Raw genomic sequence first — 68,526 nt, 5'->3', positions numbered from 1 at the left:
TTTGTCTGGCTAATTATTCCGCGCCTACACTTCTCTCTTCCCGGGGAGCTCAGGCCCTTTGCCGAGCTTTAATTAAAAAGGAAGCCGCTTTCTCAATTACCCCGAGAGGGGGCGACGCGTGAAACCCCAGGGCTGACCTCGCGGCCTCAGCACAGGGACTGGGGCCGCTTCCCAGGGCCTGGCTGGAGCTCAGCTTGGCTCCCAGCTACGCAGGGCAGGGCGGGCGAGTCAGCCACACCAGGGGTTTCTGCCCCGAGGCGAGAGGCCCCCAGCGCCGACTCCTCGGCCAGGCTGACCAGGGCCCACTTGTCCCAAGCTCCCTGGTACCTCCACTAAAAGACAGGAGGCCCTGCGAGCTCGTGGGAGCCCAGAGGTGGCTGGGACCCTGGGAAGCACCCAGAGACTGGCGCCGGCCCTACCAGCCCCGAGGGAGGTGGGCAGGAGTCTGGTCCAGCCCAAGAGCCCACACACTGCCCCCAGCGCCCAGAGGGTCTGCGTGGCTGCTGGTCAGGAGAGTTGCCCGTTCACCCCATTCCCAGCCGCTGGCAAAGTGGCCAGACATGGAAGCTGACGCGGCTGAGACCCGGGCCGGGTGGCCTGAGAGCCCCATGCGGCCTGGAGCTCCGGGGCCTCCTGCCCCCGACCTCGGACGCCCCTGCCCCAGCACGACCGGTCAGGAAGGTGGGCTTTGGCCGAGACGGCTAAGGGTGGTCCTGCCCCTTCCGTGCCCACAGCCCCCGCCCCCGGAGCTTTTCCTGGCCTGGTCCACACTCTGGCTGGGCCAGTCTTCAGACACCGTGGGCCGAGGCCCAGGCAGGGCTGGCCGGGCTGCCCTGTCCCAGGCCCCAGGCTGGCAGCAGTGAGATCCCAGCGCGGGAGTCTTTGCGGGTGTGGCGCCCAGACGGTGGGGCCAAGAGACCAGCACAGACAGTGTGGCCCCCCGGCAGGGGCCCGGACCTCTCTGAGCCTTGTGCTGACTATGAAACTAGGGGTCAGACATCTCCATGGCCAAGCAGTTTTAGCTGCAGGGCCCTGCTGTCAGACTAGCCCTGCGCCCAGCCCCCGGGGCTGCCAGGGCCTCTGTGCAAGGAAGCCGTCCTCTTGGGCCTGAGGATGGACTCTGGGCCTGGTCTGGGCGCCTGGCTGGTGTCCCTGAGCCGGCGCTGGGAGAGGAGCAGCCCCGCAGACACAGAGGGGCGGAGAGGCCGGCCCGGAAGGCGGGAGTGACCAGCCAGGGTGCCGGCAGCTCCTGAGCTGGACGGGCGGCAGCTCCGCGGGTCCCGGAGTGTGCGCGGCCCCCAGCTCGCAGCTCAACCGCCGGTGCTCCTCCAGCCCGGAGCAGCCGGCTCGGGAGCCGGCAGGGTCAGAAGGGCACCCCCGAGGGCAGTGCTCCCCATGTCGCTGGTGGCAGCCCCGGGGGCCGGGCCGAGGTGGCCCCACAGGAGGCGCAGCAGGCCCCAGCAGAGGGCCCGGGGCCGGCGGAGGCGGGAGCTGCCGGGCTGGTTCCTGGTTCCGCGAGGGACGGTGCTGCTGGCTGGGTGGGGGCCCGGGAGGCTCCCGGTGGGGTGGCGGGTGGCGGGTGGGGTGCGCAGCTGTGGCGGGCGGGGTGCGCGGCCTGGCCCGGCTTCCTCAGCCCAGCGTGCGCGTCAGGCCCGAGCCCGCCACCGAGCCCTTTTAAGAAGAAAAACAAATATTTGTGCTGCCTGGTGTGTGTTGGGCTCTAGTTTGCTTCTCGGGGCTAAAAATAGGCGCCTCCGCCCGGCGGGGATTCCTCCCTCCCGCGGTTGTGCAAGGCGGCCGCCCGGCCCGGCCAAGTTCTGACGGCGCTGCGGTGACAGGAGCACGGAGGTATCGCAAAATGATTATGGGATTAAGGTGCCATGACGGCTGCGCGGGGGCGCGTCGGGCCACGCCCAGGGCAGGGCGGGCGCCTGGGCCTCGCCCCAGGGACAGTGACCGCCGGCCCCTTTAAGAGGAAGCGACGCCACCAGCACCCGCCGCAGAGGTGGCCCGGCCGGCCTTCCAGGCCCGCCAAGGAGCAGGGCGGGCGGGCAGGGAGGTGCGGCCAGGCCGAGGGGCGAGGGGCAGCTGTGGGCCTGGGGGGTGGGGCGGGCAGGAGTGACCCACAGTGCACAGGGTCTGAGCACGGAGGGCTCTGAACGCCCGGGGGCCCCCTGCGGGGCCCAGAGTGTGGCCCGGGGCCCTTGGGGAGGGGTCAGCCAGGCTGAGGAGAGGAGTCGGGGGGAGCGGCCCCCAGCTGGGGCAGGGCGGGTCGGAGGATATCCGATGCTCTGGGGCGTCAGGGACTTGGGTCTAGAAAGTGACCGGCAGAGCCTGCCAGAGACAGAGGTTTTGGACATGGACAGACACGGGGCCCCAAGAGCCCCCCCGAGGGGGTGAGCCTAGGGTGGGGGCCCTTGAGCCCCAGTGAGGAGTGAGGTCCCTGAGAAGAGCCAGTGAAGGGAAGGAGCCCCAGCTAAGGGGGTCCCCCGAGCGTGGCAGAGGCAGGGACATGGCTGAGCTCACAGGTAGGGCACCCCCTTCCCAGCAGCCCCATCCTGTGCAGCTCTGGCTGGCTGGGCAAAGGGCCTGTCCACGCCAGAACCCCCGGGAAACAGCCCTGCTTCAGTGAGGGGGCTGGGGAGGGCCCCCTCACCCCCTGCTGGTGCGCCTGCCCTGCAAAGGTGGGGCTGAGCTGGGCAGGCGGTGCAGGGGCTCCGGGCCCGGACGTGGCTGCCTGCGCGGGGCACGCCTGTCTCTGCTCCCTCATGGCCTGGTTGGCAGGGAGGAGGGGACCAGGGAGGGATGGTGACCTCTGGGTGCTCACCTTGGGTGCGCTCGTGGGCCCTTGCAGTGAGGAGACCGAAGCAGAAGGCAGAGTGGGGTCAAGGTATTGGGCCTGGGCCCGGTGCTCTCGACCTTCAACAGAGTCCACCTGCTGGCCACGGGGGTGAAGGAGGGGTGGGCACTCCTGGGCGGGAGAGGGGCTGGAGCGCTGGTCCCTTCCCCACCGGTGCTCCCCAGGGCCCGTGCCCCACATTGCTCCGAGGGACAGCTCAGCCTGGCCGCCCCCCCAGGGGGTTCCTGGGCCTCATCCCCCAGGAGTGCCGCTGCCCCGCCTGCTCTCTGTGTCCAGAGTCCACCGCTCCTCCCATGGCGGCACCGTGCCCGGACCGTTGCCGTGGGCTCTGAGCCCGTCTCCGCTCCCAGCCCTGCCCTCCACTGCAGCCCGTGCGGCACAGGGAGGTCTGGTCCCCAGAAAAGCCTCCAGACCTGGAGAGTCACCGGGAGAAGTCAGACCTCTCGAGACTGACCCAGCAACTGTCCTCTGCTCCCCCTTCTGCCCCACCCCGTTCCTGCGCCCCCAACCTGCCGTTCTCACTCCCCTGGGCCTCTCTACCGAGTGCTGGCTCACCCATCTCCCGCGAGCCCACTCCGACCCCTGTCCATCCTCCACACCTTCCCTGGCTCTCCCGGAGCCCTGAGGACCTTCCTGTGCTGGGCACAGCTCTGGCCTCTGAAGAGAGGCTGTCGGCCCCCGCCCTCACGCCCTCGCATCCTCAGCGCCTGCCTCAGCGGTGCACACTATAGGCACTGGGGGACCAAAAGGGTGGGCGTCTCGCCTCCGGGGGGGATCTGGGGTGGCAGGTTCAAGAGCTGCGCCGCTGCCCCTTCGCCGAATGATCGAGCTGTGCTTGAAATCCTCTGGGGATGGGGATTCCCTCCTTCCAGCTCACTGGCCAAGAGAAAGTCCTTGAGCTGCCTCCACTAGCCTCCCGAGCAGCCCCCACAATCCTCCAGGAGAGCTGCTGCTCTGAGGACTGGACCGTGGTGGCTGGCCCTGGCGGTGGGCGGGAGCCTCCCAGCACAGGCCCTTTGAGGCAGGAGAGGCCACTCCTGCCCTGGACACTCCCCAGCCCCTGGAGACAGTCCTGGTGACTCAGACTGGAGCTGCCACCGGCCGCCCGCCCTCTCCTGTCGTGTTTGTTGTTGAGATTTAATCGATCCTCCTTCCTGGGGACCCAGAAGGGGTACCGGAACGGCCCCCCGCCCATGCCAGGACCCGGGACAAGGCCACCCACTGTCTCTAGGCGCAGGTGTGAGGAGCCAGGAGCCACCTGCTCGGTGTCCCCTGCCGGGCTCGGCCCACGGCCTGGGGAGAAGCCTGCCACCAGCGAGTCCACACAGGCCAGGAGAGGACAGTTCCCGCTGGGCTGGGGCCTCGTGAGGCGGCCCCACCACAGCCCTGGTCCCTAGGCCAGCAGAGGGCCTGGCACAGGGAAGTTATCAGTGGCCTCAGGAGCTGCCCCGTGCCCAGGCCTGGCTGCCCACACCCCCGCAGCCTGATGACTTACTTGAGACCCGTTTCTACTGAGAGGAGGGGCCTCTGATCCAAGCTGGGGTGCCAGGGATGCCAGCTGGCGTGTAGGCCCGCGACCCGGAGGGCAGGGGCCTGTGCTGGCCACGGGACTGAGGGCAGGGAGAGGCCCTGCCAGGTGCTGGGAACCGTGAAACTCAAACGCAAAGTTCCCCTCTGTCCTCCCACAGCCGTGCGGAACCCCGTCAGGCTCCAGACCCCTCTCCCCTGCCCGGCCCCATGCTCCAGGTCCCTCAGTTTAAAGTCAGCTCTGATACCCCAAAATGCCCAGCTGAGCACTAAGCACACAGGGGGTCCCCGAGACTAAAGGAGTGTGTGACGGGGTGAGCACCACCCCATCCTTCTTGCGGGGGGATCTGGAGCCAGAAGTGAGGAGAGGGACCGGCCGAGGCCCCAGTGTGCTCTGGGCTGCTGGGGTGGGGTACTCGAGGCGACCCAGCCTCGGCAGGGGCATCCAGCAGGGCAGACCCCCGGGAGATGGCCAACCCAGAGCCCTCACAGGGTCTGTCCTGGAGGGACTGAAGTCCTAGCGGCTGCCCTCAGGTGTCTGTGTGGGCTGGGCCGGCCGCCCAGGGGAGCCAGGGAGGCCCTAGCAGGCTGCCCGTGTCCAGCACCTGGGTGCCCCAGCCCTGGCCTGCTGGCCACTGGCCTCTGCCTGCAGGTGGTGTAAGAGGACTTCTGATCCCGCTTCGCTGCCTCCGGGCCGCTGCCCTGCGGCCATGAGGGTTTCCCCGGCCGGCTGCCCACAGTGCTGGGCTTAGGCCCGGGGGACAGGGTGCCGTGCAGCTGGGGCAGCTGGGAGCCCGGGCGGGCTGACCAGGACAGGACAGGTGGGCGTGGGGCCCTGGGCCCCTCTGCCAGAGCACTTGGCTGCCCTGCCCACCCCAGGCCTCTCCTGGGTGCCGCTGTGGGAATGGCCTACAGCGCCCTAAGACTGGCGAGCTCTGAGGCCCAAGGGTCCCCCGGAGGCCCCAGTCAGGCAGCTCTGGGTCCCTGGGTTCCCAGGATCACGGGCCTGAGAGGCACACAGGTGGCACAGAGAAGGAAGGTGGACGTAGGTGCAGCAGGAGCTGCCCAGCAGCGCAGGTCCAGGCCGACGTCAGCGGAGCTCCCTGGCCCGGGCCCAGCCCACACTGACCCTGAACATGAGAAGCTCCAGCCCCTCGGCCCCCAGGACAGGGCTCCAGCCTCCCCACCTCTTGGCCCTGAGGCTTGGAAGCTCTCCCCGTGTCTAAACTGGATCCCCGCCTGCGCCTTATTCGGGCCTCCCCTGGGTCCTTGGTGGAGGCTGCTGCCGCCCTCCTGAGAGCGCTCCCGAGAGCCCGCCCACCAGGCCCTGGGCCCCCTTCTAGGAGGAGGCAATGAGGCGTCAGGTGGAAGGAACGCCCCAGAGGACCCAAGCCCGGGCCTGCCTGCGCGGTCCCTCACCTCAGAACACTTGTTCCCGCACCTCTCTGAGGTGGCCCGGCAGCGGCCCTCGGGGTGCTGTGAGGGCTGAGCTCGTGGACGGGCCTGTGGCTGGCGCGGGCAGAGGCTGGCCGGCACGGCAAGCAGTCCTGCCCACGGGGGTGAGAACCAGGGCAGGGCGCAGGGAGAGAGCGGGGTCCCCTGGGCCTGCTGGGGGCGGTGGGCATGGCAGGGGAGGTGTGGACAAGGGATGGTCAAAGAAAGGGCATCGCAGGCAGAGGGCACCGCCGGAGCGAAGGCCGAGCAGCAGCGGGTGTGACGGGCCGGGCAGCACGCGGCAGCTGGGCGTGCATGGAAGAGACAGGTCAGGGGGCATCTGCGCCGCCCGCAGGCCCCAAGAGCTCTGACCAGGAGACAGCGATGGTGCGGACAGCCCGGCCCCAGGGTCGTGTGGGGCAGCCGTGTGGCAGGGCACCTACCAGGCCACAAGTGGGGGTGCACCTGGCCAGCAGAGTGCTCCCTTCCACCCGGCCAGGCTCAGAGGGCGGAGGAGCCAGGCCAACGCCCAGTCCCCTGTCGCACCCCAGCACGGGGCTCCCACTCAGGGCGGGAGTGGGGCAAGACCCGGAGCCCCGGGCCCAAGCCAGGCCTGGGCAGGCTCCAGCGGGAGCCGAAGCAGTGGCCAAGCGAGTGCGAGACTGACGAGCGGGGAAGGGCTCCCACAGCCCCGGGCTCCGCCGCCAGCACCCCCAGATCCCGCCCAGGGAAGCCGGGTCCTGGCTCCCGCCCTGGGTGACCTGGGCTCTGGGCACGCGCCAAAAATCGAGGGGACGCCCGGGCAGACGGGAAGAGTGAACCGGCTACCGGAGCGCCCCAGGCTCAGGCCGGCTCTCAGGGGGTGTGGGGGGTCAGAGGGCCCAGGGAAATGCTTCTGAAATCTCAGCCTTGGAGGCCAGGCCCGGGGCCGGGCAGCGTGGGCTCGATGCTTTGGGCAGGGCCCCTTGGAGGATGTGCTGGGCGGCCCTGGGAGGCTGGGGCTGGGTTTGAACAGTGGCCAAGAAATAAGTACAGTCTGGGCCCCGGGGCTGGGCATTCTCGAGCTCTTTCCTCATTCCTGGCCCTGTGGGAGTAGCCAGACCCCCGCGCTCCGCGCAGCCACCACCGCGGATTTGCTTACCGTCTCGTGGGGAACCGGGGCCTGCTGCCAAACTCCCCGGCTCGGCCCTGCGCCCCACAGGCCCCACTGGCCACTCTGTCAGTGGCCGGGGCTCCCTGTGCTCTCAGATGGGGAAACTGAGGCCACAGGCCAGGGAGCACTGGGCCAGCGCTGCCCCCACCCACATGCCAGGAAGGGGCAGGACCTGGGCTCCAGGGCCGGGTGCATTCCCGCCTGTGCCCCCTCTCCACGCCCAGGCGCAGCACGTCCCCCTGGGAAAGTGCACCTGGTGGCCCCTCCACGGGGCCCTGAGTCTGGGGCCAGTCTCCGTGGGTGCCCGCCGGGCACCGGGGGGACGGGGGCTGTTTGATCAGTGGTTCCGCTGATGCCAGGCTGCCGGGACAGCGGGCAGTGGCCAAACCGGCCCTGCCGCATGCCTTCCGGCCCTCGGCAGGAATGCCATTCATCCCCGCTTGCTCGGTTACCGCAGGCGCAGAGGCTGGGCCTCAGGACAGCACAGCCCGCTGGCCGGCCAAGGGCTGCGAGGCTCCCACGGGCCCCCGGCCGCCTTCCTGCCATGGACAGGCCAAGGGGTGCCCCAGGACACTTGACCCAAACTTGCCAGGCACAGCTGGACAGACCCACAGGGGCCCTGAGGCCAGACCCAGCGGGTTCAGAAAGGGCAGAGACACAGGGAGACAATGGGCCCTGGCCTGGGGGTCCCCACCCCCGGACTCCCCCTCCCCCAGAGCAGCCCCCGCCCAGCCACTCAGGTCAGTGCGTGGTCTTCCTGTCCATGCAGCCTGAACCCGGCTGTCCAGGGTGGCCTCAGGGCCTGTGTCCCGCCCCCATTGGGGTCTCTGCTGGGTGGGGGTGGCCGGCAGGCGTGACCGGGGTCCCTGCTTGCGACCGGGGCCTGCAGAGAGGAACAATGAGGTCAGGGGGCAGGGGCAGGAGTGAGGGCCAAGAGGTTTGGGGTCTCCTCCCCGTGGACAGCATGCCCCCCCCCCCCCCCCAGCATTCGAGGGCGTCGTGAGGGCCACACACACAGCTCTGACTCCAGCTTTATTGGCGCCGCGCTCCGCTCCAGAAGGCAGACACAGCCCGTCAGAAACCCACCGGCTCCCCTGAAGCGGGGTGCGGCCACCGCCCGCCCAGCCACACTGACCCCCTCGCCAAGGGCAGGGCCGCCGCTGACAGACGACTGGGGAGGGCGGGGACCGGCGGGCTCCTGGCAGCAAGGACAGTGCGAGGGACTCGGTGGCCTCAGGGCCCCAGGTCCGTTTCAAGCAGGAGGAGGGGCCTGGCTCGGGGACAGTGCACGCCGCCCCCCGTACCCAGTGTAGGTCACAATAATTTAAGACACTATAGACATTTCGACGCTATATGACAATATAAGTTAACCGGGCTCTTGGTCAGAGGACCCCAGGCCTGTGGGCTTGGGCAGCTGGGACACGGGGTGGGGAGAGGCAGAGGGGCCAGGGCAGCCACGGGGCCCTGAGCTCCCGGGACAGCAGACGGGGGAGCAGCCCGCCACGGTCGGGAGCAGCGGGTGGACCCCAGGGCCGAGGCCCGGACACCACAGCTTGGCCCAGGAGCATGCCCAGCCGCGTGGGGGGAGGGCGTCAGAAGCCTGAGGACACATTTCCACAGTTTCTTCGGGAAAACACATACAGGTGGGAGGGGCATGGGGTGGCGAGGGGACCCCTCCTGTCCGGCCATGGGCAGGCCACGCTCTGCCTCGGTTTCCCCGGGGAGGGTGAGACTCTGGTGGGGTGACGTCCCACCCTGAGCCCACTTCCCCAGCTCTTCTGCCCACACGGTTTGGAACCGAAGGGAAACCTGTCCTGGTTCGATCTCCCAGGTTTTGGGGTGAGCCGGACTTCAAGGGGAGGCGGGGCCTGGGCGGGCGTCTGCTTGAGGGCCGGACCCTGGTGTGTGACCCCGAGTCCCAGGTCCAATTCTCTTAGCACCGCCATGGAGGACGGCCCAGCAGAGCACCTGAGAAGCCCTCGCAGGTACCTCTGGGGGTGAGGACCCAGGGATTCCTCAAGGCCTGGGGTCCCCCAAGCCACCAGTGTCCCAGGAGGTGTCTTTTGGGGCCAGAAGGCCTGGGCTGGACTTCAGGATGCCTGGACCAGGCCTCCTCACGGTGCAGGTCTTGGACAAGTGCTGGAGTCACTCTGGGCCTCCATGGCCCCATCTGTCAAACTGGGCAGGCCCCCCCTGAGCCAGCCGGCCGCCAGCCCACCCAGGACCGGGCCCACCCTGAGCGCCAGCTCACTCCAGGGTCGGGGAGCCAGGTGGGGGCCCGGGAGGGCGACAGCGTGGGGAAGGACTCATCAGTCCTGGGGCCTGACTCAGGCCATGTTGATTCACTTGATTCGATTCTCAGAGACAAGGGGAGGCCTGGAGGCCCTGAGTGTGGCCGGGACCGTGTTGGCTGCCAAGCCCCGTCCAGCTCACTTGGGGGGCCCCCGGGGCAGGAGCAGCAGGCCCCGGAGGGGCGGCAGAAGGCGGCCCAGGGCCTGCTTGCACGCAGTGGAGTGAGGACCGGCCATGCCCGCCGGCTTTGACACTAGGAAAACATAAATAACTGTGTGGCCGCCGGCGCAGCACCCCCGGGCCGGGGCGGGGGGGGGGGGGGAGAGGCCCGCTGCAGTCTCTGAGGAGCGCCCCTGGGTCTGGGCCACCAGGCGGGGCGGGACACACAGCGTCGTGGCGTCACTTCCGGGGCACGTGCGTGTGCCCTTCGGTTCGCGTTCCCAGAGAGAAGGGAAGGGCTCTGGCCGGGGCGTGGGCCCGTCCTGCCGCAGGAGGTGACCGACAAGCAGGACAGCCCGGGGCGGGGGCCGGGCCCGGAGACCCCCAGCTCGCCAGGCTCCTGTGCCCACACCAGCGCCCGGAGAGGGTGTGCAAAGGCCGTGCGGTGGGGCGGGCCTCCGCGGCGCTGCCCGTGGGCGGGTGAAGACGAGGCGGAGCCCAGGGGCCCCTCGCAGGTGAAGCCCCGGCTCCTGGCAGGCGGGCCCGGGCCCTCGCGGCGGCCCGCTCACTTGCAGGTGAAGACCTCGGTGCGCTCGCTGCAGGTGTTGCACTTGACGAAGCAGCACCAGTGGAACTTGCAGTTGCACTGCCAGACCTTGGTGTACTGGTGGGTGTTGTAGCCGCGGCCGCAGCACATGGTGTCGCAGCCGTCGGCGCCCGGAGACGTGCGGTTGCACAGGCGGCCCTGCGTGCCCACGCTGCCCGTGGCCGCGTCCTCCTCGCAGTAGTTGGGTGACTTCTCGATGTACACCAGGTCCGTCTCCATGGGCTTCTGGTAGCTGCGCAGCTGCTTGATGCGCAGGAAGGTGGGCTGCCGCAGGCGGCTGGCGCGCACCGCCTCCACCTGCACGGCCGCGTTGTACTTCTCCTTGAGCAGGTGGCCCACCTCCCGGAACTTGGGCAGCGTGGTCCAGCACGTCTTGGTGGTGCAGGAGCCCGACACGCCGTGGCACTTGCACTCCAGCTTCATGCGCTCCTCCAGGACCTGGGGGGCACCGGGCAGAGCTCAGCGTGGGGGCGCCGGGCCCCCAGCACCCCCAGCCAGCGCCCCACCTCCCGCCCCACCTGCCTGCGGCAGCCCACCTTCCCGCGCATCAGGTAAATGTTCCCCCTCTCGAGCCTCAGTCTCCTGCTCTGTCCAGGGGGGCAGCTCACCACGCGTCCCCACTGCTGGGGACATGGTCAGAAGCCCAGAGAAGTCCAGAACGTGGCACGTTGATCACGGTTGGCTAAATTCTCACAACCACCCGGCAGGGAGCTGGGTCCGCGCGGCGGTGAGGAAACTGAGGCCCGGCCGTGGGGCTTGCGCCAGGCACAGCACAGGTGGCGAGTGGGGGCTGGCAGCCAGCCAGGCTGGGGGAGGCGCCTCCCAGGCCCGGCAGCAGCAGGTGCTTAGGAAGGGGAGCCCGTGCCCCGTCGCCGCGCCCGCCCCCCTGCCAGGGCAGGCCTGGCCCGTCGCAGCATCGTCGCCGGCATGCCCGCGGAGCGGCCCACCTTGGCTGAAGGACGGGCTGGGCGGCGGGAGGGGCGTGCACGGGTCAGCGCGGCCCAGCCGTGCGGTGCTGGGGGCCGCCGCCGCGTGTTCTTGCTCCCCGGCTCCGCTGGGGCCTCGGTGGGCACAGCCTGTGTTTTCCTTGGACCTCCCTCGTGGCCCAGGACGGCCGATTCCCAGAGCCAGCCCTGACCCCGGGTACTCATTTACCCGGATCGAAAGGCCCCTGCCAGCCGGGCCGGATGAAAGATGGGGAATCATTAGCTGCCGCCCCTCAGCTGCAGAGGGGCCATTTGTCAGCTGTCCAGGCTCACGCTGGCCTCGCCATGGTGACCACGCTCTGCCCCCCAGTCAGGACCCCAGCCCTGGCACACGCGCGCGGAGACCCACGGGAATGAGTGAATGAATGAACAGGAGAGTGAGGAGCCTCCCACAGGGCCGGCCACTGCCCATTGCTTCCCGGTCCCAGCCTCAAGGGGCCCCAGCTTCAGAGGACACGCCTGGGCTCTCAGTCCTGGGTGGGAAGCAAGGACATGACGCGCAAAATGCCGCGCACAGGCGGTAGAGCCTGATGCGGTCAGGCCGGAGGCTTCCCTGAGGAGGTGTCCTGCACTGGGTGCCCGTGGAGGAGAGGAGCCCACCTGACGGAGCAGGGGTGCAGGAGCAGGGTGGGCAGCCCACAGCAGGGGTGGGCCTGGGGCGGTCACTGACACCACAAGGGAAGATTCAACCCCAACGGTGAGCATCTGGGCGGGGCTGGATGGGGGCCCGCTGTGAGGACCCAGAGGGGGGCAGAGACTGGGGGCTCCGTCGGGCAGCTGCTGGCTGGGCCCCGGGCCTGTGCCTCTCCTGGGAAGGGAGCTCAGGTTTCAGGATGTGGGTTCCTGTCCGTCTCCAGCGTCCTCACGACAAGAGCGAAAGCCCCTGCTGCCCAGGAGAGCTGGGGTGCCGAGGGGCCCTGCCCAGAGGAGAGGGGGCTGAGCAGGGCCCCTCCCCTGTAGCCCGGGAGTGGGGCAGGGGCTCCTGGGAAAGGCCAGCTTGGGGTTCTCTCCGCAAACAGGGCAGGGCCCGGCTCAGACGGGGCTCTGTGGCCCAGGGGGGGCAGTCTCGGGGGTGAGGGACCGAAGTCCAGAAGGGGCCTGGAATCCTGCAGGGCCTGGGGCCAGATGCCGCCCTGGCTCTAAGCCTGGGGACCCGCCCTGGTGTTACCCCCCATACTGCTCATTTCCAGACCCCTGGGGGATCCAGCCACCCCTTCACCCTCTCACCCCGACCCCTCAAGGACGTGAGGGCCATGGCCAGCCTGGGAAATGCTTAATAGAGGTCCCCAAATTCAAGTCTACCCAGAACCTCACAACGTGAGCTTGTTTGGAAATTGGTCTTAGCAGATGCCACCAAGAAGGATCCCCTGGATGAGGGCGGGTCCCAGAACCGAGGGGACCTCTCTGGGGTCAGGGCGGGGACAGGGGACTGTGGCCCCAGGGGCCTCCCACAACCTCTCAGTCCTGCTGCCCACCAGCCGGGGGCCTCGGGATCACCCTCTGCCATTCCTCGCCTCCGTTTTTGCCCCTCTGAAACAGGCACAGCAGGGCTCCTATCAGAACTGCTGGGGGGAGCGGGAGGAAGGGGTGACCTCCAGGCCCAGCGCCGCCCACCGCGCGCACGCACGCCCCTCCCTCCACTAGGATGGAGCCTGATGCTGCGGAGGTGGCTGTCCAGGGGTCCCTGCCTGCCTCACCTCCCTCCCTGCCCGCAGTACCTTCCTGCCCGCCTCATTGTTGTGCAGGTTCATGAGGCGCCGCGCGTTCTTCTTGATCTCTCGGGCGTCCACGAAGCGCCGGGAGAAGTCGATGCCGTAGCGCACGTCGGCCGAGCAGCCGCCCCACTTCCAGCCCTCGGCCTGGTTGTAGTAGCCCTGCTTCTCACGGTCGCACCCGCAGTTGCTGAGGTTGCCCTGGCTGCAGGCAGCAGTGACGGCGTGGGCCACGCCAGCAGCGGTGATGGCGTAGGTGAAGGCGGCCTCGCGGCTCCCTGGGGGGAGAGGTTGTGCGGTGAGGCCCAGTGGCTCTCCGCCCGGGGCGTCGGGGGACCCGCGCTGCACCCTCTCTGGCCATGGGCGCCCGTGTGACCCCGGGATCAGCACCTCCCGCTGAGCTTCCAGTTCAGCCAAGCCCTGCGCCTTGTGGGCTGTGGGGGCACAGTGCCTGGTGCAAGGTGGGCACTTAAAGCATGCCGTGCCCTGCCAACAGCAGGTAGGCTGGTCCACTCTCTCCCGAGCCCCAGAGCCCAGGGAGAGGCCTGTCCCCCAACCCGGGAGGGCACAGGGCAGGACGGATGTGACAGTCTGAGCCCCTGCCCTGCCTCGGCCAGCCGCGAGCCCTGATCCTCATGAACCAGCCCCCAGGACGGATCTCGGGGGCACCCACCCCAACGGACAGGAGCCAGGCAGCAACCACAGTGCTCACAGACTCCCTCCCCCCACCCCACGCTCTCTGTTGCCGCCTCCCTCTCCCTCCCACCCCCCATCACCAGGCCCTGGCCTCCCGGGCCCCTCCCCTCTGTCACCTCCACTTGTCTCAGGGGCCCTCAATTGCCCAGACTCGGTGCCAGTCCTCCTGGGCTCCCCACCCAGCCAGGAGGGCTTCCTGGAGGAGGTGCCATCTTAAGCAAAGTGAGTCTTAACAAAAAGTACAAGTTAACGCCCTGTGAGTGCATGGGAGGGTGTGTGTGACTGTGGGGTTTCTTAGTGCGCCCGCGTGGGGGGGGTGCGGGGGTGTGCAGCGTGTGCGCAGCGTGTGTGGCAGGCGCGTGCACCCCTCGGGGGGAGCAGCAGGAACGAGGGTGCAGGGGTCACTGCCAGAATGAGGTCAGGAGCAGCAGGAGAGGAGCAGGCGCGGGAGAGCCGAGAGGCCCGTGTGCCGCCGGCCGGCCGGGGTGCCCTGTGGGCTTTAGGGGCGGGGCCCGGAGGGGTGCAGGAAGCGGCTCAGCAGAGCTGTGCTGGCCGCCCACCGCCGGCCACCCTCGCATCACTGCCGGGGCCCCTCCGGCCTCCACCTCTGTCCTCGGACAGCCCCACACAGAGGAGGAAACCGGGGCGCGGGAGGCGATGACACAGGTGGTGGGGCGGAGGGAGGGACTCGGGCCCCGGGGCTGCCCGCGGCATGGCCCCGCTGCGGCTAATTGACCGTGGGCAGGAGGACACGGGGAAGAGGCCCTCACGGCGAGGGGAGCGGCTGATTCAACCCTCTGTGGGCCTGGCAGGGGGCCGGCTGGCAGGTGAGGGGTCCCCCAACAGGGGCGGGGGGAGGGTCTCCCCCACAGCCATGGACGACACTGGGGGCTCTCCCAGGGACCCGCCTCCCCGCCGCGGGCCTCCCTCCTGGCCGCGCCGCGTCCCGCTCAGCGGGGTTACTCAGGCTTACTCACCGCCGCTCCCGCTAATTCTTGTTTTATTTGGTTGTAATGAGCCAACCCTGCGCCTCGCCATGGAGACGGGGGGGGGGGGGGGGACTCCAAAGAAGCTGGGGTTTGGGAAGAACCGATGAGCATCCTAGGTTGAGGGGTTCCCGCTCAGCCCAACTCTGTGCAGCCCACACCGACAGCAGCGGGTGCTGCACCCCACTTCCCACCACTGCTGCGGACTCGAGGGGCTTCCTAACTCGCCCGGGTCGGCGTGAGACCAGACACGGAGGGGACAGTCCCGTCCCAGCTCACTCGGGTGCAGACTGGCCGTCCTGGGGCACTGCCCACTGCCCCCTCCAGGGAGAGAACGGGGGCGCACAGGTGCAGGGAGAGCGCCTCCCGCCTCCGGGGGCTGCCTGGCCTCCGGATGGCCTCGAGTCCAGGCCAGGCCCCACCTGGCTGCTCCACAGCCAGGCCGGGCGGGGCTGCCCACGCTCATCCCGCGTAGAGGACGGGTGGCTGCTCTGCCCGGGTGGCGGCGGCTGCCCAGCCCAGGACACAGCTGCTCGTGAAGCCGGGGGGCAGGCACCCTCCTCCCAGCTTGGCCAGGTGCCCCTCGGGGTTCGGGCGCGGAGGGCGGGACCCACGGCTGAGTCTTTGGGCCCCTCCAGCCTGGTTCTCGGCTGCGCACAGGGCCGGTGGGGGCTGCGCGCGTCGGGGGCCTGCGAGACAGCGCGGCCTAAGCCCAGGCCTGCCCGCCTCGCAGTGGACACAGTGGCGTCTCCTCAGGGAAGGGGACTTGCTCAGGTGCGGGGCCCCGCGGGAAGGGGCGGGCGTGGTCTGGGGCAGCCGCCTCCGGCCTGGAGGGCCTCTTGGGATGCAGCGTCCTTGGGCCTGATCCCCGGCCAGCAGGTCCCCGGGAAACGCCAGGGCAGGTGGGCCTCGCCCACCCCCAGCCTGGTGAGTCCCAAGAGGGCACAGGCCTGGCGCCAAACCCACGTTCCCAGGGCGGCCCTGCCCGGCCCCCAGCGGGCGCAGGTGAGCGCCGTTAGCCCCGCAGGCCCGGCCAGCTGTGGGTAAGCAGCAAGTGCTGGGAGGCGGGCGGTGTCGGGAGAGGAGTTTCGCTTTGCTGCAGCCCCAGGTAAGTTACAGACCCTCTGTGAGCCCGTGTCCCTCCACCAAGAGGGGCTCAGAGTCCTCCTGCCATCCATGGCCCCAGGAGCAGCCCCAGAGAAGCAGAGCAAGGGGCCTCACCCCCGCCATAGCAAGCCGGTGTCCATAGCAAGCCGGCAGGCCCACCGGGGAGAGCCGGCGCGGCTCAGAGCCACAGGCCGCCTGGCGTCTCTGCTTATCCAGAGCCTCGACCCTGGCACGCGCCTGGTCAGCCAGCCCAGCCGGCCTCCACTGCACTGCATTCTGGGCAGTCCGCGCCCGCAGGGACCTCTGCCCTGTGGGTGAACCGAGGCTGCCAGGTCCCTCAGGCACCCAGGCTGCTCCCTGTCCTGCACGTTGTTCAAGCCCAAGCCCCGGCTGACCCTGCTGGACGCCAGGCTCAGAGGGACCAACAGCCCCTGCTCGTGCCACCCTCTCAGCAGTGCCAGCCCGGCCAGCACTTGGGGAGAGGGCCTGCAGGACACCTCACTGACCCTGAGGAGGGTGCTGGGGCACTCCTGGCGGGGACAGGTGTGCCATCCAGGCAAGACAGGAGTCTCAGAGCCCCCAGGGCAGCGCCCCGTGCCCCCAGCGATCCTTTATGTCCACTCCGGCTCCCTGCCACTCCCTAGTGTCCATGGGGCTGGCGCGCCATTTTGGAAATCCTAAAACACCGTGATTGAGCTCTTGATGCCCTGAGTAGCCACAGGCCTGGAGGGACAGCACGCTGTCCCACTGCCCAGGGTCAGGGCTTCCCACTCAGTGCGGGGAAGGGCCTGGGGCCTCTGAAGTCACCCTGTCCTCAGCAGGGAACACGCTGCCCAGTCACACAGAGGCGGGCCCGGGCCTGACCTGCGATGACTGGCGGGTCACACAGCCCGGGAGGCGTCCTGCAGCCCGACCCGCACATTCACGTCCGGATCCCACACTGGCCCGTCAGACAAGTCAGGGGCCCTTTCGTGTCTCAACGTCCCCAGCTGCCACGTGGTTCCTACGTGATGGCGCGGGGTGCCGGAGGTGGGGGTGGGCAGGCCTGGCCCTGCTGGGGGGAGGGGAAGCCGGGCTTCGTGCCCCACCCCCGCGAGGCGCAGCACGCGTGGGCTCCCCGGGTGTGGGTCTGGCAGTCTGAGCCCACTCCTCTGTGCGTGTCCCCACCTTGCCTGTGACACACACCTGGGCTCGCACACCACCGTCATGTCCACGCGTGTGGCTGCCGCTGTTTAACCTCCCCGCCCTTGCCAACATTTCCTTGCTCTTCTTTAAAAAATGTGGCCTTTTCTACAACTCGGCACAGGCACGTGTCACGGGGCCCCTCCGAGCCTCGCGTCACTGGAGCGGCTCATCGCTGGGGGGGGCACGATGCACCCAGCTGGGCGGGCAGCCACCATTGTGCTTGCCGTGTGTTACCCACACAAGCGTCACTAAGTGAAGTGTGACTGTGACAAAAGGCAAGTAACCCAATTAAAAATGACAAAGGAGCCAAGGGGACATTTCTCTAAAGATGGTATATAAATGGCCAAATAGCAATGAAAAAGATATTCAACATCATGAGCCCTCCAGGAAATGCTAATCAAAACCACAGCGAGGTGGCTCTGCGTGCTGCTAGGGAGGGCTAAAATTCAGACAGACAGTAGCAAGTGTTGACAAGGATGTGGAGAAATCAGTCTTCATACACTGCCTCTACAGCCACTGTGGAAACAGCCTGGTTGTTCTTTAAAAGGTTAATCAAAGACTTCCAGGACCTAGCAATGTCCTTCCTTGGTGTGTCCCCAAGAGAAGCAAACATATGTTCACACACACAAAAAAAAAAAAAAAATGGTCACAGCAGCGTGATCTATAATACCTCCAACACAAGTGTCCACCAGCAGATGAGTACAGCAAAGGTGGCCTCTCCGTGTCATGGAATATTACTCAGCCATGAAAAGGAAGGAGTGGCCAATTTACAACAACGTGGATACACCTTGAAAATATGATGCTGAGTGAGAGATGCCAGCCACAAAAGACCACCTAGTATGAGGCCACAGGTATGAACTATCCAGATTAGACAAATGTAGGCACGAAGCTGATGGGTGTGGCCAGAAACAGGGCACCCGCCAGAGCCACAAGGAGTCAGCAGGGCAGAGGGGGACCACGAGGGCCCTTTTCAGAGGGGGTGCCGGAGGTGGGCCCTGTGAGACGAGAGAAGTGAGCCATGCAAAGGCACAGGGAACAGTGTTCCAGGAAGAAGGAACAGCAACGCTAAGGTCCTAAGGAGGGAATGAGGTGGTGCTGCTGGGCACATGTGTGGTGCACACATGATGGTGTGTGTGCGTGTTGCAGTGCCTGTGTGTTTTGCATGGCGCATGTGTCTGTGCATGGTGCACTCGTGTGTGTGCGGCATGTGCACTGCGTGTGCTCTTGTGTCTTCTCTCTGCCCCGCCTACCCTGCCCTCTGTCCCTGTCTGTCCCTCTGTGCCCCCGGCCCCCGCCCGCTGGCCGCCACCCGCCGGCTCGCTGAGTCAGTGTCTCCATGCTAAGCCCTCGCGGCCGTTGTCATAAACAGAGCTCTGGAAAGTCCTGCCAGGTCCGAACACGCCGGCACACCCGCGCCCCAGGCCTTTGTTCTGACCCAGGAGGCCGCACATGCTGCGCGGGCCTGAGGTGGGTCCTGCACCCAGCCGAGGGGCAGAGACGCAGCAGCTGCGGGCGAGGAAGTCACCTGGCAGCCCCGGGGCCTGCTCCAAGTCGGGTGGGTCTTGGGGCCCCTCGCCCCAGCCCTCGCTCTGGCGCGGCTGGAAGGGCCTCCGGCAGCCTGGCAGCCTCTCCCTCACCAGGGCTCAGGGCAAAGTCAGCAGCTGCCCATGTGTGGGGACCAGGTGTGGGGGGCAATGGAGCCTCGTCCCCCCAGGGCCTCTGCCAGGGCACAGCCCTGGAACCCCAGGCTCAAAGCCCCAGTTCTTACCGCGTGTGATTTTGGGCAAATCCCTCGCCCTCCTTCACCGCCCCCGAGAGCCCCAGGCTGTCGCTGACGTGCGGAGAGCAGGAGCCGGGGAGCCTTGCTTGTGCCGGCCCGGCCTCTGCAGCGCGCGGGGAGACGGCCCTCCTGGCCCGGCGGCAGGGGGCAGAGGCTGGCGGCCAGGCTCGTGGATCCTGGGGTGGCGGCCGCAGAGGTGGGAACGCTTAGCCATGGAGGCCTTCCAGGGAGCCCCAACCAGGACTGAGGGAGCAGGCCCCGCACCCTCCATTCTGAGGAGAGATCCCCAAGCCCTGGAGGTGTCTGGACCCCAGTCATGCCAGGGCTGGGTGGGTGGACTGATGCCCCAGAGCCCGCAGGCGTGCCCAAGGTCAAGCAGAGCCTGGCGGCCGGCCGGGATCACTGTACCCCTTGCTGCGGGGCCTCGCCAGGAAGGCTGGGAGATCCAGGCAGCCTTGCCGGGGCCCAGGGGAAGAGTCTGGGCCCGAGGACTGACAGCCTCCCTGCTGACGGCACCCGGCTGGCCAAAGGGGTGCCTGCTGAGTCCTGAGCCAGGGGAGCGCGGGGGCCCAGCCTGCAGGAAAGGCTTTCTGCTCTGCCCTGCAATATCCGACTGCCCTGGCGTCCTGTGCCCGGCCCCAGCACGGGGAGGGAGTGGGAATAACGGGGCCGGTGGCGCAAGGATGTGCCCCCTCAGGTTGGGGGCTGCTGGCGGGGAGGAACTGCCCAGTGCGAGGCTGGACGCAGTCGGCCTCACAGCTCGACAGGTGCCTCCTGGGTACAGACTCCAGGAGCGGAGCTGGCGGCCTCCACGTCCAACTCCTGCCCAGCACAGAGCCCGCGGGCGCGGCCACATGCAGGGGTAGCCAGAGGAGCCGCCCCCGCCCACCTCCCTGCCACCCCGAGCGGGAGGACGGCATCTGGGGTGGAGACAGGCAGGTCTGGGTTCACATGCTCGCCTGCCCCGGGCCAGGGCAGCTGGAAGCCGTTGCACAGAAGCCTTGGGGGTCACACCCGTTACCTGACACTTGCACGTCACCAGTTTAGGGTGAATCCTAGTGACATTTCATTTTGCCGATGCGGCTGGATATTAGCATCGCAACTTGAAATCAGCGCAGAGGTTATCAAAGGACCGTTTTACCAGCTTTTCTTTCGACGGCTCCCGGGTCTGCTGGGCACACCAGCAGCTGCCGGCCCCTGAGAGGCGGGCGCCGTCCTGAGCCTCACCCCTCCTAGGGATCAACGTCATACCCGCGGCCTGTCGCTTCCACCCTCGGGTGGTCCAGGAGCCGATGGCCCTGCAGTGCCAGGCTGGGGGCTCAGGACTGGCCCCCAGTGCAAAGCTCACCCACAAAGCAGGCTGCCCATGCCTGGTCACGCATGAGTCCGTACATGTGGATGGGACTGGGGGTTCCACGGCAGCTGGGATTGGGGTTCCACGCCAGAGAACCCGAGTGGGGGTGGGGCAGCCACCGGAAGGCCCCAGGGCAGAGGGACGTCCCTCTCCTGCTCAGGCCAGCCGGGCCTTCCAGCCCCTCAGCGTCACCCAGCCTCAGCACCCCACCCGCTGTCCCCCTCAATGCTCCCTCTGATCCCTGGCCCCTGGGCCTTGGCACATGCTGTTCCCTCCACCTGGAGCCCCTTCCCTGTTTTCACTGCCAGACTCACCCCCAGACTGGCCGGGGTGACTCGGGACTCCACCTACACGTCACCCGCTCCGGGCAGGCCTCACCCCCAGGCCCTGCTCAGGGCCTCCGCGGCCCGGCTCTCCAAGAGATGGCTCTGGTCCACCCCAACTCTCGGGTCCCCCCTCCACCCTGCCCCACTCGTGACAGACGCCAGCTGAGCTGGGGGCACGTTTGCCCCCCTCCCCCAAGCTCATTTCCAGGCAAGAGAAGAGACGGTCAGGAGGAGCTCTGGGTCACAGCCTCCCTGGATGGGGCATGAGGGGGGCGATCACTAGGCCTGCTCGGGCACAGGGAAACTGGCGTGGGTCTTGCCACCGGAAGGGAGCAGGGACGGCAGCACCTGGAGTCCCGGGGACAGCCAGCGCAGGGCACAGCAAGAAAACTCCCAGGGAGCAGCCGGCCGGGCACGCGGCAGCCGCCCCGCTGCGGGCAGGAGACGGGACTCTGCACAGGGCTGCGCTGCCCCTTTAAGGGGTTTCCCTTCCGCGGAAGACTTGGGCCCGAAGAAAAGGCCAAGGTCACCAGCAGGGCCTGTGGGGCTGTCCCACCTGCCCAGGCCTTCCCCCCTCCCAGGGCCAATCATTAATTGGCACCGCTTGAGTGGCGCTCCCACGAGTGCCCCCGGCTGCCTGCCAGCGCTGGCGCGGCGCCCACCCCGCGCCCGGCACCCGAGCCTCTGACAGGGGCTGGCCCGCTTCCTGCTCTGACTCCAGGCCAGCCCCCACCCCGAGCCAGCAGCTCACAGCCTGCCGCTGTGGGGGGACCTCAGCCTGGCCTCAGAGAGCCCGCCCGCTCTGGGCAGGCGAGCCTGAGCGATGGGGGGGAGGGGCAGGGATGCCCCGCGGGGGAGTCAGACCCAGGAGCAGAGTGGAGGGGACCCCGCAGGGAGGACAGAGTCCTGGCCCGGGAAGGCCCGCCGCTCGGCAGGGGGTGGGGGGAGGACCCCTAAGCGTGGTCTCCGGAAGGCATGGAGGGGCGCAGGGGTGCGGGGTGGCAGGAGCGAGCTACAGCAGGAAGGGTGCAATGCGGCCTGGCAGGGGCTGGGTAGGAGGCAGGAAGGGGCACTGACCGCTGCCAGGGGAGGCCAGAGTGGCAGGCCCTGCAGTGGCCGTGGGGGGACAAGAGGGAGGTTCGGGCAATGGGGTGCAGAGCGCGTGCAGCATGTGTCCCCAGGGGCAGCGGTGCTGGTCACGCCCCTTGGGGCCCTGAGCAGGACAGCTGAGAAAGGGCAGCAGAGAGACAGGACGTCCAGGCCGGTCGGGGCCCAGCCGAGAAAGAGGGGTCAGCTGGCCCCACGAGAGTCCCTGGACAGGGGTTTGCCTCGGAAATGCTTGTGAGTATGGGGGGGGTCTTCCTTCAGATGTGCCTTGGGCGAGGCTGTGCTCCCCAAGCACAGCCCCTGTGCGCAGGCCCCTGGGGCCGAGGGCCAGTCTCCAGCTGTGGGTCGTCGCCAGCCACCTTCACAGCTCAGGACAGCGTGGCGGTCAGCCAAGGTGACCTGGGGGATAGACACTGTCCGCCACGGGGGACAGCAAGTGGGGGCCAACACCACGCCTCGGGCTCTGCCCTGCCCATCACGCCGGCATGGACCAGCACACGGGTGCGGCGTCCCCACCTGGGGCCTGACCCGACCCTGGGGGCACACTGCGTCTCTCCCGCTGCCCGCGTCTCCTGGCCACAGCGATGCCGAGGCCCTCCCCTGCCCAGAGGGGCTGTAGGGGTCACCAGAAAGGGCTGCAGGACCTGGGCCTGAAGCCGGGTCCACTGCAGAGCTGGGACAACCTCGCGGCAGGCTGGGCCTCAGCTTCCTTGGAGGCGCAGTGGGGATGCCCGCAGTGTCTGGGGCAAGTGGGCTCCGGCCGCCGCGCCCGCTGCTGGCGCTGCCGTGGAGCACGGAGCGAGGCCCCACCCCGGCCTGCTGGCACCTGTGGAGGGAGCTGCACTTGGGTGGCGGGGCCCTGGGGAGGGGCGGGGCCACCTCCTGGCCGTGCCAGGTGCCACCCACAGGCTGCTTACCACAAAGGGGCCCCCGGGGGCTTTCCCCTGCGCCACCCTCAGCCCCCCGCCGGGCCTTCCAGGCCCTGCAGAGCCGGGCTCTGGCCTGGGTCCCGGCAGCTGCGGCTCTGCCGGGCGGGCCGGGGGACCGGAAGGACGGGTGTGCCCACGTGTGCGGAGGCCCACCTGCGCCCGCATGCCCGGGGCCGGCCCGCTGCCGAGTCAGCGCTCCCCTCAGGCCCTGGCCAGGCCTGCAGGAGGGCCGCTGCCCCGCACCCTCACTGTCCCCGCGGCGCCTGTGCACCTACTGTGCTTGGGCCCAGGGAGGCGTCGCGGACCCAGAGGAGGGGCCTGTCCGCTCAGTGTTGTGTTACGCAGCAGGAAACTGAGGCTCTGAGCAGCCCCGAGTCCACCGGGCTGGTCCAAATCCAGGTCAGTCTCACATTTTCCCCTAAATCTGTCTCTGGGCTTCAGTCTCCTTCCCGTGAAGTGGAACCATGAGCCTCCCCGGGTCATGGGGACGCCAGGTGGGAGTGTGGCCTGGGGCTGTGGGCAGCGCAGGGGCTGCCGCGGTCATGGACTGAAGGTGCCCTCACCTGCACAGCCCAGCCCCTGCCCTGCTCCCTGCGGCCGCCCCGCCGCCCCGCAGGCTAAGCACCACGTCCGCCAGCGGCCTCCGCTGCTGCTCAGGGCCAGTGCGAAGGTGAACAGCACTTCCCGGGCCAGGGGACTGGCCCCCAAACACCCCGTGATGGAGATGCTGCCATGACCCCATTTGCTGGTGCAGAAGCCAGGGGGCAGCGTGCCTCCCCACCGCACCAGCCTGGCTCCCTCCTGCCTCCCTTCCCGGCCCATGCCAGGACACGCCCCCAGCCCCCAGCTGGGACCCTGTCCACTGCCCAGCGGCTTCCCGTGGACGCCGCGGCCCAGACCTGCGGGCATCCCAGAGGGCCAGTCAGGCCTGGTGTCCCTGGGGTCGGGGCCGCCCCCGCCAGGCCCACCGCGAGCTGAGAGCGGCCAGCAGGAGGCACGCAGAGCGCGAGCACAGTGCCCGGCGCCGGGAGCCGCAGCGCCCTTACCTACTCGGAGCTCCTGCCCGAAGACGGTCTTCTCGCCCAGCGCGGAGCAGTTCCAGCGCCCGAAGCGGAACTGGTACTGGCACTCGTTGATGCCCATCTGCGCCCCCTCCCCGATCACGATGATGGCATCGGGCCGGCTCTGGCAGATGGCGCGCTGCCGCGGGGCCAACCCGGGGATCTTATTGCAGATGATGTTGGCTCCCAGGGCCACGACAGACGACAGCGCTCTGCGGGGAGAGGACAGGGGAGGTGAGCGCGGCCGCGCCCGCCCGGGCGCTCGCACAGGCCCCGCTGCCACGACATGCGTGGTCCCCGCCCACCCGCCTGCGTCGCCAAGGTGACCAGGGGCTGCGCCCCCGGGGACGAAACAGGAGCAGACCCGAGCTGCACACCTACTGTGTGCTGAGCCCGGCCACCTGTCGTGAAGCCGCTGTAGCCGCGGGGCTGTCCCGGGGCCTTTGCAATGAGCCCCCTGGCGCCTCCAGGAGCTGAGGCTGGCCCCGCGGGGGCGCTCCACGGACAGGGAGACAGGCGGCTTGTCTGTTTCACGGGGTCAAACTCACATTCCCAGAGTCGCCCCTCTGCCCCGCTCTGAGGTCTGTCACTACCCCCAAAAGAAACACCTTTGCGTCGTGTCCTCCCTCCCTCTGCCCGGAACCCCTGACCTGCCACTGACCGGGGCACCTCATAGACCTGGAGCCACACATGCTGGGCCCCGGGGCCTGCGGCCCCTTGTGAGAGGTGGTCAGGGGCATCGCAGCCCCCGCCCCCAGCGCTGCCCCATCCGCAGAGTGCGCTTTGCTCCTGCCCTTTCGTGGTGGACAAGTGGGTGGGCGCCTCCCCCGAGTTTCGGGACCGTCACAGGTTTGTGTCTGAGTCCGTTTCAGTCCTTTGGGGTGCGTGTCTCGGAGGGGAGTCTCTGGGCTGCTTGTTTGCTTTGAGGGGGCCACCAAACTGGGAGGAGGGGCCTAGTGAAATGCAGAGAGTGGGTGTTCAGAGGCTGCCGGGGCCTCCCCCAAGCCAGCACGCATGGCCCTGGCCTCAGGGCACAGTGAGTGCACCCCTCCGCCACCGCCTGTCACCCCCTTTCTTGAGAGAAGCCGCTCAGTGTTTTTCCAGGGCAGCCGGGCGCCCACAGCTGGCTGGGAAAGTCCCCATGGGGCAGGAGCCCACAGCACGTGCTGCGGCACCCCGGGCGCCCCGACTGACACCCAATCCCCGGGCCGGCTGCCCCGCCCGCTAATCTGGCCAAGACCCCTGGTCTCCCACGGCACAAAGCGCAGCAACGCCCGCGGCTGGCGTGGAGGAAGGAGGCCGGCGGGTGGGGCTGGAGCGGCCTGGAATCTGGGGAATTCAGCCCCAAGTAATTGTAGCTCCCCGGAAAACCGAGCCGGGGAAATGAGATGGATGGGAACGCTCCCGGGCCCGGCCCCCAGGCCGGCTGCAGGCTCCGGCCCGCTGCTAACACGGGCTTTCCGTTCCAGATGCTCCCACTGCCGCAGCCGCACCCGCCCCGCATGGGAAGAACCCCCACTGGGGTGGCAGGAGCGCAGCCCAGGGGGTCCTCTGGCCTCCTGCCCCCAGGCAGACCCCAGGCTCCCCTCCTAGATCCCCCCAAAACCCAGCCAGAGTTCCCAGGCTCTTCTGCTTGGAATTGGAGGCCTCTGGGGATGTGGCCTCAGACACCCTGCCTGTCCCTCTGCCTGGGACACCGTCCTCCCCCTGCCCTACCCGGCAGACTCAACGCCTTCCAGGCCCAGGTGCAAACCCCCTGGGTGCCCATCCCTTGGCTCCTGGCATCAAGGGGGCTCGGAGTGGGCACCTGGTCTCCAGCACCCACCCCCCAGTCTCCGGTACCCTCTCCTGGTCTCTGGTATCTCCTCCCAGTCTCCAGTACCACCCGCCATCTCTGGCACCGCCCCTGCCCATCTCCAGGTTTCTGTGCCCCGCTCCCCGCCCCAGACAGCAAACCTCTTGAGGGCAGAGCCAAGTCTGAACAGATTTCAGGGCCTGGGGGCCTCCCCCAAGTGTTTGCGGGATGGATGGATGAGCCAGTGTGGGAGTAGATGTCACGGGTCCTGTCCAGAGAACCCCCATCTGCCTCAGGAGACACCCCAACTCAGAGTGAGAACAGACATTTCCCCTCGGGCACCTCTCGGCCTCACTGGTCACCAGGCGGGGCCTGCAGGCGTCCGCCCGCAGGGCTGGACCCAACGAGAGGCCACCAGGCCGGCAGATCCGGCAGCAGAGCCTCCTGTGTGCCTGGCAGAAAAGAAAATGGAGCCGTGGCCGTGGGAGACACGGGGAAGCTCCCCAAAAGTCACAGCACAGCCTAGATCCGCAGGCCCCTATGGGGTGTATCCACAGTCCTGGACAGCTGTCTTCCGGGGCCCCCGCCATCCTCTGCCCGCCCTGGGCTCAGCCAAGGAGGGCACTGCCAGAGTCGCCAAGGCCGAAGGGATACAGGGCGAGGCCTCCCCACTCCATGGAGTGAGCACTTTGGTCTCAACCAGAAGGAGGTACTGACCGCCCCATGTGGGTGGGCCTCAGTGCCTGATGGGGAGTGACCCCAGCACATGACCCAGGCAAGGTCCAGCAGGTGCGTCCCCAAGGCAGAAAGGAGACTCAGGTTGCCGGGGGGAGGGCCTGCCAATGGTGTGGAGTCTCCACGGGGGCATGAGAATGTTCTGGAACTAGACAGGGCGGCGGCGACACAGCCACACAACGCTGCGCGTGTGCGGGGAGCCTGGGTTGCTGCTGAACTTGTGACAGTGGCGAGTTTTCTCTCAAGTGCGTTTGAACCACAAATTTGCAGCACGCCACGTGGGCGCTGCAGGCACGTGGCCGGCTGGCCAGCCCCGGCCTCCGGCTGCTGTGCTCCCCGGTGCGGCCCTAGGAGAAGAAGCTCCTTGCCCCAGGCCCCAGGCCCCCGCACGCCCGGGGCAGAGGGGCTGCAAGGTGCGGGGAACAGAACAGACACACGGCATTGTGTGCCAGGAGCAAAGATAAACAGATGTGGTTGATGATGCAGAAATAATTTCAAAATTATCTCCTGAAGATGTGGGATCTCCCCACTAATGACACGAAACGCCCCTTGCTGAAGTTCAGGGCCCGGATCCCCTGCAGGCGTGGGAGTGCGGTAGCTCGGAGAGGCCAGGCCCGAGGCCGCATCCCCGCCCCGCGCGCAGCCTCTGGGGTGCAGGTGCACGCAGACACCCTCAGCACCAAGCCGGAGGCGGCTGGCGGGCAATGGTGCCCACTCTCTCCTCTCAAATCACAGCTGGCACCCTCCCCTGCCCCGAGCCCTCCGGGTCATTCACCGGTTATGTCATGGACAGCTTCCCGTGCGCAGGCGCATCCGGGGCCCGCCGGCAGCCCTGTCCCCCTCAGGGCCACTGACCTGCCCCTAGTAGGCCTGGCCCTGCCGCCCCCAGCCTCCACTTGCTGCCCTCGGCCTGGCAGGAGGGGCTCAGACGCTGTATGGGTGCCTGGCTCAGCGGGGGCCCAGCGGCGAGCCAAGGGGCGCCGATCCACAGTGACTAAGTAGCTCGCTCTGGAGGAGGCAGGTGGGTCCGCGCCAACAGCGTTTGGGATAATTGGCAGTTTGGGGTGAGGGCATGCTACGGGGCACTCTCGGCAAGCTGCCCCTTGGGGTGGGTGCGCCGCTCACCCCAAAGTGGGAAAACCCCTCTGGGTGGCTTCCCGGACCCCAGCTGCCCGCCAGGTGCCCGGGGAGGCTGGCAGGAGCCAAGTGGCCACAGGCACAGAGGAGCCGGGCAGGGGCTCAGGTTTCAATCAGACTTTTCCACGGAAAATTCTGCTCCTGGCTCATCCCTGTGCTTTTCGGGGGCCTCGGGACACAGGCGAGATGCCAGGCAGAGGTGGGCAGAGGTGGCAGCCTGGACCCTCGCCTCACCCTTGGCTCAGGCCAGCCCCAGAGGAGAACTTGAAGGAGAACTGGACCCTGTGGACAGTTCCTTGCCCGCCCCGCCCCCCGCTGGGGACCCCGGCAGGGAGACCCACGGAGGGCAGGCTGGACACACCTCCCTTTCTTGGCACCGGGGTGGAGTTGGAGACCCCATAGCTGGTGCAGCCGGTGCACCCCCAGACCGGCAGGGAGCCAGGGCCTGCCATGTCCGCCGGGAGGGCAGCGCCGGACCCGGCGGCCCCGAAGTAGCGTCATCTCGTCACTGCACCCAGCCCCTGGGCACCCCTGTGGTCTGGGCCCACGGGGCGGGGGAGGGCAGCAGACCCTGGGGCCGGGGTGGAGGGTCCCTCGCAGGGCAGTGCCCGCCTGCCCTCAGCCTGCGTCCGGCCCTGCCCTGGGGGTCAGGGCTTCTGTGGGCACCCACCAGCGACTGTGACTCCTCAGAGCCTCGAAATGAAAGCCCGGCGGCGTCTCGGCAGCCACGGGGAGCGCGCGGGGAGACCGGAACCCTTGCGCCGGCCGCGTGGGGGACACCCGCCTCCACGCGCCGCGGACCAGCAGCCGCCAGCGGCCGGCGGGGCAGCCTGGAGCCTTGCCCCCCGAGTCCGGCACGGCCGGGACACGCCACTCCCGTGGGGCGTGGAGCTGGCCCGACCCACCGGCCACAGGAAGCGAGGGGATCGGGCCGGAAGACAAGTGGAGCCTCACTGCTGCGGAAGGGGGGCTGCGTCCAGCCCGGGACGCCAGAGAGAAGGGGCCCTCCAGCGGGGGGCTGGGCGGGCAGAGCTCTGGCAGGACCCCGTCCACACCGAGCCTCCCCCAGGCCCCGCCGGGGCTCCTCAGAGCAAGCCCTGGACCCTGCCCCTCCGGGGCCCTGAGGCCCAGAGAGGGGGCCGGCGAGCGCCCCCCACGCAGCACGAGCACCGCCCTGCCCCCGTATGCGTGGGACACCCCCACTCTACTCCCACGCCAACCCGCTGCAAAGCCTGCCCCAGCAGCCAGGGCTCTGGCCTAACCCTTCATGCTGCGGGCGTTCTCGGGGTTCAAGGTAGAATGAGCCCCATTGTGGGATCCCTTCCGTGGGGAGGCAAGTATTATAATAATTCATAGCTATAAGGTATAATAACATTAAATTATTGTTGTTTGTTATTTATCATAACGTATTATAATTTATTATAATGATATAATGATATATTATTATATTAATATTAGAATATAGGAATTTATGTTAATAATAATAGTTATTATTTTAATTATGTTATTAATTATATTATTATAATAGTAGCTATTATCACGATTCCCTCCGAATGGGAACCCGGGGTCCAGAATGGGAACCAGGGCTCAGCCACCTGCTGAGGGGTCCAGACGGCAACCGGGGGACCCGCGGCTCCCTGCCCTGGCTGGTCAGCGCCCAGGCCCACTCTTCCTGCCCACCCAGACAGTTGGCGGGTGGGCACTTGCCCACCTGGGCGCCACCCCCGTCCACCGGTTGGGCCCGAGTGGCAGCAGGCGCAGAGGGGCCCGTGCCCGAGAGGGAGACCCAGCCGACTTGCCCAGGCTGGGAGGGTCCCAGATGCCCCCGGCAGCTGCCCCGGGCCCGGCGCTGCTGCAGTCGCCCTCCCCAGTCCTCGAGGCTCCTGCCCCCTGGGCCGTCATCCCCTGCAGAGCGCCCCGCCAGGCATCCCCACCTACCGGCCCCTCGGGGAGCCAGGCTCTGCACCTGAACCCCCAGACATCCTGACAACATTTTGGCAGCGTGCGTCCACCCTCACCAGCTGAGGGCTCCCCAGGTGGGGATCCCCAACATGGCCCAGTCCCAGCCTGACCCGAAGTGGCGCTGGAGATGAGCCCCAGCCCCGCCCCAGCCCCCTGCGAGACGGTGCCGGGCCGGCAGAACCCGGCCTCCCCGCAGGCCCCAGCCCCGGCCTGGTCGGCTGCCCTGCCGCCCGGAGCTCCTCCAGCCCACGCTCCTGGCCCGGGGCTCTTTGTAATTCTTCCTTCTTCGGCATCCTCCGGCAAAATATTTGAAGAATGTTCTAATTATCTGCGATCAGCCAGGGAGGCGGGCCTGGGTCCACTTGTCCAGGAAGTAACTCGACAAATACCTGGGAGGCTGGCACCTGGGCCCCCACCAGGCTCTCCTGCGATGGGCAGGGCTGGTCCAGTCACGGGTGGGCCTGAGGAGGGTCTGCGCCAGCCCTGGAGCCTGGCGGGGCCCAGGGACGGTGGGGTGGGGACTAGGGGGAGCCTTAGTGTTCCCGCCTGTCCAATGGGGGTGAGCGTGGAGTCCAGATCAAGGGGTGCTCTGCAGACCCCTGAGCCACCACCTCTGTTGCTTTTCTTCCTTCCCAGCGGGGTGGGAAGCCTGGGATCTGGGGCCTTCCCCGGGCCTCAGAAAGGCCACCCCGGGACTGTTCTGAGCCCCAATTTTCTCCTCTGAAGATGGGAGCCAACCAGACCTCTTTGGGCAAATGGCCTCTCCTCTGCCCAGGTGGGGCCAGCAGGTCCCTGCAGGCAGCGGTGGAGACCCGCCCTGACCATCGGCCCCCGCTCCCTGCCCACACCTGTAGCCGCGGGTGAGGGGCGGATAGGAGACCCTTCCTGGGGGACCTGCCAGGGCTCCCGCAGACGAGGAAGCCCAGGGCTGGGAGCACCCCAGGGAGAGCTCTGTGGGTGTGGGGCAGAGTCATGGGGTCCCACGAGGAGGCACAGAAGGTGCCCGAGCAGGAAATGGCCCTGCTGGGAAGCGAGGCCCGTCCTCTGCCCACCCTCCTGCGGAGGCGTCTCTGGCTCGGGGTCCTGGGTGCGAGCTCCGCCAGCCTCGGCACGCTGCTGTCCAGTAGGGAGAACAGCCCCTGCTGGCCGCCAGGGTCCCTGCATTCCGTGCCCGCCACCTCGGGGCCTGCCCGCTGCTATCTTTCCGGGCCACTGCTCCGTGCAACTGGCTGGCCGCAGTGTTCCCAGGAAGAGAGCGGAGCGTCCGCCGCTCCCTTGCGCCCCCGGCGGGCGCTAGCCTGCCCGCCCTCCCCACATAGCTGGCATTCCTGGCCTGGCATCCCGGGACCCCACCCTGGAGAGTAAGCAGGCATCCGGGAGAAAGCAGGTGGCAGGCCGGGGATCTGGACAGGACGGAGAACCCCAGAGGTGGGCCAGCACAGCCAGGGGGCCTCAGGGCACTGGGAGCGCATGGCTGGGGGGACACAGTCCCACTTCTGCTCAGTCTGTGAACTCTGAACCTCTGAATGATTGTGGCCCCCTGAGCCCCAATGTCTTGGTCTCTGCCTCAGCTTTACTGGGCACTGAGGACTCAGCACGACATGCCTGGGGTCTGGCCACACTGTAGCAGCAATTCCCCGTCCAGGGCACGAAGCTCCCCTGCACCGGCAGCCAAGCAAGGTTCCAGGCCCTGCTAGGTGCCTCTTCCTCCAAGAAGCCCACTCAGGTTACTCCTATTCCTCCTCTCAACATGGTCAACTGAGGAAGTTTTGGGAGCCAAGATCCAGCAACACCTGATCAGGCCTCGGCCACACTGCGCTGCCTGCTGTGCCAGGCCGTCCCTGCCCCTACGTCCCAACCACTCCTCCTTCCCATGGCACAGATGGGGGCGTGACACTCGGCAACACGTGACCTGCCATCGCAGAAAGCCCTGCCCAAGCCCAGATGAGATGCCCGGCCCCTCCTCGGCCTCCGTCCTGAGGCCCCGAGTCTGTCGGATGTGGGGTACCCACAGAGTGACCAGGGCGCCAACCTGAAACCTCAAGACAGAAAGACAGATGGACATGCGGGGAGTGGGCAGGCCCACAAGCCCCGGTGCCTCGGGGTCAGCCAGGTTCCTGCCCTCCTGGCCACTCTGGCCATGGTCAGGTCTGGCGAGGGCCCCCATGGGGCCAGCTGAGAGTTCTGCTGAGAGGTGGGGGCTGCCCTGGGCCACTCAGAACCCCAGAGCCGGGCCTCGCCGGTGGTGCAGTGGGTTGACCACCGTGCTGTGAAGCTGTCTGCAGCCTCTGCAGCGCAGGTTCAATCCCCGGCGAGCCAGGGAGCGACGCACATGGCGTGGCAGACCTCTCCTGCCGCCCGCTGCTCCCCTCAGCAGTGTCCTTCGGTCCTTCTGCCTGCTCTGCTCCCCGCTCTGGCTCTGGTGAATCCTCTCACCCTCCTGCGTCTCTGACCTGTACCCAAGGTCTTGCATAAATAAATCTCTTTTTTTTTAAAGATTTATTTATTTATACATGCACTGGGCACAGTCAGAAGCGCGGGAGGGTGAGAGGATTCACCAGAGCCAGAGCGGGGAGCAGAGCAGGCAGAAGGACCGAAGGACACTGCTGAGGGGAGCAGCGGGCGGCAGGAGAGGTCTGCGCGCCATGTGGGACCCTCCTCCGGTGGCCGGGGAGCAGCCGGGGATCGAACCAGCGCTGCAGAGGCTGCGGGCAGCTTCGCAACCCAGCGCTCAACCGCTGCGCCACCGGGGAGGCCCTGGAAATAAATCTTAAAAAAAAAAAAAAGAAAAGAAAAAACCCTGCTTTAAAAGAGAGGGAAGGAAGGAAGAGGGAGGGAGGGAGGGAGGGAAGGGACCCCAGAGGCAGCTGAGCCCAGTCGGGTCGGCCTCCCCCAGCTCTCCCACCTCCGCAGCCCCGTCTCCTGCTCTCCCCAAAGCAGAGGCCCCTCCGGGCCAGACTCCCCAGGGCACAGCTCCCTCACCGCCCTCCCAGCTTCTAAGCTGCCCACGCCCTGCCTCCCTCCGAGGACTCCTGGTCACTGGGCCTCCCCGGCCGCTGCCTTGGGGGACGCCCGAAGACGGGCTCAGTCCCCAGGACACGCGCCGCCCGGCCAGCCTGACGGGCCACGGCGGTGAGGGCCGCTGCAGAGACGCCTTGACCGAGAAGGCCTGTCCCGGCGCCCCTGTCTTCCTGTCCCCCCCGGGGGGAGGGGGGCTTCTCCCCAGTTTGCAGAGGAAGCTCACAGAGGGGCAGGGCCTTCCGAGGCCACGCTGGCAGGGACTTGGCTTGGGGGCAAGAGCAGGGTCAGGCCCGCGGCCTTTCTCCCACTTCCAGCTCCTCTGCGGCTGCCCCTCCCCCGGGCGCTGCTGTGCGGAAGGCGGCCAGGGGAGCGGGTCCCCTGTGGTCCGCCCAGACAGAGCCCGAGTGCCCGGCTCTCCCCGCCCTGGAGGCGCAGGAGCAGGTGGGCAGAGGGGGCGCCCCTAGGGCAGCACCGCAGCAGCCCGGCCGCTCCCAGGCCGCAGGCTGGATGAGGGGGCCATCTTGGCAGACGGGCCCCAGCCCAGAGCCGGCGCCCGCCGGGCAGCACCGGGAGAGGACAGCCGGGTGCCATCAGGCAGCAAGACGCCCAGCAGCGCTCAGCACTGCTGAGCCACTTCCTGGGGTCCCTTGAGCCCCATGTGACAGGCCGAGGCCCACTGTGCTGGGGACAAGGTAAGTGCCCAGAGTCCGTGCTGCTGACTCCTGCCTGTGGTCCCCGGCACACCAGCCTGCCCAGCCACCCTGGCCTCCCGGTCCCGACACCCGCAAGGTGAAGCCCCCCGGGAAGATGCAGCCGAGGAGCTGGGACGTCATCAGCCTCAGCTACTCCGCGTTCCTGCCTGAACACCCGCCCCTCGGGCCTAGGGGCCGTGGCCACGACCAGGTCAGTAGAGCTCACTGTGCCCAGACACACAGGCCCACCTGACTGGGGCAGTGACCAGGCACCAGGGGCTGGGAGGCTGGGGCAGCGGGCAACCCCAGAGAGCTGGCCTGGCCCTGCAGGTCCTGTCCGGGCCGGCCCCCCAGCTGCAGAGGGACCAGGCCCACTGCGCCCCTGCTCCACCCGGTAGTCAGAGGGGGTCTCCTGAGCCGCGGCACCCCGGTCCTCACCGCCCATAACCCTGACCCCTGGAAGCTGCGGTGGGACCAAACAGGGGTCACACTGGCCACGGCTGCCCCCACTCAAGCTGGTCTCGCAGGCCCTCGGACAGCAGGAGCTCGGGGCGGGAGCCCAGGGTCCCCACACCCCCGGGAAAGCCACCCTCCGGCCCCAAAACCTAAACATGGTGGATACAGAGCCCCTCTGACGCACCCACTCAGAACCGCGCCCTGAGCCAGGACGGGCCGAACTGGGATTGCTCAGCCCACTTGAGGTTCCGGGCAGCAAATCAGAGGGCAGTGGGGTGGGCCGGGGAGCCTCTCCACCGCCATGTTGACTGCACAGCCCCTGGGCCATGAGGGTTAAGCTGGTGAGGGAGTGATCTGCGGCACCCGACCTTGGGGACCTGACCCCTGGGCACCTGACCCTGGCCACCTGACCCTGGGCACCTGACCCCTGGGCACCCGACCCTGGGCAGCTGACCCCCAGATTCCCTTATCCTGGGGACCTGACCCTGGGCTCTTGACCCCTGGACACCTGACCCTGGGCACCTGACCCCTGGGCACCCGACCGTGGGCACCTGACCCTGGGCTCTTGACCCCTGGACACCTGACCCCTCGGAACCTGACCCTGGGCACTTGACCCTTGGGCACCTGACCCCTGGGCACCTGATCCTGGGCACCTGACCCCGGGCACCTGCCCCGGCTGCCTGGCAGCACGCACTGCGAGGAAGACGAGTGGACATATCATGCCCCTCGTGTGGGCCCTTTTCCAGGGCTGGCCGTGCAGGCTCAGAGTCAGGGCTCTCCAACCGGGGCTCTGGGCATGGGAGACACGTGGAGGAGGGTGGGGAGCATGACGCCCAGGGGAGCCGCAGGTGTCACTGGGATGGGACTGCAGGGATGCTGACCCTGGTCCTTCTAGGCCTCTGCTGAGCCTGGGAGCCACTGGCTGGGCAGCAGGGTCCCTCCTGGGTCCCCTGGCCAGGCCTCAGGATCAGTGGGGGGCAGTGGCTACTAGGGGGCTGCAGGGTTTTCATGTCTCCCCCCACAGCCCCATGGCACCCATGGGCCTCAGCGACCACGGCTCCAGGCCGAGGGGACGGGTGCGGGTGGGCAGGGCTCCAGGTCCCACGCTGGGCTGTGGGCGGCCTTCCCGGGCATCAGCTTCCCACCCAGAGAGTGGGCAGCCACACCTGACCGCCCACACAGAGGACCCAGCGGTGCTACCCCGCGGCCTGCCCTGGCGCCCCGTCTGCTCGCCTGCCCAGGGCTGCGCGCTAGCTGCCCCTGCACGGCGGGGCCGGCCCAAGCCTTGGTCCCCGCTCGGGGGTGAGGATGGCCGTGGGGCGAGCCCGGGGGTGCTGGCAGCAGAGCGGCGCAGCGGCGGAGACAGGGAAGATGGAGAGGGAAGGAGGGCGCGCACCTGTGCCCCCCGCCCTCGCCGAGGGGAGGCCGAGCCCACACCAGGGAGGGAGGACAAACGGCGGTTTTGTCCTTGGCCAGCGGGCGGCCTGCCGCGCACAATGACCCTTTCATCAGCTGCGGGAGCCCCAGCCGGGGTTTCATCTGACAAGGGAGGGCTGCGGCCTCCTGTCCCCTCACTGGGGCATTTGGGCCGGGGGGCGGCCTGAGCCCACTCCCAGCCAGCCCGGCCGCGCAAAATGGGGGAGAGCGAGGTCCTGGGAGGTTGGGGACTCACAGGCTGCACAGTGGGGCCCTTCCCGGACACGCCCAGCCCTGAGCAGGCAGGGGTCAGGGTCTCCCCGTGGGTCCAGCCACCCCCCCCATCCATCCCCTGCCCCACCCTCGGGTCTGCCCAGGGAGGTCCGGGATAGCAACGGTGTGACCCGCAGGGTCTGGCTCCCCACAGGCTGCGCAGCCCGGGCCTCCCGCCCGCCAGGCCCAGGAGTCTCCAGCGGACACGGGGAGGGGTGGGGGACAGGGGAGACGGTGACGTCCCGCAAGGTGGAAGGGAGCACTGGGCAGTCAAGGCCGCCAAGGCCGCCGCCTCCCTTGATTCCCGCCCGCCCATGGGGTGCTGCAGTGCCCGCGCTCAGACACCCCGCATGCCGCTCCCTGCTGGCCCAGCTTGGGCACTGTCCCCGTCAAAGACGGCGGTGGACAGAGCTGGCTCCAGAGCTGGGGGCTGGTCCCCTGGGCTCTGGGCTGGCCAGGCGGGGGCCTCCGTGTGGACCCCGCGTTCTCCATGCCCACCTCCGCGAAACGCTCTCTCGAGGCCCCTGGGGCGTGCGACGGGGAGCTGCTTCCGGGAGCCTGTCTTGCTTCTGCCGAGGCTGGTAACGCCCTCCCTCCCTCAGAACGCGGTGTAGGTGACACCCCTCCCGGAGAGCCCTGAGGCGCCCAGGAGAGCTGCCTGCTCCCTGCCCCGATGGCCGTGGCCGGCCTCCCCGTGGCGCCTGCGACCCTCAGCCCCCTGCTCCCGGGGGCGAGGGTGGTGGCCACTGGCCCCGTGGCCCCAGCCGCAGCCCTGAGCACCCACCGGGACTGCTGGTCCTCCACGGCGCCTGAGGCCCCGAGGTACTCGCAGCTGCAGCGCAGGGCGCACCGGGCAGTGGAGCGGAGTGGGGGTGGGGACCCCCGTAAGAAAATGGCCATTCTCGCTGAGGCTAAGTGGGGAGAGGAGGGACAGGACGTCCGGTGGGGGGGACACAGCCGCTCTCAGCAGACCCTAGTCGACGGGGCAGAGGCCCTGCAGCCCTGGGGCTTCCCGCCCTCCCCACGCACAGCAGAGGGTCAGGCGCAGTTTCCAGAGAGAGCACCCCAGGGAGCACCTCACCCACGGAAAGGCTTCAGCGGGGTCCTGGGACTAGCTAGCTGTCTTTGTACATCTCCAGCCGGGGGACCTTCGGGAGCCTTCAGTTCCCAGCCCTCTGTGCGCACCCCTCTTGAATCCTCTTATCCTTTTGAATGCACACAGTGCGCCTGGCCTGAGCCTCGGAGGAAGGCCCTCCATCCCCAAATGACCAACAGGGGCCCGCCCCGGGCCACACGGCACCCCTCCCACACCTGCACACGCAGCCCCCCAGCCAGGGCCCTGCCCGCCCCCCCAGGCTGTGATTCCATGACATGCCCCCCCATCGTGTCCACAAGGTTCTCTGTTGGCACCACCAACAAAGCCACAGCGGTGGAGCCGGGAAGAGGGCGGGGGCAGCGCCCCTCGCCCCCCCAGCCAGGTGGTCGGTGAGTAACCACCCGGTCACCCATGACTCACGCAGCTCCCAGAGCAGGCGGTCACCATGAGAGGCTCAGACCGGAAGACCTGGGGGGGTCCTTGCAGCCAACCCCCACAGCTGAAAAGGGAGGGCTCGACCGGAAGGGACCTGCCCAAGGCAGCAGCCAGCCTTGTCCTGGCACGAGGCCTGGCCAGGCCCCCATACCAGCTGCCCGGCACCAGGGCCCTCCTCTTGGCCTGCAGCCCCCCCCACCTGCCCTCCCTCCTGAGGCTCTGGTGACCCCCCCCACCCAGGGCCCTGGGGTGCCTGCTCTGGCCACAGAGGCACAGAGAAGGGCCAGGCTGACCAGAGCAGCCTCACGTGCGAGTGGGCCCAGCTCGGCGTCTGGTGGGGGCCCCAGTGCTTCCAGGCCAGCACACCGGTCTGACCCCATCGGTGGCAGGCCCGGGCGGGCATCTGGGATTCACTGTGCGCAGCCCACGGCCCAGGACAGGGAGCTGGGAGTCAGCCCAGATGAAAGGGGCAGGATCAATTGTCAGCCAGTGTCTGTGATCCCAGCAGTGAGACGCCTTCTGGAAAGTTCCCTGGAGCAGAAAGAAGGCCTCCGCCAAGGGCGCCTCCTGCCCTGGCACCCTCAGATCCCGCAGAGCTCACCCCTGGGCTTCCCTGGGGGCACTGAGGTGTCTGGCCATGGGTCCCCAAGGGCTTTGCCCCGGCCATCTCGCCTGCACTCCGACCTGGGCTCACAGACCCCCGCAGGTGCGTCCAGCCATGCAGGCTCCCGCTTGCTCACCGGGGTTCTTTCCGCCTGACACCTTCCACCCCGGGCAGGCCTGTGCCATCCCAAACCGGGCAGGGGAAGCCCCTCGCTCACCCCCCAGAACATCTGAGCTAATCTCCCCAGGACACACTGCCGTCAGCACCGTGTCCCCCTGGGGCTGCGGGGCAGGCTGGGCTGGCACTGGGGGCTCCCGACGGCAGGCAGGAGCAGAGTCCGCCCGCCACCCCCATTACCCCCTCCAGACCCCAGTAGTGGCCCAGGGACGTTCAGGAAAGCTGCTGCCTAAGGAGAATTCCTGCCAACCGACTGGCGGTGCCAGCAGGGAGCGCCTGTGTGGGCACAGATGGTAGTCACTTCAGGCCTGGATTGGGGAGCAGACCCCAAGGGAAAACTTGGGGTCTACAGAGGTATCCAGGGCACCCCTGCCCCTGCGCTCCTCCCTACTGCCTTGGCACCCCTCTTTCTCGGCCTCCCCAGCCTCTTGCCTCATCCTCCCAGATTCTTACTCCAGACAGGTCCGGAGGGACCCCGGTATCCCAGTCCAGACCCTCCCCATCCGCGCCGCCCCACAGCCAGCCGGCTCCAGCCCTCACCTCCTCCGCCGCTGGCTGCCATTCCCCACCGCCCAGGCTTCAGACACAGAGGCCCCCCGGCTCGGACGGGAGGCTCCCCCCGCGACCGCCCCCCCCAGACCTCTGAGAGCCAGAGGCCGGGACTCGGAGCCGCCCCAGGGGGACCCCGCAGCGGGGCCCTGGAGCCCAGCGGCTCTGGCGGCGCTCACCGGGCAGTGCCCTCCGGGCTGCACCCCGCCCCCAGGCGAAGCCTCCGCAGGGCCCGCGGCCTGGAGCACTCGCGCTGCGCCCGGACCTTGTAATTACGCTCCACAGCCCGGGAAACCGCGGGCCTCGCAGCATCTGGCTGCGGTTGCGAACTTTTGTTTCAAGATGCGCGACTATTTATAGCAGGAAAACTGGTAGGATAGTAATTTCCTAGGAGCTGGAGGAGAAATTGGCTGTGTCTCTATTAAAGGGGGTGGGGGCGCGGCGATTTATTAGGGCTGCGGCCCGCGGGAGGGCGGGGCGCGGAGCGGCCGGCGGTGGCCCCGGCCCGGGAGGCGACCCCGGACGTGGCCCGCCTGCAAAGGAGCGGGGGAGGGGAGGGGAGGGGAGGGGAGGGGAGGGGACGGGCGCGGCGGGCGCGCGGCCCCGAGGTTTAATCAGTAGCATCCAGCTTAGATTCCCCCAAACGGCGGTTCCATAAATCAAACTTCTCCTTAAATCGGAGGCCAGCGCATATGCGTCCCATTAGGAGTCGGGCAAAGCCACCGCTGCCGACGCACCCCCTCGGCTCGCTGGGCCGGGCCGGGCCCTGCCGGGCCCTGCCGGGAGCTTCCCGGAGCCGGGCGGGCGCGCCAGGCCGCCTCCCGCGCGCGCGCTCCCTCCGCGCCGGCCTGGCCGGGACACGGGGCGCGCTTCGGACCCCCGCGCGGGGCGCGCCCCTCCCTCCCTCCCAGGTGAGCAGCCGGACCGGCCGGGGTCCCGCCGCCCGACCCCGGGAAGGCGCTCTCGGGGGACGGCGGGGCACGGTCTGGTGGGGCGCGGCGCGCACGTGTGCGCCAGGGTGGGCGCGGGCAGCGCGGCGGGCGCGGCGCTCTCGAGTGGGGCACGGCCGCGCCGGCGCGTGGGCTGATCGCGGACGGTCCCCCCGGCCCGGGACTCGACTGCCCGCGGCTGGGACCTGCGCCGCCCGCGCGCTCCGCGGCCCTTGCGCTCGGCGCGCGAAGCCAGCCGGGGGGAAATCGGCGGTGGGGCCGCTGCGGAGCGCCCCTTCCCCGGCCCCGAGGCCGGCACCTCGCGCGGCCCCCGCCGCCCTTCAAGCCCGTGCGCCGCGCAGAGACCTCCAAGGCGACCCGCAGCCCCGCTCCCGCGCGCGCGGCCCCCGGCGCCCTCCCAGGGACCTGGCCGCGGAATTCCCCGCCGCCAGGCCGGGCTGGAGGCTCGCGGGGGCCGCCCGCCGCCCACCCGGCCCGCGGCCGCGGCACTCACAGGTAGCTGCCGCTGGACAGGATGAGAAAGAGCTGCGGGCAATAGACGGAGAGCAGCGCGCGGCGCGGCGACAGCAGGAGCATGGTGGGCGGGCGCGCGCCGTGGGCTGGGCAGACCCCTCGCGCCGGGCGCCTGGGCCAGCTGACGCCGGGGTCTCCGGGCCCCCCCAGCTAGGGCGGCGGCCCCGGGCGCTAGGGCCCCGGGCGCGCGCGCCCCGGCGCAGTGGTCGCCAGCGCCCCGCCACCAGGGCCGCGCATCGCGCTGGGACCGCGGCGGGGCTGCGCCGGCACCGGGCGGGCGCGGGCAGGGGGCAGCGGGCGCGCGTCGGCCGATGTCTGGCGCTGCGTCCGTCGATCGGTCGGAACCGGCACTGTCGCTCGCTCTGGCTCGAGCCTCCAAGTCTCCCGAGGCGCGCGGCTGCCATTGGACGGGCCGCCCCTACATCCGCCTCCTCCGCGGGCGGGTTTTTTAAAGGGGAGGCTGACCGGAGCGTGCGACTGCAGCCACCCCCAGAACTCGCCCGACTGCCCGGGCCGGGAGCCCGCCCCCATGTCAGCAGCCTCGCTGCTCTGCCCGGGCCCCGGAGGGTGCACCTGGGCTGGGGTGGGGGCCACCGCGGGGTGACGGCGCGGAGGTGGGTGAGCTCCGCTTGGGGGCTGTGCCCCGAGTGCGCGCTCATGTGTGCATGCATGTGCCTGCGTGTGCCTGCGGAAGCACGTCCGAGAGGGCGCAGGTGTGTGCGCCCAGATGCGCGGTGCGCGCCGGCCTCTGCCGCCGCCCCTGGCTCCGTGAGGACGGCCTGGGTCTCAGGCGCTCGCTCGTGGCCTCAGCCGGCCAGGTGCACCCCCGCAGTGCTTACCTGTGCACATGCGCACTGGCATCTCAGCGGAACAGGACTCAGCATCTCGCTGGAGAGGTTGATGGTGGGAAAACACCCCCAATAGGAGCTTGGAGCCACCCCCAACTCTCGTTTCCCCACCTCACTTTTTTGCTCTTCTTTGAGGAGTTGGGTGGGTGGGTGTGGGAGGCGCAGGTCCACGCAGACACCCTTTTTTGAACCATTGTCCTGCCGGTGATTTTTTAAAGCCCAGAAACAGGTTTTGAGGGCCCCCTCCTGCTCTCTGCCCCTCCGGGGGACATATGACTGTCGCACTAAGGGCGTGGGGGCTGGGGCGGGTGCGGACTCTGCAGATGGCCGTCGGCCCGGCAAGCACATCTCCTTGCCTCTAGACCTGCCTGGAGACTCCCCCGCAACATCTGTGCTGTGGGGTGCCTCCGCTACCTTCACCCCCTCCCTGAAATGGGGCCCTCTGTGCCTCCTGGCCTCCAGGGCAGGGGCAGGCTCGAAGAGGGCTGGTCCTAGACTCTGCAGCCCAGTGCTCTTGGGCAGAGTGTGGGGCTCTGGCTGCTGCCCCAGTCTGGCCTCCCCTGGGGCGGGGTGTGCAGGGCCTCAAACCCCACGGCCATTTGCTTAGAAAGTACTCAGAATCCAAGTACCTCTGTTCTTGGGATCCTGACCCCTGAGGGGCTTCAAGGAAGTGCCCTCCATTCCTGCTGGTCCAGGAGCTCCCCCAGGGGCTGCCCAGATGCACTCGAACCCAACTCGGGGGCACACACGGCCGTGGGCCGGGAACAGCGACCACAGAGGCTCCCGCGCGTACCATCTGAGTTTGAAATCCCAGGGCTCACGGGGGCCCCTGCGGAAGGAGCCCCGGAGCGCTCAGTGGCTGTGACACCAGCCATCAGCAAGAGGAGAGGCCGACAGGAACACGGCCCAGAGCTGAGGCCCAGGAATAACCTTCCCTGGGGAGGCGGGCCGGCGAGGCTGAGGGAGGATGGACGCAGACAGCACACTCGCCCCCCAACCCGGTCCCCAATGCACTGGGCCCCCAGGTCATTTTGCCCTCGGGATGATATCTGAGCCCAGCTGCCCCCTCCTTCCTGCCCGTGCAGTCAAGGCAGCTGGCAGGAGAGCCGTGCCCTTTGCTGCAGCCCAGCGGGCAGAGGCTGTGGCGGTACAGGACCTTCCAACCCTCACCCCCTCCCCCAGACCCCTCAGCAGACCCTGCAATGACCTACCTCCCTGCAGGTAGGTCCAGTGGGGTGTCCAGAGACTGCATTTCCTCCTCCCCCTCCCTCAGGAATAAGCATGTGTTTTGGGGGGCCTGTGGGGGAGCAGGTCCTCCCTCCAGGACTCCTGGGCAGGGGCAGAGGGCAGAGGCCGGCGGCTGCCTGGTTCTGACCCACAGGCAGGGAGAGGCTGGCACAGGTGTCTGGGCACACAGACTGGGCTCGCTGGGCATCCTCTCCCTGTGGCCACAGGCCATCCCCCTGCTGGGGACAGGCGGCGCGGAGTCGGGGTTACAGAGGGAAGAGCGGCCTGGGCGGAGCAGGGACGGACCTGCCCACGGTCACGGAGACCTCCCAGCCCCGGAACCGGCCCTGCGAGCCCAGGCTGGGCGCCCGCCTTGCCTCCCTCTGCTGCCCGGGAGTGGGAGGTGGAGACGGTTCATGGAGCTCTGCCCACTACTCGGGGGGGGAGGCACTCACTCCTGGTGGGGACTCGGTGCTGGAAGAGGGGTCCGTGGAGGACACCAGGGCCAGCTCCAGCCCAGGCTCTGCCACTCACTCCGTGGACAAGCGACTTGGCTCCGCGCTGGTGCCTAACCCTTAGCCGAGAGAGCCCTTAACTCTGGGCCTCCGGGAGGAGCGAGCTGAGACCAGGCTCGGAGCCGGAGCCTCCCAGGAGCGAGCGACCCATTAGGGGACACAGGGTGCTGCTGGCTACAGGGACAGGGGTGCTGGCGAGCAGAGAAGGGCGCCTCCCTTCCACCCCCACCCCACCCCAGCCCCAGGAGAGCACGGCCGGCGCCCTCGGCTCCCGTAAGCAAACACCCGGGGACACGGCTGCGCAGACCCACAGCAAACAGCCGCCTGCGACGTGCCGCCGGCCTGCTGGGCCGAGCCGGACCGGCTTCCTGCCGGCCGCCGCGCCCACCCTCCTGGTCCCTGCGCCCGGCCTCTGCCTCTCCATCTGTTCAGTGGCCGAGGGGGCGGCGGGCGGCGGGTGGCGGCCAGGGGATCCTCCACTCCTGCGTCCACGGGCCTCCCAGGGGCTCCCGGGGTCTGGCCTGCGGCCGCCGGCACCCAGTAGGCGCGCAGGGCCGGGGGCTGGGGCGGGCTGCGCGGGGAGGGGCGCCGCCCGGCTCCTGGTCAGGCGGACCCCCCACCCCCACCCGCAGGGCGGCCGAGACAGATTTTGTCTAAAGGAGATCGCAGCTCAACAGGTAAGGACTCGGCTGGCTTCAGGAATGTGGAAATACGACTCGGAGCAGCTACTGCAGCGAGCAGCGAGCACGGCCGCCGGGCGCCCGCCCGCCCGCCCGCCCGCCGGGCCTCGCCAGGGGGAGCGCGGCGAGGGGGCCGGGCCGGGCCCGGCGGGCGGAGGCGCGGTGCCCGCACCGAGCCTGAGGCGGCTGCGCCGGCGGCGCGGCCCATCCCGAGCCAGCCCGACGAGTTGTCAAGGTAATTTCAACACGTCGGGGTGATGGATAGAGACGGTGGGCCGCGCGGCCCGGCCGGCCGCTCTGCGCCCGGGGCGCGCCCCCCGCCCGCCCCCCCCCGTCGCCCCCCGGCCGCCCCCGGCCGCCCCCCGCCCCGGCCGCCCCCCGCCCCCGCCCGGCGCGCCCTCCCGGCTGCAGCCTCTGCCCGGGCGCGGCGCCCAGCGCAGCCCAGCCGGGGGAGGGCAGGCGCTCCCGCCCCGGGGCCTGGAGCCCAAACAGGTGAAAGTGGGGGCCGGGCACGCTCGCCGCTACCCCCGGCGCCCGCGCCCCCGCCTCCTGCCCGGGCCGGCGCCCCGCCCCCCGCGGACCCCGAGTTCCTGCGCTCGGGGCCTCGGCGGCGGGCGCGGGTCGCTCCTCGGCCGGCCCGGGCCCCGGAGCCGCCTGCAGCCCCGGCCCGCGGCCCGGCGCCCCCGGCACTCACCCGAGCTTCACGTAGAGGACCCCGAAGCAGAGGAACACGTAGAAGAGCCACTTGCGAAAGTTTCTGTGCATGATCCAGCGCGGGGGGCTGCGCCATAGACAGCGGCGGCCGGGGGTGCGCGCGCCGGCGGCCGGCGGGGCTCGGCGACCGGGGCTCAGCCGGCGCGGCGGCCGGGCCGACGGGCGACGCGCGGGCACCGGGCGCGCGCCGCCACCATGGTGAGCCCGAGGCCCGCGCCGCGTGCGCCGGGGCGCTGACCGCGCGGGGGCCGCGACCTCGGGGCCGGGCCGGGCGGCCGCGGGGCCCCCGAGCGCCGGCGGGGCCCGGGGCGCGCGGCTGCGGGCGGGCACGGCCTCCGCGGGGCGCAGCCGCCTGGGCCCGCGCGCGCCTCGCCGATCGCCGCGCGGCCAATGTGTCCGCACTTGTCGGCCTCCCCAGGTGACTCGGGCCTCCGCGCGCCGCGAGCCGCCAGCGAGCGCGCCCCAGGTGGAGGGCCCGCCTCCCGCCCGCCCTCCTGGCTCGCCCCGCGCGCCGCTCGCTCCCCGCTCCCTCCCCCCGCCCTCCCCCGCGACACTCGGGCGCATCCGCCGCCCTCCGGTCCCCCATCCCCTCCCGGGCGCGGGGCGGGGAGGGGCGCGGGCGCGCGGCGGGGGGGCCGCGGGGGAGGGCGCGGCCGGAGAGACACCTGCGCGGCCGCCGCTCCTCGGCGCCCGGGGCGGGAGGGGCCGGCCCTGGGGGACGCGCTCGGGGGCCAGCGGGGTTCCAGCTTCTCCTGGCGGGGGCGGGAGAGACCCCCCCCGCCCCCGCCACCCTGGGCCTGCTTCCCCGCCCCCCGGCGACCTTCAACTTGGGGTCCTCCTGGCCCATCCAGGCATCGCTGCCTCCCTGGCCTCAGTGGCCCCGCTGTGCCCGGCTCGGGTCAGTCCCGCCAGCACGGCTACCAGCAGCGGGGCAGGGGAGGGACAGACAGACAGGTCTGACCAGATGCGGGGATGGCTCCCATGGCCGGGTGGGGGCCACTTGGCTGAGCACCACCATGGGGAGAGTTGGACACATAAGGGGGGGTTCTCTGGCCTGGGGGAGGCTCCAGGCAGCAGGCTCCCTACTTCCCCTGCGCCATTCCTGCGCTCTGGGGCCAGTATCCGTGGGGTCAGCACCCCGTGCCAGCCGCCGCTGCACACAGTCTGCCCCGACTCAGTGCCCGGTCAGTGCGCAGCAGGCCCTGAAGACCCCGCCGCCAGGACGCCCGCCTCCCCGGGGCAGGTCCGCGGCCAGCAGCCTAACCACGGACCTGACCAGGCTCTGGTCCTGCTGCTGGGGTTCACAGCGCAGGACACCTTCGAGCTGTCAGTCTTGAGCGAATGCATGGAATCGGGAACCCCGGGGCCGGGCAGGCCCCAGCCGGCAAGGGTGGGAGTGAACGCAGGGGTGGGGAGGGGACGCTGCTTCCCCCCTCCTTGCCCACCTGGCCAGGCCAGAGGGGTCCGGCGCTCAGAGCCTGCCCCCTCCGTTCCCTGCGGTCTTCCTGGACCCCCTGCATCTGCTCCCTTAACCCTTCCAAACCCCCGAACCTTGGCCATGACAGGGGCACCGGCCAGTCCCTCCCCCCAGCCCCCATCAGAGGCCTCGCTGCAGCTGCAGAGGCGCCCAGGGGGCGGCTCCCAGATGAAGAGGACGGGGGACGCCAGCCCGGGCTCCGAGACGGAGGCCCAGGAAAGAAGAAATGGAAATGGGAGGCTCGCCCCTGCCCAGGCCCCGCGCCCCAGCTTGGAGGGGGGTGTCCAGCTCACAGACCTGGAGGCTGAGCCCCGGACACTGGGTCAAAGCAGCTAAGGGCCGGGAGCCCCGGGAGGAGCTCAGGCGCACGGGCAGATGCTGCCACCCCGTGGCGATGCGGGGGGATGCTGGGCCACTGGCTGCAGGGCTGGGGTGTTGGCACAGGGCCCCTCTGCAGGGGCGCACGACAGATGGAGTCCCCATCCCTGGCAGAGTTCGAAGACACCCTGCCCCCCACCAGCCTGTCTCGCGTCCATTATGGCAGAAGAGGTCAGGAGCCGTGGCCTGGGCTGTGCTTAATGACGAACACTGCAGGGGCGGGACGGTGCCCCCCAGGCCCCCCGCGGCCCAGGCCCCCACAACGCACCCCTGTCCGCTCCCTGCCAGGGGTCAGGGTGGCTCCTGGGCCAGCCAGTGGAGTGGGGTGGGCAGAGATAAGGCTCTGCCCAGCGAGAGGAGCCCCAAGGGGCTTGGATCCCCGACTCCACCGCCTCTGGGGCCCGCCTTTCCCAGGACCCGCGGGGGAAGAGCCCGGCCTGGGGGGCCAGGGACGGCGCCCTGCTGCCCCCTGCCGGCCCCGGGGGGACGCGCCGCCGCGAGGGAGGTTCGCTGGGCCAGGGAGACAGCGACCCCGGGCAGGCGTGTCTCAGGGGGGCTCTGAACCCCTCCAAGGTTGGGGGAGCTCGCGGGGCGGGGGGAGTCCGATGGAGGCGTGACCTCGTGCAGGGGTGCGCAAGGGCGGGGCGGCGGGCACGGAGCTGGAGGCTGCTGGGGACCCCGCGCCTATGCCCAGCGCAGGCCTCTGGAGGGTGACCCCGCAGGCACCCCACACACACCGACGGGGTGGCAGCCGAAGGCGAGGTCACTCGTGCACCCTGAGGAGGACGTGTCTGGCTCCAAGGGCCCCTCAGGGCTGGGGTGGGGCAGGGCGGGGAGGGAAGCGGCGAGGGCGCTGCTGCCGGGCACAGGCTCTGCTCTCCCGCCTCTTCGGGGACCTGCCCCTGTCCAGAGGGCTGACGTGTCCAGAGTCAGGGCACCCCAGGGCCTCTGAGGGGGCTCCAGGGGTGTCCAGCCACTTCCTGTCCTGCTCGACCTGGCGTTGCTCTCAGACCCCGCCTGGGCTTCCTCCTCGCCCCACAGGGAAGGCGCAGCCCGGCCGCCCCGCGGGCAAGTCCTCCGCCGCCAACCATCCGGGTGGCGCCCAGCACGGGGCCAGGCCGCGCGGCGTGCAGGGTCCCCGCCCTGGTCCTCCAGGCCTGAGCCGGCTGCCTTTGGCGTGGCTGAGCAGGGTGAGCCAGGCGTCTGCCCCCCTTGTCTGACCAGGCTCCCTCCACTGACCCCCATTTCCTGGGACAGTTGAGGGGCACTAATAGGGCCGCCCTAAGCAGGTGGGAGGAGTTCCTGGGCCTCTATTTGACTCTCCTTGAAGGGGGGCAGGGCCCAGTGGGCATGGCTGAGCCCCGCCCTGGCCACTGCCTGGCAGGCCACGGGACGCCCTCTGCGGCCTGGTCCGCTCCCTCTTCTCTACGCAACAGGCTCCTCTCAAGACCCTCCCTTCTCCTCCAGAGCAGCAGCCTCCATGAGACTCTGCCTTCTTTGTGTATGGAGAGCTTCCTGGAGGAGGTGACCTGCACGACATTAAGATATGGAAGAACATAACCCCTTTGGGGGAGGCGAGGCCATTCCGTGTGACTGAACGCAAGGTGGGGAAGGAGCCTGACCCCGAAGCCCTACCCAAGGATTCCGGGCCTGGCCGTGAGGACAGTGGGAGCCACGGCAGGTTCTGTACCGGGAGCAGCAGGGTCACGTGGGGGCCCTGGCCTGGGCGCCTCTCTAACTGGGCCCTGGGCCGCCGCTGACCCATGTCTGCTCCCAGGGCCCAGAGGCGAGCTGAGGAAGGGTTTGGTGGGTGGGTGAGGGCGAGTGGCCAGCTGGCTGGATGGGTAGAGGGACAGTGGACGCTACGGGCGAATGAGGACGGTAGGCAGACAGGGTGCCCTCTGCCCTCTGGCCATGACAACCCCGCTTCTCCGTGGGCCGGGTGTGGATCTACAGGTGGGCGGGTAGAAGGCTCGATGAGTGGGTGGTGGGCCAGGACTCAGCAAACTTTTCCTGGAAAGGGCTAGAGCGTAAACAGCCGTGTGCTCTCTGTCACACACTCTTCTTGGATCTATTGATTTTTTTTACGACTCTCAACAAAGTGAAATCCACTCTTAGCTTGGGGATTTGGCCCTGACCGTAGCTTGCTGGCCTCGTGTAGTCCGCACCTTTCCTTTGCAAATGACAGAAGCCAGGTTGGAGGTCACAAAAGGGGGAACCATTGGTTCACATAACCGAAGAGTTCAAGGGCATCGCAGCTTCAGGCATAGCTGGATCCAGGATCAAATGAAAGTACTGTGAGTTCTCTCTCCCCTGCCATGGGCTCTGCTTCCTGAGGATTCGTGCTCGGGCAGCCCTGTCGGCACCCTGGCCCCTCGCAGCTTCAGGCTCTGTCTTGCAGCTGGACAAGCAATGGGAGGACAGAGCTTCTTCGGCCAGGTCCCAGCCAGGGTCCAAGATGGACCGTCATGACCTCTGCTGGCTCTGGCTGGGCCCGTCCCCGTGGCGGGAGAGGAAGCACTGTCCGGCGGCACAGGATCCCGAAACCCAGGTTGGAGGCCTTCTCACGCCAGTCGCGTAGGCTGAGAAAGGGAGAGCCGTGCTCCCTCGGAAAAATGGGGGCGCTCCTACCAGAAAGGGGGTGACCTGACCCACCCAGTCATCCCCTGGCGCCGTGCCATCCACGCCGCACTGTGACTGTCCCCAGCTGACGCACAGCCGGCTTCCCCCTCAGATGTTCTCCCCACACAGCAGCCCGCGTGCGAGAGCAAGCGCCAAGCAGCGGAGCTTTACAGATCAACGTGTTTATCATTCTCCGCGGAAGCAGGAGGATGTCAGCCGCCCAGGACGGGCGCCAAGACCCTGCCTGTCTTCAGGGTCCCGGCTCCCGCCGGCTTTTCCTTCCGCCTCGGAGTGGCTGCCGGAGCGCCACCATCACGCCCGCTGTCCCGGCTGCGAGGTGGAAGCCGCGCACACGCCTCTCCCGCCCCGGGACACCCCACTCGTCTCGCACTGGTCAGAACTGGGTCCAGGGAGATCGGGAAAAGTGCTCTTCGCTGAGGGTGCGGTGCCCAGCTGACCCTGGGGTTCTGTCCCAGAGTGAGGGGGGTGGATGTGGGGGCACACGACCACAGTTCTCCCCACCTCGCCATCTGCCCAGAAGTCCCTGGCCCGGATCCCCGCCTGGCCGGCGGCTGGCTCAGGCCCTCCCCAGGAGCAGAACGGCTCCCGGCCCGCGCCTGCTTCCGGAAAGCTTGTGCTGAAGGAAGAGGGGAGCAGGTGTGACCACCCTTCCCCCCCGCAGCCAACCCCGCTCATAAGAGGGTATCGGGGAGGATCCCGCCAAGCTGGCCCGTCGTCTGGCGCGGCGCTTTCCTGTCCCGCGTCCTCAGCGATGGACGTCGTGCGTCCCCCACGCCTCTTGAGCAAGCGTGTGCTCCACACGGGACAGACTCACCTGCTCCCCGGCCACTCAGCAGTGACTGCCCTTGGGGGGCGGGGGGGCACCCGTCTCCGGACCAGACCTGGAGTCAAGTCCTGGCTGCAGGCCGGTCTCCTCGAAGCCGTGGGCTGTTGGCTCTTTGATCGGAGCACCCAGAGCCAGGGCGCGGGGCCGGCAGCAGCCTCGGGGAGCCCGCCCACCCCACCTGCCTCATGGGGTGCTGAGTCTCTAAGCAGGAGCCCCTTGCTCTAAGGGTGGAGATGACGCCTGGACCTCCAGGGGCCAAAGAAGGTTCCAGGGCAAACGTGCAGGCCCCAGTACCCAAGGCCTCCGAGCTCAGACAGCAAGAGGTCCCTGGGGAGATGGTGCCCCTCCCCCAAGGGTGCAGCCGTCAGATTCAGCGTCCGGCCACGGTCAGGGGTCCTGACCCAGCTGAGGATCTGCCTGCCCCCTCCTCCCCCAGAGCAGGGACCAACTCTTCGCTGGATCGTGCCCGGCAGCGCACGGCCACCAGGGGGCAGCACCGGGGTGTCCACCCCCCCCACCCCCAGCCCGGCCCTGAACTCTCCTCATGCCCTCTCACCCCAGGGCTCTGGGGGGGTGCGCTGCTGTGACGTGGACGGTGGCCCCGATGCTCCGGCCTGGGCCCACCCTGATGCCCGGTGACCCTTCTGGGGGGCTCACCTGTGACCGTGGGTGGAAAAACAAGTGAGTGTAGGAGATGGGGGGCCCTGACCCGCCCAGCCCTCCCCCTCTGCTCCTGGGGCGCCCTGCCACTCCTCCCAGCCCCCCTCCCCGCAGCTTCAGGGTCAGGAAATGCCCCCCAAAGCTGAGTGCTAGGCACACAGGGTCTGGCATGGAGCGGATCTGAACCCGGGGCGTTCCCATGGGACTCAGCAGCCGCTCCTCCCCAAGGCGCCACCCCAAGGGGGGATGCCCGCGTATGGGGAGACGCCCTCGGGGCTGGGCGGCCCCTGTGAGGCTGGGGAGACCACGGGGCCTGCAGCGTCTCCTCGGGAGGGGCACAGCTGGCTCCCGGGCTCAGGGTGAACAGGTCGCAGGAGCGTAGGGGTCTGAGTACCAGACTCTGAGCCTCAGTTTCCCCGCCAGGAGAACACTGGCCGCCTCACCGGCTGGGGGCGTGGACACCCTGCAGGGGCCCATGCAGCTAACGCCCCTCGGGGTGACAGCGTCTCCCTGCGAGCGACTGGTGGCCGGCTGGGGCCCGCCGGGCGTCTCAGGACGGGGCTGCTCTGCCCGGTGACCCTCGCCAGGAGCCGCAGCCACACACAGGGCGGGACAGAGTGGACCCGCCCCGGGCCTGGGATGGATGCCGCCTGGGGAGAGGGTCCACCGGCCGGGCTGCTCCCCGCCCCGAGACCACGGAGCACAGCCGCCCCGGCAGCCGCTGCCGCCCCTGTGTGCCCTCTCCCCGCTCTGCCCGCGCTGGGGCCCGGCCCGCGGGCAAGGGAGGCGCAACGGGCGTGGAGGTGCCCGGCTCGGAGGTGGCCTCGGCCTTCCTCCCGCTCCCCTGGGGAGCAGCCGGGGCTCTCCCCGGACCCGTGTAGGGAAGACTGTGGGGTCCGCCCAGCGCTCCCCTCTGCTCCCCTCCCTCCCGAGCGCCCCAGGCCCGGCTGACGGAGGCGCAGGCGGAGCGCGGGCAGCAGGGGGCGCCGGTGGCCAGGTCACTGCTCCGGCCTCCACGCTGCCCTGGGCCTGCAGAGGGGCTGGGCCGCCCCCAGGTCGCCAGAGCAGATGCGTGGGACTGCGGCCTAGTCCCGGGCAGACACTGCGTTCCCCGGCCAGGGACGGGCCCTGTGCGCCCAGAGGATCCCCTCCCCCCCCCCCGGCCCCCAGCCCCGGCCTGGTCCAGGCCGCCTGGAGGACACCAAGGGCCAGGAGTGAGCGGGAGCCGCTGCCCTGGGCCAGCGGGGAGGCCGGGCAGGCTGCCCGCCTCTCGGGGCCCAGCGTCCTGGCTTTTTTCAGAGGCTCATTTGCCAGCCGTGATGACGTGGGGGGCGGGCGGAGGGAGCAGGGAGGCCCCCCACAGGGCATGGTGGGCAGGCTTCCTGGAGGCGGCGGCAGTTGCCCCATTGGAAGGATGAGCCAGGGCCGCAGCCCCAGAAGCAGCCGCCTGGGCTGAGGGACGGCGGGAGCTACGGTCCAGGCGCGCACCAGGCCCCCCGCCCGCAGCGGGTGTTGGTGGGTGGCCCCCTTTCAGGAGCTTAAGGGTTTTGATCTGTAAAGTGGGGTGACAGGCTGGCCTGACTCCCCAGCTGTGACACCTCCCTGAAATTCCTGGGGGCACAGCCCCCGCGCCCCGCCCTCCTCAGGCCCACCTGCACGGAGACCCCAGCTCTGGCGCCCACCAGCCCCTCCAGCCACTCGGCCCATCCCCAGGGACCCCGCGCGCACAGGCTGCTGCTGAGATCCGCTTCAGCCCACGGAGGCCCTGGCACCCCCTCCTGGCTGCCCCGGGTAGCCTCGGATTGCCCTCCCATGGCCCGCAGCCCCTCTGCCCTGCCCCCCAGCCTGGACCCCGCCTCTGCGTCTGCCCCTCGGGAGACCCTCTAGCAGGCCTGGGGCTAACGACTGTCTGCGGGCCGCCTGCCCCAGAACCCCGAGTCCCGAATGACACCTGGGGTGCGTGGGGGACACGGCGCACGATCACACGGCCGGGGCTGCTTGGGCTGCCCACTGGGAGGCGCCCTGGCCCGCGTCACTGGCGGTGATGCAGGAGGCGGCGGCCCTTGCAGGGAGCCCCAGGGAGAAGTCTTCCGTCACCCTCGCCCGCCAGGGCCGCCCGGAGCCTGGCGCACCCCCGCTTTGCCGCCCCTGGGCGGAGCCGCCCACTTCGGCCTCCTTTTTCTTCCCACAGAAACGCCGGGGCAGGGGGGCTCTCAGGGGATCCCAGTCACCCACTGAAAGGTCCTGCACCCAGCTCTGATGGGGGGTCCTTCTCCTCCAGACAACGCCCACGAGCCCCGGGGGCAGCAGCTCTGTCTCGCGAGGCCCCTCCACGGGCGCCCCCGACATGCCCTGGAGCCCCGCGGTCGCTGTGCTGGCGCCCGTGGAGACTGGAGGTTCCAGCGCGCCCCCGGGGCCCCTGCGGAGGGGACGGCCAGGAGGGGCGGGCGGGCAAGGGCAGGCGGAGGCCGCTCTGGGTGCCCCCCCACATCTGCCCTCCTGAGGCTCCCCGCCTCGGGGGTGTCATGGAGACCCCCGTGCACAGACCCGGGGCTGACGGACTCGCTGGCCCTGGGGGGACTGGACTTGCCCCCCGCAGGCCGGGGTGGGCCTGGGGGCCCCTCAGTGGGCGCCGCTCACTCTCGCCCCTGGGGACGGCAGCCCAGACCGGCGTCTCCACCGAGTCACCGGCGCGCGCCCTGCGGCCCAGGCGGGCGAGGCAGGGCTGGGGTGTGGGTGGCCGTGGCCAGGCGGGGGGCTGGCTCCTGTGTTCTCAGAGCCTGCCTGTCCCGGGGGGCCTGCTGTAACCCCACAAAGGGCAGCCGCGCCGGGGCCAGGGGGTGTAGTCCCTAGGGGACGAGCGCCCCAGATGTTCCACGAAATCCGAGGTCCTCACCCCCGCCCCCAGGACAGCCAGGACAACGTGGGGGTCTTCGTGGGCACAGATGCCGCCCCCGCCCGGCCGCTCCTCCCGGGGCCCGTTCCTCCTCCGGGCACTGACGACTCCCGGGGCCGGCAGGGGGCGCGCTGCGGCCGTGCGGGGACCGGGGCCTGCCTGACCCGCGCCGGGGACCGAATCTGCAGCCCCCAGACTCTCACCCTGGGGCCCAGGGCACCCGGAGGCCGCAGCAGTCAGCCCGGCAGGGGGAGGGGAGTGCGGCACCTGGGCCCGTCCCCCAGGGGGTGGACGTCGTGAAGCGCCCCCAGGCCTGTGATCCCGGAGCCCCCAAATCCCCAGGCGGGCTGAGAGGCTAGCCCCAAAAGAAAGCTCCGGGGGTGCCAACAGGGCAGGTCTGCAGGCCGAACCCAGAGGATGCCGGGAAGGGCCCCGCCGGCCCTCGGTGGACAGAGGACCTTGGGCCAGGGACCAAGCAGGTGTGCAGACCACCCATGCCACACACATGCACACACACACCACACACCACACACACACTACACATACACATACCACACACCACACACACACCACACACACACACCACACACACCACACACACCACACACACACACCACCACACCACACACACACCACACATACACACACCACACACCACACACACACACCACACACACCACACACACCACACACACACCACACACACACCACCACACCACACACACACCACACATACACACACCACCCACCACACACACACCACACACCATACACCACACACACACACACCACACACACCACACACACCACACACCACACACACCCCTCACACACACACCACACACACACTCCTCACACACCCCACAAACACCCACACACCACATACACCATATATACCACTCACACCACACCCACACACACACCTCTCACACACCCATATACCACACACCTCACACACCTCAAACACCACACACCACACACACCACAAACACCCACACACCACACACACCCACACACCACACACACCATATACACCACTCACACCACACACACGCACACACACCTCACACACCCACACACCACACACCTCACACACCATATACACCACACACAAACACTCACCTCACAAACCACATACACCACACACATTTCACGTACCATATACACCACACACACCCCACACATATACCTCACAATGCATACATACCACACACCTCACACCATTACACCACATACACCACACACACCCACCTCACACACCCCTCACACCATATACACCACACACACCTCACACACTATATACACCACACACCCCCCACACACACACCTCACACACCATATACACCACATACACCCCACACACACACCTCACACACCATGTACACCACACACCCCCCGCACACACCTCCCAATCCATATACACCACATACCTCACACCATTACACCACACACACCACACACAAGCACCTCATACACCACACACACCCACCTCATACACCACACACCTTACACCATTACACCACACCACACACACCCACCTCATACACCACACACCTCACACCATTACACCACACCACACACACCCACCTCACACACTACACACCCCTCACACACACACCACACACACCATACATACCCCACACACACACCTCACACACACACACCAGAATCACTCACATCACACACACACACCTCACACACTCCTCACACACACACCACACGCACAGACACACATCTACACACCCACACTCGTTCTCGCCATACCAGGGATTGGGCTGTCAGCACAGCTCAACCAGCAATATGTCAACCAGCAAAGATTTCCTTGCGGACCTACTATGTGAGCCTTTTGGTGCTAAGAGGGCTTGGAGATACCAAAATAAGCCCAAAAGTTACCACTTTCCTCAAAAATATGAAAACCATAACAAAAACGCAGCCAAGTCCATCAGGAGAGATGGCCCCGGCTGGAGTCACACGAAGGCCTCCCGGGTGCTGGAAGGAGTCAGGCCTGGAGGGCTTCCCTGAGGCGGCGCCACTGACTGAGGCGGGATGAGGACCGAGCAGGCGCCAGGGACGAAGGGATGAGGCCGGTGAGAGGGTGAGAAGCAGAGAAGAGGCCGCGAGCCCTGCTGGGGGGCTGGGCAGGGGGCTCTGGAGCTGCGGAGCAGGGAGCAGGGCCGGCCGCCTGTGGGCGCTGCGGGGCCAGGGCGCCGCTGCCGGGGGCTTCCGCTCCTGCTCCGACGCAGGCCAGGCCCTGAGAGCAGGGCAGTGGGCCCTGAGTTCACAGAGGTGGGGGGCCGGGCTCGGACCATGCACCGGCACTCGGGTGCCGGCACCCCGTGGGTGTCCTCGCCCAGCCGCCAGTCCCTATGACCTGCAGGCTGGTGCCTGCTGGAAGCCAAGGCCAGACGGGCGCCCGCCAGCCCGCCCTGGGCCCAGGTAGGACGCGACGGCGCCCGCCGCAGCCTGCCCTCCTGGGGGCGCTTCCAGGTGGACAGGCCGCCTGGGCTGGGCTGCTCGCGGGGACCCCATGGCGGGGCGGGCCGGCGAGGGCTGGGGTGGGAGGCTCTAGGCAGGGCCGCGAGAGCCGAGCCCGGGCTGGGAACTGCAGGGGACGCCACAGAGGCCCAAACAGGTGGAGCCCAGAGGACAAGGGAGCGGCGCCGCGCCCCCTCCCCGCAAGGGCCCCCCGAGCATGGCGGGTGTGGGCCCAGCTAGGGCCGTCACCCTGAGGCCTGCGCGAGCCAGCCTGGAAGGGGCCGGGGAGGCAGGGAAAGGCCGTGGCCGTGCAAAGGCCCTGTGGTGGGGGTCGGGCTGCGGGGAGACGCAGATGAAGGGCTGAGGCTCCCTGAGCCCACCCCCGCCCTCGGCCGGGGCCCCAGGGCCCCCCACATTGTGGGGCTGGAGGAGTGGGTTTGACCCGGCTGGAAGCGCCTCCCCAGCAGTCTGGCCCGGGGTTCACTCCAGGACGCGCAGAGTCCCGCTTCCTGTGTGGCTGGGCTGGGGGTGGGGACCTGGCCCGCGGCCACCCCTCCCCGGGCTTTGTCTGCCCAGCTGCCGGAAGCCGCGCCCGCCGGCCAGGGGGGCCTCTGGGACCTGAACCCGGCTTGGGGCGCCCGTCTCCGGCTGGGCCGCAGGGCTGGGGGAGGTGACCTGCCCGGGGCCCCCAACCTGAATAGAGGAGGCTGGGCCCGGGGGACCCCCTCCCACCTCCCGGCAGAGCCCCCAGCCGGCCCCGTGGCTGTCCTCCGTCCACCCAGCTTTCCCAGGACCACCCAGTCACGGGGGAGGGGCGGGTGACAACCCACCGCTGCCCCGCGCAGATGGCAGCTGCCTCTCTGCCAACACAGGCGCAGGGGACCAGGGGAGACGCTGGGGCCGCCGCCCCCAGCAAAGTGCCCGTTCTTAGGGTTCCCCCCGCAGCCCCAGAAGCAGGACCCTTTTTCCCCCGGCTGGGCGACCACCGTAGGGCCCCAGAAGAGTGATCCCCAAGTCAGTGGCTGCCCCGGGGTGTATGGGCACCCCTGGGGGGTGGGTGCCCCTGGGTCAGCGTGCACCCCTGGGTGTGTGGCTGGTGCCCTTGTGGCTGCCAGGGGCTCGCGGTGGCCGCCGTGCACCACGGCCGTCACCAGGGGGCAGCACACGAGAGCGGCTCCTCCCGCTCCCACCCGCGCTTTGTGCCGGAGCCGCGTGGTCCTGGCGGAGCCCAGCCGGGTCACTTGAGGCCAGAGGAGGAGTCTGGGCCGCCGGCCTCCTCCGCGCAGCGCTGCATTGTGGGTGCTGGGTCTCTTCCAACGCGGAAATTTGAGGAGAGGCCCAGAGAGGCTCCCCACACAGCTCCAGTCCTGGCAGCGCTGGGGGCTCCTGGCATCCAGCAGGGCTCCTCCCCCACCCGCCCGCCTCTGGTCTGCAGATGGGGAAATTGAGGCCCAGCCAGGAGCAGGGGTCATCCGCACACAATGGGCTCCAGAAAGAGTGGGCCTGCGGCCTGCCCTGCTCTCTGCAGCCCACCAGTGCCCCAAAGCGCCCCCCCATGATGCAGGTTCCCAGGCCCCTGAGGCTCCCCCGCCCAGCTCCCCTCCCTCGTGAGGCTGCGCCCCAGGGAGGCTTCCCTTTCTTGATGTCCCTTCCCCCACAGAGGTCCAGCCCCGCCCATGCAACGCAGAGCCCCCCAGCAGTGGGGGTGCAGGGCAGGGAGGTGAGTCACCCCACCCCCTGGACACGTCCCTGCTCCCTTCCTGTCTCACCAGCTTCCAAGGCAGTCCCACCTGTGGGGAACCGGCGGTCAGGCCAGGGGCCCCTTCCACGGGGCCAAGGGAGGCCTCACAGGGCCGTGGGGGGCCCGCCCAGGGGCCTCTCCCTCTCCCGGGCGGCGTTTCCTCCTGGCTGGGGCGCAGGAAGGCGGGCGGCCTGGAGCTCTCGGCTCTGTGGCAGGAAGAGACTCCAGCTCCAGGACGAGCAGGCCGTGGCCAGTGCCCCACATGGCTCCCGGGCCCCGCGCTGCCTCCCCTCTGCTCTGGACCTCGTTCCCCGTGGGGCAGCACCCTGGGGTGGGCGGCCTAGGGCTCCTGTGAGGCTGCAGGTCGAGGTCGGGCCCCCCGCCAGGCCCGGCCAGACGTGAGGGGTGTCTGGGGTCCCCCGGCTTCAGCTTTGGCCCCATTTGGGCAGCTTCAGGGCAGGCCATGGAGGAGGCCACGGCCGCCCCTTCCAGCCACGGGCCCAGCCAGCAGCGCTTCCCAGCAGCCTCCTCCCGCGCTCCGAGCCGCATTACCTCATCGGGAAGCCATTCCGGAACCCCGGGAGCGGGCGTGGGAGTGGAGAGGCGCTTTCCAAGGCCTGCTGGCAGGCTCTGGTGCCAGACCAGGGCGGGCGTCGGGCCTCCGGGGGTCTGCCTGCCGCACCACCGCTGGGAGGGCAGCTGGCTTTTGTCAGCTCTCAGGGTGACCAGGCGGGCAGGAGGCAGGGCACTGCCCGCTGCCGGCCGGCTACCAGGTGGGCAGAAGATTTATTTCAAGAACTGGAACCGAATGGCTGAGCAGGAGGGGCAGCCAGGCTGAGAGCAGAGGCCAAGCCCTACCCCCTTCCAGGCCTCAGTTTCCCCTCAGTTCAGCATTCCTCTCCGCTTAGTCTGCCCCCCCCCCCATCCCTGGCCACCTGGAGCAGTGAACAGAAGTGAGCGTGTGACCAGGCCCCCCACTGCCAGCAGCTGCCTCTGAATGGGCTGTGCAAGGCCATGTGGTCAGCGCCGAGACGGCTGGGGGCTGTGGGGGCCACAGGGGTGCTGGGGAGAGAGGAGTCGCTTCCTGCCTGGCCTGCAGTGGGTCCCCAGGGAGAGCGGGAGGGGCAGATGAGATGCACCCCCAGCCTAGGTCCCATCCTCCCGCCCAGATTGGATTCCAGAAAGACCTCCTGGGGCTGGGCCTTCTGGCCTCGCTGGGACTAGCACCCCCAGGGAGGGCGCCAGGACTCCAAACCACGTAGGGGAGAATGGGCGGCTCTAGCGACAGGCTCCTGGGGAGGAGTCTGGGGCTTGCTCTGGCACTGGCTCTACCTGGCCCAGCTGCCGCCTTCACACTTAGGGCCCAGGTCTTCTCCTGAGACACAAGCTGTTTGGGGCACCTCTAAGAATCCTCTGGCCCAGGGTAAGTGTAACTATCTTCCAGCCCCACCTGACTGCACGTGTCTAGCTTACGTAGCTTTTCTCAAACCCTAGCTCAAGAACTCCTACTCATCCCGCAAAGCCCCAGGTGAGATGCCCCTGTCTGAAATGTCTCACAGGGCCGCCGTGGGAACCAAAGAGAACACATCCGTGTGAACCCTGGATGTGGCCCCCAGGTACGAGCTCCGCCTGCACAGCTGTCCTGGCTATTCGTTAGAGCAAGGTCATGACCAAGGACACATGAGTGGTCAGGAAGTACTGCTGGGCATAGGGTTAGCAGAAGGGTTTCCGCTTGGGATGGAGCCCTGGCTGTGGCAGGTGGTAGAAGTGTCAGAGGAGGGGTCTGGAGGCTGGGAATAGGTGGTTGTGTGGCTGCAAATTCCTTGGTCCGCCTCCCTGGAAAGATGGGATCGCGTCCCTCCCGCCGAGGCTGGAGGATCATGAGTCCCACCAGAGTGTGGCTGGTTTTGCTGGGTGACCTCCAAGAGAGTTATAAAAGGCCACCCAGCTTCTTCCCTGGAGACGGAGTCCCCATGCAGGAAGGGCGCTTGGCGCCCCTGAGCTGTGGTGATGCCCAAGCAGGGACCGCTCAGCCCCGGAGCCACCCAGCCCAGGACCGGGTGCCAAGAAGTCATCGAGAGGCAGGTCCGCCAGCCACCGCCATCTGAGTTGTCCGGGGGACGGGGCGCAGAGCTGTCCCCGTGTGCCCTCCCATGGTGCCAGGCGCACAGACCCTGCGGGGAGGGTGAAGTGGCTGTGCCTGATGTGCTGCCTGGACGCGTTTGCGACAAAGCACTAACCGGAGCAGCAGGGAGGTCAGAGCTGCTTGTCCCGTAAGGCCCGTCACGTGGCGCGGGGAGCAGGACTGTCCTGACCCGCCGTCCGGGAGGGGAGGGGAGACGCGCCGCTGCAGCAAAGGTGGAGGGGTGGGCGGCGGCTCCGTGCAGTGAGGCAGGTCAGACCGGGAGAGGCGGCACTGGACGTGTCCACGGCAGGAGGCATGACGAAGTAGGACGCGAGAACGGGCAGACGCCAGAGCCAAGTGGAGGTGCCGAGATGAAGGCGCGGGCAGGGCAGAGGAGACGTAAGGAATGGTGTGGGCACAAGGGCAGACAGACAGACAGACAGACGGACGGACGGACAGAGAGAATACACATGGACAGGCGCACACACCGCCCTCGCCCAGACACAGACGCCCCAAGCGCTCCCCGGCCCGGCCGGCTCTGTAGGTGCTCGGGAAGGGCTCACCCAGCGAAGAGCCGCGCCCGGCCCCTCCCCGGCCGTCCTCAGAGCTCTGCCCCAGCCGTCCCCCAGCCCCGAAGGCGCCTCCCTCCCTGAGACCTCCCTGGGCCCTCGCGGCCCGGGGCTCGTGGACGCCTGCCCTCCGGGGAGCTGCGAGGTCTGTGTGGCCTGTCTGTCACCTCGCGCCTCGCTTGCCCTCCTGCGGGACAGGGCACCGAACCCACCCTCTCCCGGGCTCCTAATTCATGCCCACGTGCGCCCCCACGTCCTGCCCCCCAGGAGACCCCGCGGAGGCAGGGGTCGGGCTGCGGCCTCTGCGCGTGCTCAGCTCCGGGCCGGCGAGCCGCGGGGCGGACAGCAGCGGCGTCCACGGAGTGGATCCCGGGTCACGAGCGCAGGCGCTCCCTGTGCGCGCGGCCTTTCAATTATTCCCCCCAATACACACGAGGACCCCCAGGCAACTCCAGGGGTTTGCCCTCACGCGCCCCGTGGGGCGGGGAGCTCCGCACCCACTTCACAAAGGGCAGCTCTGGACAGAGGTTTCCCCGCGCCGGCCTCCTGCCCGGCGGGGGCGAGGGCGGGAGGAGGCAGGAAGGGGACACTCGCTCGAGGAAGAGCCCACGCCCATGTCCTCGGAGCCTGCAGCTGGTGAGCGCGGGGAGCCGGGAGGGACCCCAGCACCAGAAATGCCTGGAGGCCGGGGCGGGGCGCGGAGGCGCTGGGCCGCAGCCAGCACGCCAGGCGGTCTGCAGAGACAGAGGGAGCGCCCAGCCGCGCGGGGCGGGACAGGTGGCCGGTGCGGTTTCCATGGCTGCCCGGGCCGGCCTGGGAAAAACAAGCTGGTCGCCGAGCCAGCGCCGCCGCGACCGCGGGACAAAGCCCGGGCTGTCTGGACGCTCCCGGCAGCCAACTCGACCCGCCTGATGGAACATCCGTTTGGGGGAGGCCAGTCAGGGCCGCCGGTGCCTGCGCCGGGGCCTGGGGGGGTGGGGCGGGGCCGCAGGCACCACCCCCAGCTCGCCCTGAGACTTGGGGTGCCTCGCCCACCTCTCGGGGGACGGAGGCAGCAGAAGCTCCCGGGGTAGATAAAGGAATAGATGAGGTGACCCCGGGGTGCCCCGAAGATGGGCCCCGAAGACACGGGCCACGTGTGAAGCGGGTCTCGCCGCATCTGTGGACAGACGCGTCCCTGGCCGGCAGCCAGGGAAACCCGCTGATGGGCCAGGGCACTGGAGGCAGATGCCCCGGGTCAGGCACCTCGGGGCTGGCTCCCCTGTCCCCGGCGCGGGGCGGGGGGGGCCACCTGGCCTGGCTGCCGGATTCCCCTCCACCCCGATTAGCCGCCCACAGCGCGGGCCGGGCTCTGGGGGAGGCAGGGGTTCGGGGCACTGTCGTCCCAGAGCTGAGCCTCGGTGGGGAGGACACAGGCCGCTACGGGGAAGGGGCAGAGCCTGGGGTCTCCCGAGAGCAGCTCTGGGCCACGGAAGCCCCTGGCGTCCCCAGCCTTTGCCCCTAGGCTGGGCGCCTGGGCTCCCGGGCCGTGGAGCCGCCTTCCTGCTCCCCCTGGACCAGCCACTGGCCGAGCGGCTCCCCCAACAGCCTGGGGGTGCTGGGGACGGCGCTGCGCTCTGCTTTCCTGTGCGCGTGGGTGACCGAAGGGCGCCGGGGACGGTGACGGCGGCATCGCTGAAGACACGAGGCCTCCCGGGAGCCCCACGGGGGCCCGTCCCACCTGGCTGCAAGCCACGGGGCCAGCGCAGAAAGCGTCTTTGAATTCTGGGCGGGGGAAGGAAGCCAGCCTCCACACAGGACAAGAGCATTCTGGAACATTCCCAGCCAAGGGCATCCGAGAGCAGGGCGGAGGGCGGTGGGCCGGCAGGACCCCTACAGCCTGGGCCTCGGCGCTGCTGAGTCAGGGCTGAGTCAGCTTCCTCCTCCCACCCGCCGCCTGCGCTCAGACCCAGCACAGGCCTCAGCCCCGCTGCCAGCCCAGCCCTCGCTGTGTCGCAACTCGCACGTCTCTGGAGCCCACGACCCCGCCGCCGCCTTCCCACGCGCCTGTGCCGCCCTGCAGATCGTCGCGCGACAACGTGGTCCCACGTGCCGGCTGGTGCAAGAGGCGGCCGGGACCCGCGGCCAGTCCTCCCTCGCCCGCCTCTCCGGGACGCGGCCTGGCCTTGCTGCCGCCAAGCCCTGGGCCTGGGCCCGCACCCTCCTGCACTCCCCAGCGCTCCTGGGCCTCTGCCTCCCTGGTCTTCTGGGGCACCCCGCCCACCAGCCTGCATCTTCCAGCTGCATCACCCCCTGCTCCCTGCCTCCAGCGCCGGGCCATGCAGAGGGCATCGCAGCTGACGTGAGACAGGCCGGGGGCCCTGGGGCCTGCTGGGCACCCAGGCATCTCTGTTCCCTGGGGCCAGCCCCCTGTGCCTCCACACACATCTCCCTGACCAGGGACCTGGGTGCCCTTCTGGGGTCTCCAGTGCCCCCCAGCTGCCTGAGCCCCACAGGGCTTCTCAGCGCGGGCCAGGACCCACCCCATGGATGACCTCCGACCCACTCAGGGGTGTGAGGGCACCCAACTGCGCCTCCAAGTCCCCGGGCCGGGGTCAGCCCCGGGCGGCCCTCCAGCGCCCAGGCAGAGGTCCAGGTCATCCGAAAACCTGACCTAGGCCACCGCCACGCGCCCCCAGGCCCACCCTTCCCACCCCAGTGGACAGAGGCTCTTTCTCAGATACTCAGAGCTTCGGGGGTAAACCCGCCCCACCCCCGCTGCCCCCCCAGGCCAGGCCCCTCCCAGCAACGGTCGGGGCTTCAGGCCCTGCCTGGAGAACGACATGGTGTTTAATTCTTCTTCTCTACCAGGCAGGCTGTTTCTTCTCTGCAGAAACTCTGTCGATGCGTCACTGGATTCCGTCTGTGAGCAGCCAAGGCGCCCCTTGGTCCTCGCGCACGGTCTGCTGTGGATTCAAATTCAGGGAGCAAAGGCTAAGCGGAAAGTGGCTCAACCATGATTGTCACCAAGCGGAAAGGGACACAGCCGAGACTTGCTTAACTCCCGACGAAATAAGGCAGCCGGTAAGACGCTCAGGCCGGTTTTAACCAGCTCAAAGGAGAGTTTGAAGGACAGACATCTGGGCAGGCAGGAAACGCAGGTGAATCTGCTATGAGGTGAAACGGGTCCATGTGCTCCGGGGCAGGAAAAGGGGCTGCCGGGCCAGCTCCCGACCAGGCGGGGTCAGCGGCGTTTCTGCTGGACGGGCCTCCCCTGCGCTGCTGCACAAGGGTCAGCGCATCAATTTTCCAGTTTCACGTGCATCTGTCAGAGCTGGTGCTGGCTAACGTGTGTGAGTCCTTCCTGTGAGCCATACTGCCTCTGCACTAGTTTTATGATTCTAAAAATCTACTAGCATAGTTATTTTATCATTTTTATAATGAAAAAATGTTTTGTCTCTCGGGCATCTGGAAATGACGCTCAACCATTATGTCGTGGAAGGTTGAGCTTTAGTTTTTGTTCTCCAGCTCATCTTTCCTAGCGCCCCCTGAGGAGTTGTGACCTGGACCCACGTAGCTCCCCTCGGGGCTGGGAGGTCCTGCTTCGTGTAGGGCCTGAGATGAATCCCCCCCACTTCCCACTAGTATCTGCACTTGGCCCTCTTGTTAGAGAAACAAGGTCAGCTCCAGGCCTGGCCTCCTCACGTCTGCTGAGAAGCACATAACTCCCCTTCGCGGGACAAGTGACATCGTCCCTCAAGCCTCGGAGACAGCCCCTTTGTCTCTGCCTCTCCCAAGCTCCCCTACGATTTGCCTGCAAGTGCTGTCACCTGCTGTTCACCCTGCTCGGGGCTGGCTCAGCTCCACGGATCTATAAACTCATGTTTCCCATTAGTACCAAGATGTTTTCAATCACGACTTCCTCAAATTTTTTCTCTCATCTCCTCTGGGACTCAAATTAGGTGACTGCTCTTCTCAGTACTACCCCAAAAAAGAAGTTGTATTCTTTTGTCTCCAATCTTATTTCTTTTTTTAAAAGGATTTATTTATTTTTATACAAGAAGTGGGGTACAGTCCAGAGATGCGGGGGGTGAGAGGATTCACCAGAGACAGAGCAGGAAACAGAACAGGCAGACGGACCGAAGCACACTGCTGAGGGGAGCAGCGGGCGAGACAGGAGAGGTCTGTCCCCCCGTGTGGGTTGCTCCCTGGCTGGCCAGGAATCGAACTCATGCTGCTGTGCCTGGAGACTGCTTCACAGGTTGCATCTCAACCCCTGCGCCACCAGGGAGGCCCTCCAACCTTAATGCTTTCTTTCCTTCAAATCAAGTACTTTCTGCTGGTTTATCTTCAGTCTAGTGATCCTTTCTCCTGCCAACTTCCTCGCTGGAGACGTCTAGTGAATTCGAAAATTCATATTGTCCCTTTTACTTCTAGAATTTCTAGCTGTAGTTTCCGTTTGTCCCCAGGGTCCCCTATCTGTTCACTCATCGATGACATTTTCTTGTTTAATTCCTTGAATATGTTCTTCTCTGGGAACATTTTTCTTTAATTCTTTGAATACATAGCAGAGGCTACTTCAAGTATGTGTCTGCTGGTATCTGAAGTCGGGGCCCACTCGGAGTTCAGATCCACCGTCACCTTTGAGAGGCACCCGTGCCTGTTTATCTGATGGTTTAAAATGTTTTGGTGGGAGGGCCTCCCAGGTGGCGCAGTGGTTGAGCCGCTGGGTTGCGAAGCTACCCACAGCCTCTGCAGCACTGGTTCGATCCCCGGCTGCCAGGCGAGGGTCCCACATGGCGCGCAGACCTCTCCTGCCGCCCGCTGCTCCCCTCAGCAGTGTCCTTCATCACTCTGCCTGTTCTCCTCTCTGCTCTGGCTCTGGTGAATTCTCACCCTCCTGCGCCTCTGACTACCCAGTGCATGTATAAATAAATAAATAAATAATCTTTAAAAAAATTAAAAAAAAAAATGTTTTGGTGGGAAAACTGGCTACGGGCGAACACCCTGTAGCAACACTGGCATCACGAAGGAGTGTTGGCCACTTTGCCTCCTGGACACTGACTAGTCCGGGTGTCTGCTCCTGTGCCCTCTCTTCTCTGGCGCTTACGATCTCTTGGAAGTCCTCCCTATAAGCTTTTTATAAACTTTGCCAATCTAATAGCTGAAATTTTTTTTTTTTTATAGAGGCATGTTTATTTATTTATTTGTTTGTTTGGTTGGTTGGTTTTTGTTTATACAAGCACTGGGCACAGTCAGAAGCGCGGCAGGGTGAGAGGATTCACCAGAGCCAGAGCGGGGAGCAGAGCAGGCAGAAGGACCGAAGGACACTGCTGAGGGGAGCAGCGGGCGGCAGGAGAGGTCTGCGCGCCATGTGGGACCCTCCTCCGGTGGCCGGGGAGCAGCCGGGGATCGAACCGGCGCTGCAGAGGCTGCGGGCAGCTTCGCAAACCAGCGCTCAACCGCTGTGCCACCGGGGAGGCCCTAATAGCTGAAATTTTTATCTTTGATGAATCTGCATCCTTTGAAATGAACCCTTTTTCATAGATATATTTGTAATTTGAACTTCTTTTTCTATAAATTTCCTTCCCACATCCTTTGCAACTATCTTGTCTTCCCTCTTTGCAAGGAGATTTTTGTATAATAGTTAGAACTAATAGGTCCGGCACATTTTTTTTTCCTGGTTTCTCATCTGCTTTTCAACTTTGTTTCTACTGTTCTCTCTTTTGCCCACTTGGATTTTTTAAATAATCGTATAGCAAAAATCTCCATTATTCCCCAGTGAACTCTGATGGGGTTAATGCTGAGGGAGGTTTTCCCCATCTCAAAATCATGTAAATACTTCCATTTTCTTCACATTATTTTTATGGTTTCACTTACTTGCATAAATATGTGAAGATTCTTAATGCATCTCAAGGGCATTTTGGTGCAAGAGAAAGACCTGGGTCTGATGTCACGTCATTTTTCAGCATCTTGCCAGTTACTCCCTCCCTGGCTTCTCAAGTCCAAGTCCTTGCACAGCCTAGCAGAGAAGACGGCACCTTCTTCCTCCTACTGCCTGCTGTGCATTGATCCACCCCGCCCAGTGACAGTCCTGTGCTTTAAAGATGTGGATTTGCTGTAGAACACATTTTGTTAGGGGGAAAAGGCTGTCCCAAAGCAAATTCCATACAGGCTTTGTGGACTCCACCCCCACCCCAGGTCAAAGCCAAAGACACTGGGAACTCCACATCCCATCCCCACCCAAGGGAAGGTGGCTGGGACCTGAGGGTGGGGTGCAGCAGCCAGGTGGATACAAAAGGCAGACACGTGGGCTTTGGGGTGTCCCCCATTTTGGCTCCCCGCCAGCTCGCAGCGTCCGGCCAGCTCTGAGAGTGACTTTGGGTTTCCAGGTCGTCGGATCGGGTAGGACGCATGAAAGACTTTATTTCCCTATTTTCTCCCTGGGTTGTACATTTTCCTTATTTCTTTTTCTCTTGTAAATAAACCTTTTATTAACCCTTTTGCGTGTGTCTGTAGTGGAGTATTCATAAGTCCCTTTAAAGCCCGCGGGTGAGGACCCACAGCCAGGAACCCGTTCAATATTGGGGCTGCTCTATAACAATTTTGCTGCAGGTCCGTCCCACTGAAGTGGCGCCTCATTTATTGTGCTCACAGGTGCTGATGTCGAGTCCGTCGCTGTTCTAGGTGCTGGAGACAGAGCAAGGACCGACGCGGACGAGAATTCCATTTTCCGGGAACTTCCCTCAGGCCCTCACCGCCCAGCCCTTCGAGAGCAGGTGAACAAGAGTCAGGAACTTGCAGTGCCGGGGAGAGTGCGATGAAGTTCGCCGTGTGCGCCGGGGCCCGCCCTTGGTGCATCTGTCCAGGAGCCTCGGGGACGCAGAGGTGCGGGGGGAGGACGGGGCTTCCTCTGCCATCCGCACCACCGTGGGCTCTGTTTTATTTGAGGTCTTGGTCCCTGCAGGGGATTCGCCCTCTCGGGGACACGCTGCAGCTTCCACTGACCTTGGCCCTTCAACTGTCTCCTGGTCATTTCGGCCTCGCGCTAGTGGGCCCGCAGGCAAAAAAAAGGTCCCCCATTTGAGGTCCTTCACCCTGATCTTCAAGGAGAGCTAGGCTGTGGGGCTGGGAGGGGGTGGGAATATTCTCAGAACCAGAGATTTCACCGGAGCCTCTTGTTGCCCCGAGACAGTGGGCAGCACGCACAGGCCAGGAGAGCCCCCGAGGACTGGGGTCCCTCCAACGTGGGGCTCCAGGCGCCCTCACCGGCCACTCACCTGGATACTCCTCTGGAACCTGGGGTGGGGGTGGAGACGGTGGGTACCGGTCATGGCCCCAGCCCAGCTGTTCTGGTGGGGACTGTGGCTCGTCCTATGAATAAACCTGTTTTTAAAAGGTTTCGCGCTGGCCACCAGCGGCCCCAAGAACACTGCAGCAATCTAGCATGGGGTGGCTGGACGGCGCGCCTGCGGGGCCCCGCTGCCTCCCCCGCTGCAGCCTCTGTCTCTGAGGCCAGTTTCGCCAGAGCTGGCCAGCTCTGGCCCGCTGCCACGGCTATGCCCACCTTTGGGCGCCAGCAGCTCCGAAGCAGTGACGGGGAAGCCAGGCCACGCTCACCCCACGCTCCCAGCAATGCAGCGCACCCGTGCCCAAAGGACAGCAGGGGCCGGTGGGCAACTGCGTCTCCTTGTGCCAGAAGGTGACATGGGGCCAGACGCCAGGCCCTGCCGCGAGGATTAGCCCGACGAAGCTTCCCAGTGCCCCTGGGGCCGCATTCCCAGGAGGCTGCCTGCCTTGGTCCCAGGCTCCGCTCTGACGGACCCGGTTGAGGAACAGACTGAAGCAGAGACGTCATAAACAGGGCCCGCGCCGTCCAGCAGACAGAGGCGCCGTGGGCCATGGGGCTGCGACGCTCCACCGCCGCTGTGCATCACCCGGCTGTTTGCACTGATGTTTGAGTTAATTCAAACTAAATCCAGTTTAAATTCAGCCCCTCCGCAGCCCTGGCCAGGCTGCATGCTCACCGTCACGTGGGACCAGTAGCTGCTTTCTGGCAGTTCAGACAGAGAACATTGTGAACGTTCCAGAAAGTTCCATCGCACAGTCTGCTCTAGGTTCTTTGGCCATCGCCTGCCCACGCGGGCCAGACCGTGGGCACGAATGCAGCCGCTGACCTCCGCTCGGTTTCGCCGCTTCCCGCAGGTGACAGGGACGGACACAGAGGCAGGCACAGATAGAGGGGACGGGGCAAGAGCAGGCCGAGTGGCAAATAAGTTCTGGCGTTTTCTGAGCGTTTATTATGATTCACAGAGGAGGAAACTTCCCCAGGGCATGGGGCCAGTGAGCAGCGCCCAGGGCCAGGGCCAGGCAGGTGGGCCCAGCACCGACTTCCCTCCTGCCCCCAGCTTGTGCCAGGGGGAACCAGTGTCCACTCTCCTCCTCCTCCTGGCAGCCTCTGAGGCCTTGCCATCACCCCGACCCAGCCAGCCCCCCCAGTCCCCCGCCTGACGCCCTCTGCCCGAGCCCCGGCCCCCAGGGCGGCGGCAGCCTTGGGCTTTGCCGCCAGCCGAGGCCCTGCTCTCACAGGGAGCCGACCATGATGTCAGTGCCGCCAAGGCGTCCTCCTTAATTAGCTGCACCCCTCCCGCCCCCATGACATAGCCCAGCTCCTCTACACGGGATCTGTGGGGACCCACCGCGTCCCAGGTGCTCAAGGAGCCAGGACGGAAAATATGACTGGCTCCTCCCCGGCCTGGGACGGCTTTTCCATTGCTAATTTCCGAAGAATCCGGTGAAGTAGTGGAAAGAGCAAGGAGGCGGGGACCTGGTTTTCTGCAGGGCCCATCCGGCTTTAGGCAAGCGCCTGGGGCCTCAGTCTCCCCTCTGGCTCGTCAGGAGCCGGGGGCCATGGTCCCTGGCCCGTCCAGTTCCGATTCCCCAGGACGCCGAGGTGGAATGAGCGCTGATGAGGCGAGGTGGGGCCCCAGCCCGCGGGCTTCTGGGCTTTGTCTGTTTCAAAACACGTCTCTGGGGCGAACAGCATCCAGCACGCCGCCCCGGTTTCGTTTCAGAAATTGCCTTTTACAAGATGTGCAGGGGACTGGGGTCCAGAGCTGACGGCCCCCTCCCCAGCACCCCCTGGGGATCTCGGCTTTGTCCCTGGAGCAGCCAGATCCCCAGCAAACTGAGGGGGGGGCACGGTGGGGGGGGAGTGCGGGGGTAGTGTCTGGTGTAGCTCACACCCCAGGAGGGTCGCCTCATTGTTAGTGCTTCTTGCAGGTACCCTACCCCGCTGCTTGAATCAAACCACTGCAGCCACTTCCTCTGGGGCGCGCTCCCTGGCGCCCACGCCCTGCCAGGGGGGCACCCTCCAGGGTGTGTCCAGCCCTGCGAGGTCCCTCTGTACTCCCCGCCGTGCCCGCTCTGGGACAGGAGCCCACGTCCAGAGGTTCACACGCTGACTGTTGCGGGGGGGTGGGTGGAGGCTGGTGCCCCCTGGGCATGCAGCGGCTCCTGCACGGCACCCCAACTCGCAGGGCTCCCTCTCCTGGAGTGCTCCCTCTCCCAGCATGCTCTCCACTCCCTCTTCTCCTGTGTAAGTCTCAGCGGAGGCCACCCCCTCCCAAGAGCCTGCCCAAATGCCTGCAGGGCCTGCTCCGTGCTCCCCCACCCCAGCGCCCCCCACAATCTCCGCTCTC

The 68,526-nt window shown here is 67.7% G+C and overlaps 1 protein-coding gene across 2 annotated transcripts; it reads right to left on the bottom strand.

The window, feature by feature from the left end:
• Window positions 1-9,990: 9,990 nt before the first annotated feature.
• Window positions 9,991-43,107, bottom strand: WNT7B (Wnt family member 7B; the record flags this gene model as incomplete). 2 transcript variants are annotated; one of them, XM_084255767.1, is made up of 4 exons in its annotated part: window positions 9,991-10,470; window positions 12,737-13,008; window positions 23,247-23,473; window positions 43,037-43,107. In XM_084255767.1, 4 exons carry the CDS (start codon window positions 43,105-43,107, stop codon window positions 9,991-9,993), a joined length of 1,050 nt encoding a protein of 349 aa, XP_084111893.1. The 2 variants fall into 2 exon arrangements, with proteins under 2 accessions (XP_084111893.1, XP_084111892.1); XM_084255766.1 differs by lacking the exon at window positions 43,037-43,107 and adding an exon at window positions 39,053-39,135.
• Between the last annotated feature and the right edge of the window lie 25,419 nt (window positions 43,108-68,526).

The sequence above is a fragment of the Talpa europaea genome, assembly GCF_964194135.1.
Source record: "Talpa europaea genome assembly, chromosome: 15".
NCBI classification, from domain to species: domain Eukaryota; kingdom Metazoa; phylum Chordata; class Mammalia; order Eulipotyphla; family Talpidae; genus Talpa; species Talpa europaea.
Note: the sequence above shows the minus strand (reverse complement) of the source record. Positions and strands in the feature narration are given on the sequence as shown.